General features: G+C 43.7%; 4 protein-coding genes and 1 long non-coding RNA gene across 8 annotated transcripts; 2 read left to right on the top strand and 3 right to left on the bottom strand.

Moving 5' to 3' along the window:
- Positions 1-1,105: 1,105 nt before the first annotated feature.
- On the top strand, positions 1,106-23,695 carry BEST3 (bestrophin 3). Of its 3 annotated transcripts, XM_048960161.1 has the most exons (10): positions 1,106-1,267; positions 4,847-5,016; positions 6,790-6,884; positions 7,407-7,640; positions 12,277-12,431; positions 13,105-13,182; positions 13,580-13,732; positions 17,151-17,231; positions 18,131-18,282; positions 20,237-23,695. In XM_048960161.1, the coding sequence occupies exons 2-10, from the start codon at positions 4,865-4,867 to the stop codon at positions 21,141-21,143; spliced, it is 2,007 nt and encodes a 668-aa protein (XP_048816118.1). In that variant the 5' UTR covers positions 1,106-1,267; positions 4,847-4,864; the 3' UTR covers positions 21,144-23,695. The 3 variants fall into 3 exon arrangements, with proteins under 3 accessions (XP_048816118.1, XP_048816127.1, XP_048816136.1); XM_048960179.1 differs by lacking the exon at positions 4,847-5,016 and having other exon boundaries at positions 1,129-1,267; positions 20,237-23,694; XM_048960170.1 differs by lacking the exons at positions 4,847-5,016; positions 6,790-6,884 and having other exon boundaries at positions 20,237-23,694.
- LOC125700043 (uncharacterized) lies at positions 19,365-20,454 on the bottom strand. 2 transcript variants are annotated; one of them, XR_007379760.1, is made up of 3 exons: positions 20,370-20,454; positions 20,221-20,275; positions 19,365-19,473 (listed from the first exon to the last, which is right to left on the bottom strand). It is a non-coding gene; the product is annotated as an uncharacterized LOC125700043 (long non-coding RNA). The 2 variants fall into 2 exon arrangements; XR_007379761.1 differs by having other exon boundaries at positions 19,372-19,473; positions 20,225-20,275.
- A 1,288-nt stretch (positions 23,696-24,983) lies between the features above and the next one.
- On the bottom strand, positions 24,984-33,225 carry LOC125700036 (cathepsin E-A-like). The gene is made up of 9 exons (XM_048960206.1): positions 33,159-33,225; positions 32,819-32,996; positions 31,163-31,280; positions 30,570-30,688; positions 30,261-30,460; positions 29,473-29,595; positions 28,694-28,838; positions 26,068-26,166; positions 24,984-25,991 (listed from the first exon to the last, which is right to left on the bottom strand). Exons 1-9 carry the CDS (start codon positions 33,212-33,214, stop codon positions 25,815-25,817), a joined length of 1,215 nt encoding a protein of 404 aa, XP_048816163.1. The 5' UTR covers positions 33,215-33,225; the 3' UTR covers positions 24,984-25,814.
- A 3,230-nt stretch (positions 33,226-36,455) lies between these two features.
- LRRC10 (leucine rich repeat containing 10) lies at positions 36,456-38,181 on the top strand. Its single transcript, XM_048960219.1, has one exon. It carries the CDS (start codon positions 36,512-36,514, stop codon positions 37,346-37,348), a length of 837 nt encoding a protein of 278 aa, XP_048816176.1. The 5' UTR covers positions 36,456-36,511; the 3' UTR covers positions 37,349-38,181.
- Positions 38,182-39,340: 1,159 nt separating this feature from the next.
- CCT2 (chaperonin containing TCP1 subunit 2) lies at positions 39,341-50,219 on the bottom strand. The gene is made up of 16 exons (XM_048960192.1): positions 50,074-50,219; positions 49,464-49,538; positions 48,958-49,023; positions 47,985-48,096; positions 47,458-47,534; positions 46,440-46,552; positions 45,373-45,575; positions 45,086-45,186; positions 44,871-44,998; positions 43,362-43,465; positions 42,671-42,790; positions 41,936-42,064; positions 41,738-41,841; positions 40,806-40,905; positions 40,304-40,445; positions 39,341-39,649 (listed from the first exon to the last, which is right to left on the bottom strand). Exons 1-16 carry the CDS (start codon positions 50,074-50,076, stop codon positions 39,619-39,621), a joined length of 1,608 nt encoding a protein of 535 aa, XP_048816149.1. The 5' UTR covers positions 50,077-50,219; the 3' UTR covers positions 39,341-39,618.
- Between the last annotated feature and the right edge of the window lie 1,226 nt (positions 50,220-51,445).

The following is a 51,445-nucleotide window of genomic DNA, read 5'->3' as shown; positions in this document are numbered from 1 at the left end:
AGTCACTGTAATAGGATCGGGCAGCATGTTTCCTTATGCCAAGTCACCAAATGCTAAAATGATTTGTCATCTTTCACTGCAGGCCACTGCCTGAAACACACATGCCCCAGTCTCATGTCTCACCCGCTTTGACATCTAAGTGTCTTCCTCCTGCAACTGCCAATGAGAAGAAACACAAACCATGATAGCGACTCATTTGCTTTCAGAGAGAGTTTTAATTAAATAAGTGCTCTTGGATAGTTCTTGTGCCTTATAATGGGGCTGAGGCAGGGGGAAAGATCTTTCATCATAAAATGTATTGAGTCTATAAATCTTGCTTACTCTGTCCCCCTGTGATTTCTTTATTTATTTCATAGTCACATTATTCCATTCTCCATAGAGATTTACGTCAACATTTTATGACGTCTCCCAGGCTTTCAGTCTGTCACCTTTTACAGCTGCCTCTTAATGCCAGGAGTCATTAAAGAGGGAGTTCATCTCATTTTGCAGAGGGGAAGGGGGGAAGGAGTTCCCTCCAGCCACACAAAGGCTGTTGTGAACAGGTTCATTTAGCCCAATATGACTTCCTATAACAACAACTACATCTGTTTTGAGGAATGGGTGTTTTCTGCAGTGTGCCCTGCAGTTCTAATTTCCCAATTCCAGGCAGCAGGTCAGCAAGAGAACAGCAATGCGCCCCAGGGGGTGATCCAAGAGCAGCTGTGGCACATCCCCCAGTTTGTCCCAGATTTGCCCAGGTTGTCCAGTCTTCCTATTTAGGTGCACTCTGTGCCATTCCCTAACATGTCTCTGCAGAGCTAGGTGCAAGGAGGCAAATCTTTAAAGGTCATGGTGGAAAATGCTTCTTATCTGTCCCACTTTGGGACAGGGAGTAAAATGAAGAAAACGGGAGGTGCCAGCCAAGTCATGGCGAGACTCTGCATCCAAATGAAAGGGGTCCTTCCGACGGCAACCGGCGTTATAATTATAGACTAGAAAAGAGCAAGATCAGCAGCTGCCGCTGCCGCTGCTGCTTGCGTTTGTTCCCTGTGTAACTGACAGGACGGAGGACTTGGCAAAAACAGCCTTCCAGAAGTGGAAAGTCATTTTAACCCCTGTGCTTGTCAGTCCTCTCTTCCCGGGACTGAGTGGAAGCAACTCCCTGCTCCAGGTTACGGGAAGAGCACAGGACGACAGCAGCCCAAGCGGATCTCCGTGTGGGACATCAGAACAGGAGGAAGGGTCTGGGATTTGCCTTCGTGCCTGGACTGCCAGATCCACGCAGCAGGTCAGTGGGCACAGAGAGTGCTCAGCGTGCTTTTGTATTTGGTTAGCGTGAATCTCTCTCTCTTGCTTGTTTTCTCTAATGTAGCATACACTCATATATCAGATAACTCAGTGACAAGGGGTAGGTCTGTGCAGAGGCACTATGTATTTATATGTTCTGTAATGCCCCTTTAATGGTCAGTTAGGGAACACTGATTGCTGTTATTTTTTACTGTGGTTTCTCTCTGAACACTAATGCATCCTGAAATTCTCAGCCAGGCAAAAAACCCATTTACATTTGGTCTCAGTATCAGTAGGGGAAAAAAATCTTTTATTTTTAGGCACTTATGTCTAAGGGCTTCTGATGATCTTAGCAAAAGTGAAATGCTTTATAACTCACATTTCAGTCCAGGCTGGAGAAAGTTTCTTGAGCCAAAGAGAAAGCAATGTCACAGATGCGAGCCAATGCATTTGCTGGCACAAAAGGTGTATAACTCGTGTCATGTCATCGAAACCCTCAAATCCAAATCAACAAAAAGCCTAACCCTTTATCTGCTGATTGAGGCAGGGCAATGCAATTGATAGGTAAGTCCGCAGCAGCAGTTACTGTGGTGTCTGATCCAGAGCTCTGTCCCTCTGTGCCCCAGCCAAGATAGGCAGGAATGTGCTGGAGGCATTGGGATCATTTGCTCTTCCTGTCAGCCTCAGCTTTAGCTTTTTAATTTCCTGTTATCATGAGTAATGTTAGAAGGACTCTCAGGCAAATGCTGCCCATGCCCCATGAGTTGGAAGCACCGGGCAGGAGTCAACCATAGATTCACACGAGAACTTGACACGTAAATGTGGGTGTGCTGTACCTTGGTGAGGGTAGCTGTTCATGGAGGAAAAGCACAAGTGTAGAATTAAATCTGTGTTTGAGATGTTGTGAGATCTAACCAGACAGGTATGTTGCTGTCTGTCATGGCTTCCTATAGTCCAAAGCGATCTTCAATCACCTAACATGACCTAATGTATATTTTAGGACATTACATTTCACCCTGAATACCCTGTATGAACCCAATGAGAAATGTTCAGTAGAGCATTTTCTTAGCAGGAGCTTAAAATATAGAGTGTCTCAGGAAAGGAAAGAAAACAAAGGCACCACAGCCTGAAACTTCTGTAAGAGTCCCACTTCTATTTGCCCCATTCCAGAGGCAGAAATAAAAATTTGCTGGTATCCAGCACCTCCTGAACTCATGTGAAGATTTTCTGCTTGTAGCCAAGGGCTTCAAAGTGCTAATAGAGGTGGCAGGAATCTGATAAAGTGAAATGTAGCCTCTGGAATTAAGAAGACACACTGCAGAAAAATCACCTCTCCCAGTTTAATGTAGGGGAAAATATTTAATCTGGAATCCTGTTACCATTACATCTCTGCAGCTGTAGCCAAAATCTACCCCCTAGGCATTGCTGCAGGTCCTCAGAGGAGGTGAACCCAATTTGTCCAGCTAATTAGTGCCAATTTTTGGCACCATACAGTCTTTGATGTTTCAGAGGAAAGCCAAGGGGAACACGCTACATACACAGATCTCAGTGATGGGGAGGGAAGTGGGGGAAGAAACACAGCCCTGTGCCCAGTTCAAGGGAGTGGCGGTGATGGTGGTTTCTGAACTCTGGGCAGAAACAGCTATGGGTCTGATGTGAATCACTGTCTTCCTGCACAGCTGCAGTCCTTTCTCCTTCATGGTCCATGACAGAGAAAAATAAACAGAAAATTTCCTGGAGACCTCGACACCAGAGGAGACCAGTTCCAATGTTTGATTGCCTCCCCAGTCAAGAATTTATGTTTTACTTCAGATTGCGTTTGTCTGACTTCTCCTTCTGTTCCCTGCACCCTGAAAGGGTACCAGCCTAGCTATTAAGTCATCACATTATCAGATATCTTGTCAATATCTGTGCCTCTATACAGTTCCATTATGAGCTGTATATTAGTGGGGAGAAGGTTGCTTCACTGTACTGTTTGAACACACAGTTTGTCATTCACAGGCAAGGGCAGAATTCTTCTACAGCTATCTCAGGACACTCAGTGTGCACTGACAATGCTTTTCTACCCTATTCCCACCCTGTAGCTTAGCCACAGACTTCTCTCCATGCTTATAAAGCCCTGTTTCTGCTCAAGAATGGAGATCTCTACTTCCATTTTCTTAAATGTTGCATCCTGACCACAGGCTTCCCAGCAGAAGGGCTGCTTGCTGCTTGCCAGGCAGTCAGCTTGGCTCCCAAGATGAACTTTCTGGAGTTCAATGACAACAATGAAATTGAAAGAGATGTGCCAAGTCCTAGAAGCAGCAAAGCTATCATTTGGATGCTAGGGAATAAAAGCTATGCAACTCAAAAAAAAAAAAAAAGCAAAAAAACAAAAAAAAACCACGGAAAAAACAAAAATCTCAGAGCCCAAGCTGGCAAACTCAAGCAGACATTCGGCACATGGGAACAGACAGTCTGTCAGTAATAGGAGGCTTATGGTGTCTTTTCTCTGCTGATTCCCTGATAAGTAAAAGAAAAAGTGGCACTTTTACAGCTGAATTTTAATGGTCTGTTTTTATGCTCTGCATAGGAGATGTAGCCAAACTGCATTAAATACTATCTAGCCATCAATTAACCATCGGTTCATATTTTGTTCTGAGAGTTAATGACCTACCCTGGCACCAAGAAAATACAGCCAAGAATCACATTTAGGCTAGTGTCTCAATGATGACTACCTTGAGGCTTTGCGCTTGTCTTGTTTGCTCCCTTTCTTAAGTGCTGTACAAAACTGCTGTCATCCATATTTAGAGTTTTCTGTAGCACATAAAAGCTGCTGTGGCATCCCTACGCTCAGTAAGCAAGAATGAACACCAGAGCATACTATTTACCTGTACTTTTTTGGCATTGCTTTAATTAGGCTGCATTGCACACTGTGGACCTGAGCAACCTCATGGCTCTTTGCATGGTCATGCAATGCCGAAGCGAAGTGATGAGCATGCCTGGCTGCCAAGGAGCCAAATAACAGGGCTCCCCAGCCACCCTCAGCTGCTGTCGTAACTATTAATGAAAGAAACTGCCTCCAGATCTCATTTGCTTCTCGATGACCATAATTACCAAAGCCAGCTAAAAATACTGGCTGGGGAGGAAGGGTATTTACGAATTTTAGCTTTGCTTCTATTGCTGGAGCACTGGAAATTTTTCAAGCAAATTTGCTTTCTTTTCTTTTCTTGCACCAGACTGGAGCAAACTGGGAGTACACAAAAGCTTTGGAGGTGTGATACATCCCTTCTGGCACTGCTGCTGCCACCCAAGGTTCGGCACTGGCCGTGCCTTTGGCTGGTGGCTGGGGCCATCCCCAAGTGCAATGCTGCATCCATCGACCTGCAGGTCTCAGCGAGGCACAAAACCACAACACCTCCACACTTCTCTCTCTTTTTATATACAGAAAAACAGCATGTGTATCTGTATACATCTAGCATTGTATATCTGTATGTGTGTGTGTATCTGTGTATCTATCTATCTATACATGGCTGCATTCAGGTTAGGATATGCTGTCTAAAATGTTGTTGGTTTCCTGCTTCTCTTCTACTGTTTCTAGGCTCAGCCTGCCAAGACGATGACAGTCACTTATTCCAGCAAAGTAGCAAATGCCACTTTCTTTGGATTTCACAGATTACTCCTAAAGTGGAAAGGCAGCATCTACAAATTGCTGTACAGAGAATTTATTGTTTTTGCTACCCTTTACACAGCGATAAGTGTATTATACAGGTACACCCTTTACAATTCACATCTCATTAAATGTTGTACTGAAGTTTCACACTTCATAGCATTAGGCTGATAAGTGAGTTTGGGGTGGGGGGTACTACAAAGTTGGCTTTTCTTTGGACATTTCTAATGTCCTCTCATTTCCACATTTACTTTAAAGTTCCATAGGAAGCATGTGGAGTGTAAATAAGATACAGTCTATCATATTTGAAACGTTTAGATGTTGTAATGAGGAACATGGTTTAGTGGGGAAATAGCGGTGATAGGTGGATGGTTAGACTGGATGATCATGGAGGTCTTTTCCAACCTTGGTAGTGCGGTGATTCTATGACTATGATTTGATTTGAATGAGCTCAGTCCTTTGCCTGTGTTGAACAATTCTTCTGAAGTTAAGCCAAATAAGATAGCCTGAATTAGTTATGACAAACAAATGCCCACAGCTAGCCCACAGTTTCTACCTGGTTATTATTGTTCTGACAACGTGCCTCTCTTCTCTGAGTGATGAGAATAGGCCTTTCATTCTGCTTGCTGTAGTTTGACAGCTACTCGGAGATAATTTCACTGACGACACAGAAAGGATTAATTTGAGGCAGAGGTTATATTTAGTCTTTTCTCAGGAACTGTGAGGTTTTCCTTCAAGCTAGAAGAGAATGCCAACCTTTATTTTAAGGACCTAATTTTGCAAGACTGCATGGAACATGGCTGTGGTTATTGCCTGTATGCAGAACAGCACCAGAGGAACATCTCCTTATTCTATTGAGGTGTGAGTTAAGCAGCAGCCATGCATCATTTAGTGCAGTGAGCCTTTAATTGATGAAGTGCACTAACATTAGTATCAAAATCATGATTCAGCTCTTACCTTGATGTGTAATTAGATCGCAACGTTTTCTTTTTATGGATAGCAAAGAAAATTAGCATGTTTGTCTATGTTTAATCAACAATTTGGCAACACATTCAGTGGTCTAACCCTGTGCATTCAGAAAGAAAACTACAGTATTAATACATTAAAAGAACACCACTGAAGTCGGAAATTTATTAAATTACCTAGTTTCACTGAAAAGTTAAGCAATTAAAAACCATAGTAAATATGGAATGGAAAGCATTTCATATGCACTTTAGACTTTAGTACAAAACTGTAAGAAAATCCACTAAATATTTGCCACGTGAAATCAAAGAGTGGCTGTAATACTCATATAATCAAATAAAATAATGGCTCATATTTTTGTATTTCGTTAGGTAACTCGCGCCATGGGAAAAGCTGCTGGGCTCCACTCATTTTCTACTATGTGGTGAATCTTTTCTCCACTATAAGAAAGGCACTGTTGCATTTTGCTTTGGTGGATAAGCAAAATTTTGTGGGAGTAAGAGCAAAAACTGATGCAACTATGTGGCATTTTCAAATAACAGCCAGTAGAGATTGGTAACCTTTTGCAATTCAAGCAGCCCTGAGCATTTTTTTCAAGCAGCTCTCCGGAAAACAGGAGAGCAAGCTCTGCTTGCTGACTCACCTCTTACTGTCATCATTGGCCTCGATGGGATAGCTTGCTAGTTCTCAATATGCACTGATTTTAATTAGTAGTGCTAGTTGAATTAGGAAACGACAAAGGCAAGAGAATACTATCATCTTCTCCAGTTTCTTTATTACATGTTACAAGTGTTCAGCACTTTAAGAATCTGCCTGGAGACGTTAGCCAAGCTTGCTCTCTTGTATGTATTTGCACTCTAGCAAGAGCCAGAATACTACAAAAAGACATATACATTTTATTTTTGCTGCAGATTTTTTCTTACAGGAAGCCAAAAGCGGTTCTTTGAAAAATTATCAATTTACTGTGACAAATACGCTGAACAAATCCCAGTAACTTTTGTGCTTGGTAAGTACTAGTTACATGTGAAATTACTCTCCAACACTGTCTCTGTTCAGGCATCTTGTTAATGCCGGTGCATGGAAGCATTGAAGAGATGAGGGAGTTTAAAGAAGGTCTCCTTAAAGTCAAGTTGCTTTTGTCACATCAACATTTATGCTCAGTTCTTAATATCCCAACGGAAAGTATTTTCATACATATATATATGTATAAACATATACAGTGCCCACTAACATTGATACATGGTGCCTGACCTTTCAAAGCACTAAAAACATTCAACATTTACTACAAAAGAGAAAATCTGGAAGTTTGTGTTAACACTGTATGAGATACTCAGCTGTAACAGGTCATAAAGTTGCAGTGTCTACTAAATAATAAGTTTTGATTGCATACTGTTTTTGGCTTGACATACTACATTTATTCTGGTACAAGGAGCAGCTTAGTGATGTGAATGACACTCTACAGTCTAAATCAAAGTAAGCTAAACTGAAGCACTGAGAGGCACTGAACATTTTTCCTTCTCACACACAGGTTTCTATGTCACGCTGGTGGTGAATCGCTGGTGGAACCAGTTTGTGAATTTGCCATGGCCAGACCGACTGATGTTCTTGATCTCGAGCTGTGTCCAGGGAAGAGATGAATATGGCCGCTTGATCAGGAGGACTCTAATGCGTTATGTGAATTTAACTTCTCTGCTGATCTTTCGCTCCGTGAGCACAGCTGTGTACAAGAGGTTTCCCACCATGGACCACGTGGTGGGTGCAGGTACTGCTGCGGCCTTCTCTGAGAATTTCTTACTTCCCCACACGGGTGGGGGCACAGGGTAGGAAAGTGTTTGCTTCATACAGGTATTGAACGAGGCTTTATTTTCTCTCTACAGAGATTTGGTGATCTCATCCAAATAGCACAAGTCATATTTTTACTGAAAATCTTGCATTTCTTAAAATTATTCCTTTGGCACGGATTAGTAAGTGAAGTTGTAGCAAGTTAAATTATGCAGTGCATATATACATATACAAATTCAAATATATGCAAGAAGCTTTGGGTGTTGAAAAAAAGTAATCCAGAAATGCAGAACGCAGAATGCAGAATGCAGAATGCATGCATCTTACCATAAGAAATCATTTGTGTTTTCACCCCATTTTCAAAATTCAGTTGAAGTTCTATTCCTTTTGCTTTCCAACAAAATTGTTTACCTGAGCCTGCAAGAGGTCAAGGAAGCTTCTGTCACTCTCCCCAGCAATCTGCTTCTAGCACACACTGGAAAATTACCACATTTCCAACAAGCTAATCCAGCTCTGCCTCCCTATTGCTAAAGACAATCTGTTCCAAAAGAGACAAAATTGTAGACTGGAAAACAAGAGTTCTTTTTTTCTTTTTTTTCTTTTTTTTTTCCCCCTGTACGTTGGAAAACATTCTAGTATAAACAGCATCACTAAATATTGACAGTGTAGGCATCTTGGTGGATTTCAGTACAGATTGTGTAGGCTCTTATACATACTGTGCTGTATATGATGTGGTTATGTTGATGTGGTATTGAGCACTTGAGAGTAGATATTGCTACTACTAACACTGAGTGATTAAGATAGTACTCTGTAATTATCCCCTCCCTAATTCCCTACAGCATTATATAACAGGCTGCAACATTTAGTATGAATGTGAGTGGCAGAATCTGATACTTACAGAGCAATCATCACTGAAACAACTTGTGCCGATTTTGCATTTTGTTCTCAAACTGAGAACCACCGTGCTATAAGTACTGCTACACGTTTCCCTTCTCAGCAAATGAACTGCTTAAATTTGTAGTTTTAAATCTGGGAGCAGTATTATGATAATCTAGTCTGACTCATCCACAACACATGGCATAAAAGCTTATTCACCATCTCCTTTTCAAATTGCAATTTCTGACTGAACTATAATACCTTCTAGGAATCCAAGCAGCCCTGATTTAAAATTCAGCTGAGTACAATGGAGAATAAACAGATCTGACATTCACAATTGTGAACTCACTGTTGAAAAGTGGACTTTCATTCCAAGTCTGAACTTGTATACAGTCATCTTCTAAGTCGCTGGATTTTTAAATGGGTTTGGTTGTTCTTTTTTTAATTAGATAAAATCAATGTTTCCTATCAATAATTACTTATTAGCAGAGTGTATAGAGGCTTGAGAAAACTTACAAGATTGATCTTCTTTAGTCTCTCCCTGATAAGGTATGGTCTTCATATCTTGATCTTCCTCATAACTCTTTTCTAAACTCTTTTTCATTTTTTAGCATTTGTTATGGAACTGTAGGCAGTAGATTGATGTAGATCCATGACATTTTGATGTTGAGTACTGTGACACATGTGCCACAACCATCAGTGCCTAACAGTCATGAGTTTACAAATCCTGTTAGATGCAAGGTGAGAGAGCAAAGTTGGATGATCAGGAGTATGAATCTTGGAAAATGTGAGTAATGAGACAACAGCTGGCCAGAGAGCAGCCCAAGACAAGCAGTAGGGAGTCACAAAGAGAAACATGAGTTATCAGCCCAGGGACATGAACGCCTACTGCTGGTTGAAATTCACAGACCCAGACCTACCGCTGGAATGAAGCATCTAATTAGTCCTTCTCACATGACAGAGAAACAGAAAGTAGAACTTGTATCTGCTTAACCTTTGCTAGCACACTCTGGGGAGATGTGGGAGATGATCGCCAATCAGATCTTTCTTCCTCTAACCACAAGATGTTATAGTTATTTACATGGGTATTTTGAAACAGTCTTGCCTCAGTCCATGCCATTTGGATGGGAGACCCAAACATTCCATAAAGCACTTCAGGGAGAGCACAAGTGTATTTTTCCAGACACGGTTATGTTCTCATTAATAATTTTTCCATAAGATTACTTTGGTTGGCACTGTTCACATTACTGTCTCTTCATTCTTTGCTGGTTGTACCACCCGTCAAGATTTTAATACTTTCTTTTTCCCAAGCATTTAAGTCCCTGTCATTCCTTAGATCATCCTTCTCAAGATGCATCTTGAGATCTCAATATCCTGGCACAATATTTGCAAATATTTCCAGTTTTCTGGAACTGCCCCCATCTTCCAGTTCTTGTCAAAACCAACAGTTTTGTTCAGAATTTCTCAATTAATTCTTCGAATGCTTTTAAATAAACGTTTAATGAATGTAGTTAGAAACCATTTAATTTTAATAAATGAGCTTTAATACAATCTCCTGTAATTTATGGAATAGAAAATGTTTCCTTATCCAAGCAGTTACAAGTGCTTCTGTACTGCATATTGGTTTTACTGCAGTAACTTTTGCCAGCAATAACAGCAATCAAGAAATGTTTAATATTTCCTAATGTTTAATATTTTCTACTATCTATTATATATGTCCATCAAAGACAATTTTTAATTAGTATAAACGTGAATGCCTTGACTTTAATAATAATGGCAATTTGAATGCTATTGTGAAAACAGTGGTGCTTTGTCTTGGTTTTCTGAACAAAAATGTACCCAATTTAAGTGGAAAGCTGAACTGATCCCTGGAGCTTTGCTATTCTTCATGTTCCCCTCAGGCTACGTCCTCAGTAATGACTTCCCAGAGCCTCTCCAGGGATTTTCATGCTCCAGACTGTCAATTTTTTTGTATTCTGTCTGTCAATTCCAGTATGATAAAAACATTCTTCTCCTATCTTGCAGTAAGTAAGCTGGTCAGATGAAAATCAAAGATAGCCTAAAAGAGTGGCACTCAGGAGTCAGAGCAGTCATAACTAGCACAATAAATTGATTGCCCAATTTTTTCTGTGCAACTCGTTATAAGAACTGGATGCAAACTGTGAGGGGACCTTTAAAAGCTATATCTTATCCTGCTTTTATGTTCCAGGATTCTGCAAAAGTACCATATCTTACTGCTGAACTGCTTGTCTTCTAGCTCAACAGCAGCATGTCCTATCCTTGTACTCCATCTCAGTACTTAAAGTATTTCATACCTCCTGTGTTGTGCGGTTCCAAATACACAACAGCAGCATCAATCTCATCAGGGTTGCCTTGTTTAACAAACCTGTTCTTGCCTTATTCACATATTTGTGCAAGAAAAACAACTGTGTGAGTTTGCATACATTTATTTTTCATAGCTTGGTGCATAATTAGCAACATTATTAAGAGCAGGCCAACTCCTAGTTAATAGCTGGAGTCTAGAAAAATTAGTGTCTATTCTTAATTCAAAATTGAATCTTCAGCACTCAAACTATTGTTCAAACTTATAATTAGTTGGAGAAGTCCCTTATTTTGCAGCTACTTTGTTATTAACTTTGTACTGTTTCAGAGCTAATATCAACACAACAAAAGAAGTCTTGCATCCATCTGAGCAAAAACTTAGGTTTCCCAGACTTAAAGATTGCTCGAATCCCAGAATATCTGAGATCTAGGCAAAAGAAAATGTAAAATTCCCTTTGTGAAATTTCCGTTGTTTTTCTTAGAGGTGTGGGTGAAGGGAGGAGAGCAGAGCAGAGCAAAGCTTTTCAATCCACGAAGCCCAGGGGGTTGAGGCGTTGCTCCAAAAAGCGCCCGCAGTCCCAGGCAGTGGCGATTTTGTCAAACACAGCCCTGGCTGCCCTCAAAGTGCCTTACAACAGAGGGAAGCAGGGCTTCACAAGGCCATGCTGCCTCAGCAGGAAGCACAGTGCCCTCCCAGCGCCCAGCCAGGCAGGCTGCCAGGCAGAACACAGCTTCAATCTGCAGGCCCACAGCCGGGCCTGGCCCAGCGCACCGCTAGCAGTAGCGCTTCTCTGCGTGGCTCCATTTCCTTCCCCTCATGTCCCTGCATAGCCCCAAAGAAAATACAAAATCTGGCAGAGAAGCATTTCCTTGGCAGAAAGCACGCTCTCAGCTGAGCTCTGTTTCATACATGTGCTTGTGTGCTCCATTTCTTGCTCACTATCTTGCAGGCTTACCAAAAAATTATTAGAACCAGGTCACCCGACTGCCCTCAGAACAGATGATGGCATCCTGCTAAAAGCCATTATTGCCGAAAAGTGATACCTTATTGACTGATGCTATCCAGTTTCTTATTTTTCTAAAAGTAGAATATGAAACTAGAGAGTAATCTGGTGAATCTGTGCAAGGCTTAGTGCTATACGTATCTACAGTATTTCAGCAGTCACAAAGGAGAGCTGAAGCATAGCAAATTGTCACATATATTGATGGATAGGGATTGCTTTTCAGGTAGTTCGAGCAAAAACAATTGCTTCAAACAAGATGCAACCTGAGAAAATAAATAAAAAAGGAGGCTACTAGTTAGAATCATAATTGGTGTTTTGCATGGTTCTATGCAAATAAACATAATTATATATAACATAAGCTGCACTGTCAACACAGAATAAATCAGCTCCTTTTTGTTGTTGTTTTATAAACAGGTTTTATGACAAGACATGAAAGAAAAATATTTGATGACCTTAAGTCTCCCCATCTGAAATATTGGGTTCCGTTTGTCTGGTTTGGAAATTTAGCATCGAAGGCACGAAATGAGGGAAGAATTAGAGACAGTGTGGATCTACAGACGCTAATGAATGTAAGTTGAAAAAGTAAACCTCCAGCAAACCAGTGTTAAATTGCTACGCAGTAGCTTTTCACCTACATAACTTGATTTAGAGCACTCAGCTCTCCAGTGTCATCTGAAAGATCTTAGAGAAAATCTATAACACTTTTCTGGTGTGCCAGTGTACACTCAGACACACACAGAAGTTCACTGGGATTGTGTTTATATGGCTAAGAAAGAATTACTTGAAACAACAGTTTGGTGAGTAAAAGCCTCACTGTAAATTCATACTTGGCCCATTACTGTAGAAAAAAAAAATCTGATTGTTCTTTGGTAATTCAAAGATTTTAGTGTCAATTTCAGGGAAAACAGACTCCCTAAATATTTTAAGTGGCCCGACATTATTTATGTAATAAAATGCATTCTCTCATATATCACTAAGCTGTATATAAGATAGAAACAAAAGATCATTTGTGAAGAAATAGATATTATATTAAGCATTCCAACTCCATAAATTAAGTGAATATTCAAACATTACAATGAGCAGCTGAGTATTATTATTCTGTGAATTTATACGACACCATCTTATCTCCCTGTCCTTTTGCATGTATAAAAATAGACTATAACTAAATGTTTGTCATCCAGGATTAACGCTATTTTAGTTTGTTGGGATATGTTTCTTCTTTTTCTCTTTTTTTTTTTTCAGGAAATGAATAAGTTCAGATCTTGGTGTAGCCTTTTGTTTGGCTATGATTGGGTTGGAATTCCTCTGGTCTATACACAGGTACTGAATTGTTTCTTTCACACGTTTTCTTTGAAATACTTTTTCCGTAAAAGGGGACATTTGTGCCAAACATCCATAGTCTGGACTGGCATCTCCAAGAAGTCTGGGGCTTGTTGAGTATCAGCATCTGGCTAAATATTTAATGTTAAAATTAATGTTTAATGTGGAGATGTTTTGAAATCCTTGCATAATTTGGGAGAGCAAGGAAGCTCCAAGATGCTTTTGTTTCCTGGGTCTACTTCCTGGCAGTGATTACTCTTGCATCCTCTTTATTTGTAACATTTTGTTCCAGTTTTGTAAATAATATTACAAAAGGCAGTCGGAGGCCTTTGGATTTGTGATGCCTTATGCATAAGACTGTATTATTACATTTCCAATTTAGTTTTTCTCTTCACAGGTTGTTACTCTTGCAGTGTATACCTTTTTCTTTGCCTGCCTGATAGGCCGCCAGTTTTTGGATACTGACCAAGGGTATCAGGGACATGACTTAGATCTTTATGTTCCGATCTTCACGCTGTTACAGTTCTTCTTCTATGCAGGATGGCTCAAGGTAAGCTGGCATTCTGGGAAGGCAATGGGGGAACCTTCCCTGAAGTGTCAGATTTGTGGCCCACTAAAATCACTGAGGTTTTGGGGAGTTACAACAAAGCTAAATTCAGCCCAAAGTGTCCTGTAGTTATAAAGAAAAATTATCCAGTACATTGTTAATTCCACTCAAAAAGATCTTACCATAAGGAGTTTTCGGGAACCTGAAAGATACAATTTCATTTGGAGCAGCACAGCAACAACTCCCTAAGAAAGCATAACCAGCAAAATCTGGTCCCTGGATGTGGACTATAAGGTAACAGATGAAAAATGTTTTAAATATTTTTCCCACTGGGCTATACGATGGGCAAATACTTTTGCAGACCTGGCATGGGCTGAAAGGAACTAAATCACAATTTCATCTTATGATCACAGCCTGCCTTTAGTGTCTGCTGCTAACTAATATGATTCAAACAATTTAAGGTCTCCTGTTTCATAAGGCTCTCAAACAGTGATAGTTGTTATTGCTTAGTCTCACTGCATAAAAGCATTCATTAAGAAGAAAAATTATGGAAGGCCTTGGATGCTACCCCTCAGCCCATTGATGCCTGGTTAGTTAATATGTTGCTGTTGATCTGATAGATAAGTAATTAAGTCACACACCTCACACTGGCTCTCTTCTTTGCAGTGAGGATCAAGATAGATTAACTGAGAAAAGTTTTAAGTAAAAAGCAAATTTGTACATTAGGGCCCACGTACTTAAAGGTTTTCTCTTGGGATTATTAATCATAGCTGGAAATTTTAAGTTCACTTTTCTTAGGATATAAAATGTACAAAATTGGCCCTCTTTCCTTGAATGCCCCCATTTTTAGAGTTTTTTTCCCACAGCCATCTCAAAATGGTAGGGTAAAAAAACGCAGCATATCAACCTGGTGAACTGCAAGGGTTTTGGGAGGGATTGCAAAGCTGCCCACTCTTCAGAGGCCTGCAGGGTAAGCTCCTTTAGTCCTGTATGGCAGGAAATTTTTTTGGGGGGAAAGGAGGCTGCAGTATAGGGGCCAGCCTGGAGAAGGAAGAAGGGAGAGGATTCTGCTGCAGGAGGAGTGCAGTATCCACGGATGTGGAAAACTTTGTACATGAGAAAGAGTTAGGATTGGTTCTTCCCTTCATGAAATACTTCTTTGATTTCCATCTGGTTTTGCCACCTGCTTAATTATGTTTAATAGCAAGTGAGGTACCTGCAGGCCTTAAATTCCTATCTTTTTTAATTGGGTTTCAGCACCGATTTTCTTTGAAATTATAGAGATGAGGCTTTGTCTCTAGGCACTACCTTTCAGGGTTGTCCCGGTGGGTTACAAAACTGGAAGCTTATCCTCCTGACCACTCTGCCCAATGTGTCAGGAAGCCATAGGGGGATGCTTTCCCCTCCATCAATATCCATCTTTTCCAGTTACAGGCTTCCAGCCAACTCCAGGCAATAGATATGGAATATCATTATAACTAAGGAATCTTCTGCATAAGAAAATGAGGAGGAAAAGCAGCTTCTAAAAACCAGACAAAATCAGCAGTGTTCCCTCAGACTGCCACAGAGTGCATATCTTTCTGTTCTGAAGGTTAAAGCTGTTTCCTGCTGAGCGCGTTGGGTTTTGGCTGCCAGTGTGCATACAGGGCCAGCACTATTGACTTCCAGTAACTTGGCAATTCCTCAGAGATGATAGCAAAACTGAGCTCATTCCTTGGCCTCAAGCCTGATTTGTTATACCTGCAATACAGGGGCAAAGTTTCACAACACGTGAGACTCTGCTAAATCCCTATGTCATTGCTGCAATAGACAGACCATCCAAATACAGGGCTTAGCTGTCTAGCATTGCATTCCTCTCCAGACAATAGAAACTAGTGGCCAGGAAATGTCCTCTGTCCTAACCCTGCTCACTGTTTTTTTTAGCTCATGGGAGAGGTTTTGCAGTGGATTTTTGGGCAGTAATTCCTAGGTTAACACTGAGCTAATCTGGTGCCTTCCCTGGAGACCCACAGTGTCATTTGCATTCTGCCATAATCTGATTCCAGCAGCCACATAGCTGTACCCGAAATGTAATGCCCCAGGGCACACACACAAATGTGAGCAGAGGTGTTCCCCTTCTGCTTCTCACTCCTCCTGCCTCCTTTTTTGTTCTTATAGTTTGTCTTCTCAGCATTTCATTCGTCATCTTCCACCACCAGCAAAGGAGAGTCAGCAAGCAGTTAGGTAACAGTGCAGTTGAGCAGTCCTTAAACATGAGGCACATGCAGATAAATAGCCAGGGAGTGACAGCCTTACTATTAAAAGTTATTTAGATCATAGCAGCCCATAGCAATCATTTTGCCCAACACCATGTTGAACGTGGGGTCTCTCCACTCGCCCTGCATGGCCCTGGCCACCTCCAGGATCAGCAATGGCATCACTAGCTTAAAAAAACAAAAAGAGGGAAAATGTGGAGGAGGGGAGAATATTTAACATTAGTTCACCAAGAAACTGAGAAATAAGTAGTCTGAATGTCCCACAGCTGTTTTTTTCCAGTTCTCCTATTTCAGATTTTTCTTCATCCTGAGCAGCAGTGATTTCATCCCCATAACGTTTTTTGGTGATCATGAGGCCTGGAGCAGCTTCTGATTATTTTTCCACTTATTAAGGCCTTAGCAGGTGGGGAGTAGGTGAGGCAAGGGCAGCCCAAGAGGTTTCCTTCACCTGAGGCACCTCACCATGGACCTGCCTGAGCTCCCTGAGCAGTCGCGTCCTCCAAAAAATAGTCTCTACCCCTGCAGCTTTAATCACTTCATTTACAGAAACAGAAACTCCAGGCTGAATTAAAGAACAAACTCAGACGCTGTCTCTTGGCTTTGGCTACCGTGCCATATGACTTTCACTGGAGCCAAGCCTTTGGGTAGGCTGCTTTTCTCAGACCTTGAGAGGGATACAGTTAGCATGACCTCAGGTCAATCGGCAGCAGCCAGGGGCTGGTGTCCAGGACTCAGGGGATGGGCTGTGTTCCTTCCAGAAGACCTCAGCTATGTTGCCTAGAAACACTGAGTGGGCCAGTGGAGTATCATAGACCATAATGCAAGAGCCTTCCATTGCTAAATCACTAATGTAAGTCAGCTTGAGAAGCAGTGAGGGAAGGTAATGATTATCTCATGTGACAATCACAGCGGCCCGGACATTTCTCAGTTCCTGTAAAGCAGGACCAACAATCATGACTGACAGCACCAATGAGACACCATGGTCTGCATGCATAGGGAAAACAAGATATTCCTCTGCTCGACTGGCACAAACATCACACTGAAGCTCATGTTATGATTGCAAGTGACAGGCAGGGAGAGAGAGAAAAATCAGATCATATTTGCTCTGAGGCAGCAGTCCTGACATTGCATGTTAACCTCTATTCACTGTCTCATCACCCTCTCAGGTCGCGGAACAACTTATTAATCCATTTGGAGAAGATGATGATGATTTTGAAACTAATTGGTGCATCGATCGAAATTTACAGGTTGCTGTTGTTATTTCTACTTCCAGCTTTGCGGTATCATAGATCATCATTATATTTAATCCCTTTTCTTACGTCGAGGTACAAATTAAGGGCAATGAGTGTCATTAAAACAAACTCTTTCCCTGAAGCAATGCCTGTAGCTATGATCCCCAGATTGTATTTTCATAAGCTAATGCATCCTGGTTTGGGTATTTGGCATCGCTTTTTTTCCTGACTAACATGCAAACAGCTGACCTCCAAGTCTAAGCTCACCTTATGCCGGGAAAAGCAAGTAATGTGGGTCAATCCTGCCAAATCCAAAAGCCATCCACTCCCATTTAGATGAAAACAAGCTTTGCTAATCTGAATGTCTAACGATTGCAATGTTGTATATTAATCTTGCTTGTATAATATCTCAGAGAAGATCCCAAAGCAGAGCCTTTGGTCTCTGGCTTAATGCTACCTCAGGCTGCTGCAAGGGTGTTGCAGAGCCCTTTTGATGAGACCTCTCGCAAGGCCCTAAACTGGGACGGTCACATTTGATTCTGAAAGAGTTAAAATGTGGAAGAAATCTTCTCAGGCAGTGGAACATTCAGAGGAACATAACACATTACACAGACTACCCACTGCACACTGGGATCACAAGTCCGTTTAACTGCACCATTGGTGAAGTAAGGGCTTCAGACCCAAAGAAACATCTTCACAGCACAAGACTCAAGTTGCATTAAAATTCAGACTTTCACAGGTGTACGAAGGTATCAAGATTGGATTTTAGTAATACTGAGTTTCTTCACAATGACCAGAGCACACGGTTTAGTTTAAAGTGCCTATAAAAAAACATTGAGCTGAGTAGTACAAAGCAGGTTATTTTGTATGCTGTAATAAATTGAATGTGACATGATTTATTCAAAAAATCTAAGGTCTCACTTCTGGCGGTGGATGAGATGCACATGAACTTACCCAGAATGGAGAGAGACATTTACTGGAACGATTCTTCCGCCCGGCCGCCCTACACAAAAGCAGCTGCTGATTACTGCATTCCTTCATTCCTCGGATCAACAATTGAAATGGGGTGAGTGGCACAACATTCCCTACTGCCACCACCAAGATTGCCACAGCTGCAGCCCCCACCTCTGCAGCTGAGGGATGTGGGCTGTACCAGTGACTGCTGCGGGACCTTCTCTGGTCTCCAGTGGCCAGTCCTGCTCATTAGCACTCATCCAGACAGCTGCCTCGAGAACTGCATTTTGTAACACATAGTTAAGACAGTTTCCATTGGGGGAACGTGGTAAAGAGGCATGGGGCTCACAGATAGGATGATATTGTGAGTGGGAAATGTCAAGATTGGAAAGGGTATTGCAGGGAGGGGGCAGGCAGGCTGGTGTTGATGGGAGGATGTCTTTAGCAATCCCTGTGCTCATAGAGATGGTGCATCCACAGCACATGTTGTCTAATTAATAACTAGAGAATGCCTGGGGGGGAGTGCTCACAGATGTTCTCTGAGTATTGGACAGCACCTGAAGACAGTGACAGACTTCTTAATAATTTTCCACTTACTATGGCTTCTCCATACACCACCAAACAGCTATTCCTTTGTTCATTTGAGTAGCAGATGATGGCTGAAATTAGTCCAGATTTTTGAGAATATAAACAGGAAGTGATCTGAAATGTGGTATGGCCTTTAATTGAGTAATAATCCAGGCAAGGAAGCTGGAACGGTCAGGATTTGTGAAAGGGTAAAGAAGAGGAGTTATGCAAAATAACCCTTGTTGTAAAGAAATACTGAGAGTTACAGGACCACCCAGAGTTGTTGCAATCTATATTAGACTGCAGTGATGGGCCTGTCAGTTTAGCAGGTGTTGAGTTTAAGCACTTGTGACATACCCTAGCATAAAACAAGTCAGTGTGTGTAAATATCATCCTGCCTAAGCAAAGGCCAGAGCAAGTCAACATTTTTATCTGAGAATGTTTATAAAAGCAGCATAGGAGTCTTTTTTGTAACTTCATAATTTATTTCAACAAGTTCTCAATTTTTTCAGAAAAAAAAAAAAAAATTAAAAAAAATCCAGCCTTACCAAAACAAAAAATGTGGGTTTTTTCTTTTTTTCTTTTTTTTTTTTAAATTAATTTGGCCTTGGAAAACCAAACTGATGTTTTCTCATTTTTATTTCTCCTATTTGCTCTGTTTGCCTTCTACTGCAAGGAACAGTGCTTTGTATTGGTTCCTTTTCTCATATGCCACCTTTTCAGAAATTCTTTCATTCTGGAAAAAAAAAAAAACAAAAAACAAAACCCTATACATTATTCAAGAGAGAAGATAAATCCATAGACTATAATTTATTTTACTCTAATTACCAGGGGGGAAAAAAAAAGAATAAATATTATTAAGTCTGAGAACGATTTTTAATAAGAAGCCAACAGCCTCATAAATGCATAGTGAGATTCCCTCTGTCCTTCTGTATCAGTGTTGCCTCCCTGCTCTCCTTGCCTCGGGTTTGGCCCATGTCCTTTTGTAGTCCTTGTCCTTAGGAAAACTGAATGGCCTTGTTTGACTTGTTTTCTGAGATGAACCCAGACTATAGTGTGTAATGCATGGCATGGCAAGCAAAACAATAGCTGTTCTCATTAACCACAAGGCTGGGAAGGGGAAGAGCACCAGCTACAGGTGGGACTTTCAGACACCCTGTCATGCCTTGGAATTAAATGAGGTTTGACCACCTGAGTCTAGCATTATTTATTTAGAAACCATTTCACTCTGCTTCCAGGAGTAGCTTTTTTTTTTTTCCTTTCTTTTTTTTTCTTTTTTGCCTGAAGGTCTCTCTAGATGTACAGCACTGAGCAGGCTTTCCTTCTCCCCCCCTACCCTCACCCTAAGCTCAAGCCAGCTGGGACATGCCCTTCCGAGGGACACATAAGGGCTTTTGATTCCTAACATTTCTGCCTTCCTGACAAGATAGTAGGATATATGTGCATGCAGACTGCACACTTCCTACGTGTAACACCTACTTACCTACTTTATTTGGCAGGCTGGCTGATACAGAATTCCTCTATGGGGAAGAGTGGCCCTGGGAAGAGGAGAAACACCACAGACAACATTCAGTGCTGAGGAGAGTTAAGAGATTTCTCAGCGTCCACGAGCACCCTTCCACCCCCACTCACAGGCGCTACAACAGGCAGACGAGTGAGAATTCGGTGTTCTTCCCCGCAGATGAAAAGGGACACATCAGGCGGCTGCAGGAAATGCACACTAGGGGGAGACATTCTACCTCCAGCTTCAAGAGGAAACACGAAGGAGCTGACCGAAGTAGCAGACTTCACAGTAGCAGGGATCTAGGACCTATAAGCGAAACCTCCAAGAATGAGGCGCTGCTCAATGACAGTGACACCTCATCCGAGACGAACAAGCCGGTTCCTGAGGTCATCATCTCTGAAGCTGAGGGAAAAGAACCTGATGTGCTGGGCAAGCCAACTCTGCAAGCAGAGAGTGCCGAAGTCACACCAGAAGAGAAGCTCCAAAGGAGCCTAACCGAGGCAGATGTGTCTCTTATGGACCTTTCTTTATTCCCCCCAGAAGTGACTGCACACTTCCCAGGTACTGAGATGCATCAGTCACTGCCTAGCATAAGGGAGCCCAAACACGAAACCCACAGTAGTAACATAGCTGGTCTCATAACAGATCATGAGAGAAACCTCCAGCGATGGAGCTTACCAAGCTTCCATAGTCCCAGTACAATGCCCAGTGCTGACTCTGCACATCTTGTAACAGATGCTGCAACATCTTCACAACCAAGGACTGTGGTAAGTGATGGAAAAAGCGTTACTTCTGCTACTGCTCCAGAGACATTTGAAATGCACCATCTATTGGATAACCTGGATACCAAAGAAACAGCCATAGTAGAATTTTCTAATGAAAAAAGTAAAAGAAATCCTTAACAGTGCTTCTGGTTCTGGCTGCGCTTCCTGTCTTTTCTTGAAAGTGGTTCTCACAGATGTCTGTTGGAAGGTTCATAAAGGCAGACATGATGCTCAGACAAGTCCTGAGCAAGATCCAGCAGAGGATTCAGGCATCTAAACACGAGGCACTGCAATACTTCAAGCCACTTGGTCACTGGTGGTAAAGGAAAACACGGAGAGGACTGAGAGCCTCAAAAATGGATTCAAACCAGCCAGCGCACATGGTAGTGAAACGTGTGGGCTTGCCTAGAGGAAACACTAAGGTTAAGAAGAGCAGAGGTGGCTTTTTCCACTTCAAGTGCACCTTGAATATTGCCATGTAATCTGACAGATGCTCCTTCAGATTTAAATCTGTAACATCCTTGTAAGACAACCAACACTTTTGGTTTCTAGTCAAGGAGCTAGAAGGGGAGATTTGGGCTCAATTCCCCCCTCAGCCCACTAAATTCCAATACTTAGAGGTATGCTTAAATAAATCAGGCACCTTACTGTGGCTTGTGGAGGCAAGAGCCTGCTATGGTCCTGCTGAAGCTATGCCACAATGGATTGAAAAATAAAAATGAAATACTTCATATTAAAACTCCATTAAGAAAAACACAAAAGGCAAAATTTCTGATGAACTAGGCATGGGAGGTATGAGTCTTGTTCTGTGCTCCTTAGAGCATGTACACAGCTTATCTAGGGGCCATAGACCTCTCTCAAGAAGGAGTAGCAGAGGTAACTGATTGGAGTCCTCCACTCGTAGGGAGCTGCAGCTGGCAGCACAGGCATAGGAAGGATTTTCAGCAGTTATGGAGAAAATCTGGTATACTGTCTAGCTCTGTTATTACAGACCAGGAACTGTTCTTCCCTCTGAAAGGAGATTTAAGCCAGAAATTGGAAATGACTCTGCCTGTAATATAAAACTCCCACAGATCCACACTTAGTCCGGTCCCATCACACCTCCTCAGTATCTTCCTTCACACAACTTTCACCAGGGAGTGGAAGCAGCCTGGCCAGCAGATCAAGGAAGGTGATCCTGCATCTCTGCTCTGCGCTGGTGAGACCTCATCTGGAGTACTGTGTCCAGATGTGGAGTCCTCAGTACAGGAGAGATGCAGAAAGGTTAGAGCGTGCCCAGAGGAGGGCCACAAAAACGATCCAGGGGATGAAACAAACACTTCTCCTACAAGGACAGGCTGTGAGAGCTGGGGCTGTTCACCCTGGACAAGAGAATGCTCTGGAAGACCTGAGAGCAACCTTATGGTATCTAAAGGGAGGTATAAGAAGGAAGGGGACAGACTCCTTAGCAGAGTCTACTGTGATAGGACAAGGGGAAATGGTTTCAAACTAACAGAGGGGAGATTTCAATTACCCAATTGAAATTTTTTAAGGAATTTTTTTTTACAAGAAGAGCGGTGAGGCACTGGACCAGGTTGCCCAGAATGCTGGTGGATGCCCTGTCCTTGGAGACATTCAAGATAAGGCTGGAAGGGGCTCTGAGCAAACCTGATGTAGCTGTAGGTGTCACTGTTCATTGTGGGGGGTTGGACTACGTGACACTTAAGGGTCCCTTCCAACTCCAGCAGTTTTATGATTCTACCTTCATTCCCCCAGCTCAGATGTCAGCTGATCTGTCTCAGAATAGCTCAGCCTGCAGAAGCCTTCCCAGATTCTCACTGTCCAGCTCTGCTCATCTTCCATCATTTTCTTCTCAGCATGGCCACTGCTAAGAGCGCACACTGATGCTATCCACCAGAGTTTTGTGCATCTCATGAGCAATGACTTTGCTGCCACTTCCACTCACTCTGTCTGCACTCCCTGCCCCAGTGACAGTACTCCTCCAGTGGAGGCCATGGGGGGCCATACAGTAGCCACAGGGTGGTTAAACTTCAGTTAGGTCCCACAGAGGCATCTGTTAGATACTGAGAGGTTGGTGATGACAATTCTGAAGTCCCACAGTCTATTATGCAGTAAACAAACAGTACATCACACGTAGTAGGCCAGCTCCAGGATAATTAAAATATTCCATTCATTAGCTCACAAAGAAACTAGTGCTGGGATGAATTATCAGAAAAATTTCCGTGCATTTAGTCTACTATCTCACTGTTGCAAACATCTTCAGGCTCTGACTTATATTCAATTTTCTTTGGGGATGATGTGCTCCCTTTACACTACTTCTGGTAAACTATTTGCCTTAGCATAGTAAACAGACAATTTCAGCAACCTCAACAATTCACAATTCATGTTCACTGGCATAAAGAATGTAGAATTATTGCATGAATAAAGGCATTTTGAGAAACACAGATGTCTTGACTGCATTGAACTGTCAAGAAACACCTCTGGCAGAGATGTGAACTACCGTGCAAGTCAACTCAATTTCTACCTGGAACAAAGAGGCAACCCTACAGAAGTGGGCAAAGCTCGAAAAGACTGAGGAAGTGATGGGAGCAACGTGGTTTTCTAACATATTTATATACCCTGACCCCATCAGGTGATGTCAGATAGGATGAGATGCATCAGAATAAAGTGAAGGACACTCCCTGAATGCTCATGATGATTTTCCACATATTTCTAAGATGCGTTTATGCTCCATGCCAGGATTCACAGAGCCAAGCTGTCAGCATGCTGTAGAGACAAATCCCACTGCCTTTAAAATCCTCAGTCATGAACAGCAGATCTCTAACTTTTCCTGTAATTTCTCATTCAATGAAAAATATGTATTTTGGAAACAATGGAAATGTACCAGAATTGTAAGTCAACTGCACAGCAGGGAAAACAATACTGGCTGCTGCTAAACAACTGAAACCCCTTCGTGGATGCTCTTTTTGCCCTGGTTTATGACAAAAAAAAAAAAAAAAGTTTTCCAATTCAAGAAGTTTTCTTATGGCCGTTCTTCTCTAAGCACGATAGGCACAATGAGGAGATAATGCAAGGGAGGCATGACATAAGTGCTAACGTCATACAGTTTAAACTTTCCCACAAAAAGAAACAAATGGCAAATGAATTGCTATTGCTATAGGCTGATAGCTGTGGTATCAAAAGTCCAACATAATGTAGTTGCAAATACAGAGTTGTAAAAACACACACCAGAGAGAGAAAATATTTCATATCTGAAGGCAAAATCAACACCTCTGAGACACCTACACACAAACCACCCCACTCTGTTAATACTTATCAAGTCTTACAGCTGAAGCCTTAAATCTCAGACCTGTGATGGTAACCCTGCCAAGATGCCAACAGACACTGTGCTGTGCTGCCTGTGTGCAGAGCTCATCCAAACAGCTCCTCGTGGCTGTTGGTCTCTATTCCAGGAACACCAAAGCTGCATGGGTTCCTAGTCGCCCTACAGCTGTGCCCAGGCCATGGGCTCCACTCAGCTGGCCCCAGTCCATGTTACCAAGTCTGTACCCAATGCCTGGTGCTGAGGCTGCTCCAACACCACCAAAGGTGAATACTATCCATATATACCACCACTGTAACCTCCCTCCTGGCCCCACCTCACATCAGGCCCAGCTGTGAGGGGAGGTGGGAGATAACACACCATTTGGGCCTGATGGAGAGAATTTGATCCTTCACATACAGGCCTCCAAGTCATGGCCTTTCTCACCCGCCTCACTGGAGACTTTCCACACACAGGTATTTCAGGTTTGGGGAGAGAAGAGCAGCACAAGCATGTCCTATCTCTCCCCCCTGGACTGCCAAGCAAGCTGTATATTTAATTGCTGCTGACCCTCTCAACCCCCTCAGAGCAGGTGGCCCTGGCGTGGCAGGAGCCACTGCAAGGAAACAAAAACCAAGGCAGCACTGAGTCCATGCAGAATTCATTTGGTTAAGTTTTATTCACATGTACAGAGGCAGCAGTGGTTTTAACAATCGAAACAAATATTCCAGTAGGTTTCATTTAGGTAAATCTTCTTTGGCTCGATCAACCATAGAAAGTTCAGCAACTCCCCTTGTGTGGACTGCAGTGTGGTTTTTGCAATGCAAATAGATACCCTGAACCCAGAAGATCAGAATCAAGTGACAATGAACACCAAGACCCAGAGGAGGAGAAGTAAAAAGTCAATAGAACAAACCTAGGAGAAGAGCAGGTTTGAGAAAGCTGTAAGCTGTCTGCAAGGAAGTGTGTCAGAAAGTGTGGTGGTCACTCAGGGATCACTCCTTTTCATAAGAATTGGTTGGAGCAAACCCAACAGAATGTGGGTTTGGAAGGTTCCACGGCAGGAAGGAGACAAAGTTGCCAAAACAAGAACATAATGGGAAAAATGAAGTCAGTGGGAAAATGAGATGGAAATGGCACACAGGAATAAAAAAGGGTACAAACAAACCAGCCTGGGATTAGCTTCACTCATTTCTAACTGCTATACTCTCAGTCTTATGCTGTTCAGCATTTTCATCCTTCCTGCCCTCTTGCAGAGCTGCACAGCATGCTGAGATGAGCTCTCTTCATCAAGAGAGTTATTCAGGAAGCGCATGTATCTCACTTGTAAGCATACAGATATTGAACCAAACTGAATAATTTGGGACAAGGATTGCCCCGAGCACTTAAAACTTGAGGAGCAGGTCTGCATTCTGGTTCAGTTTCACCTTTAGTCCTTTTTCACAAGTCTGCTCAAAATCATTATATCAGCATCCATGCCGATGCAGAATGAATGCTATTACAACTCACTAATAATCATCCCTGTGAGCAGATTTTGCAAATCCCACTCTATCATTCCCACGGTCAAAAATGCAGTAAAAGGCAGACATAAAGACATCTCCTAAAATCCAGAGCGAGCCACTGCGAGTTGGGATGTCAAGAGACTGGAAGCCGCTCATGCAGAAGGTTTGGTCATCGATGGACTCCTGGAAGAGAAAGAACATCTCCTTGCAGTGGCTCTTCTGGCCCTGACCAGGAGCAGAGAGCCAGGAGGACACGCACCTTCACAACGTATTGCTCTGCTGTCAGCTTGTATTCGTGGTGCCCAATGGTGAAGCTGATGTGGGGCAAGCTGGACAGTCTTCTGCAGTCTACAAGAAACTGTATGCAACATGCTGGTTGGCATGTGATTGATTTGCCTTTTTTTAAGTACTGTCCTTTGCATTCAAGCTTTTTGCCACTACTAATGGTGAATTTACTGCAGAGGAGCATTAGGCCAACTCATGGCCCAGCGCTGCTACAGGTCCCACACTGGGTCATAGCAGCTGCACCAAAGCCCCCAGTGCCTCTGAAAAGCATTGCATGCCCTAACGGGACAAGGTGCAGGGCCATTCTGATGCCCCACATGTACAAAACCAAGTTTGTGCCCCACAAATAAGAAGAGAGAAGCAAGGTGTGCTGAGAGGAATCCCTCCAGGTGCCAGACTGTGGTGCGGTCCTGGAGCTGCCTCCAGCCCACACAGTGCCTTATCGAAGGTAACATCACTGCTTCAGGAGAAAAAAAAAGGGAACCATTCAGAAAGCTCATGAGGAACACAGCACTTCACATGTTTATACGTTCATATATTCATACATTACCCTGCACTGGAGTGGGATTTAAAGAACAGAAAAAGGACTGAATGTTGGCATGTCCATTAATTTCTATAAATAATGCATTTGCTTACAGTAACCCAGCAGATCATTTCCTGGCCTCCCAGCTATTTCACCAACCAACCAGCGTGTGAAATGGCACTGCACGATGCTCCGAGCCCAGAGGGATCTTTGAGGCAAACTGTAGCATTTAAAGTCATTGTTAGGGCCTTCCTACAAGGAAGGCACTATTTTTGCTGTTGTTAAATCAACTTAATCAAAATACAGCCATAAATCTTTTGTATACCAAGCAGGTGTCATGCCATTACAGCAAGATAAACAACAGGATAGAGAAGATAAGGGAAAGAGAGCCAGCATAGTGATTTGCAGGATATAAGAAGCATGACATAATTCATTTACATCGTCAGTACATCCAGAGCAAATTAATCCTTTCTGGAAAGAGATAAAAGTTCTGGTAAAATCACTGATGAATGCACCTACTTACACCAGGACAGATTTAAGCCAACACACTCAGCCTGCCTGTGTTTAAAAAAAACCAATGACATAAAGAATGTCTTTTAGGTTTGTTTTTACAGAATTGGAATAAGTGGCTTCATGCTGAAACGACGCATTCCTTGTTTATATAGTATCAATGTGATTACTTTGAAATTACCTATTTTATCTACATCCATGAATATGTCCCGTTATAAAAACAACCTGTTATCAAAACAAACTTTCTAACACGCGTCTGAAAACTTTAATTGAAATGTAAGGTTTAACTGAAAAAGAAATCCAAAGCCCCATCAGTTACACAGAAGCATCTCCAGGTCTCCCCCTCCCAAAGGGAGGCGGATTAAAGCTCGCTTTCTCTCTGAACTTTGCCTCACACACAGGGCAAAAGTAACACTTAATTCTCTCCAAAGTGCAGTGTTGTCATGATAACTGTGGAGTCACCCAGAACTGTAGGCGGTGGTTTTACTTGCAGTACTGGAGTGTGGCAGGATAGAAACTGACTGTGGGAGTCAGCCAAAGGTTGGCAATAATGCATGGAAAAATAAGCAGCCTCCTTCCTGGAGCTGGGTAGGATTAGCCATCAAAGGCTCACTGTCTCAGTGATTTACATATTGCCAGGGCTTGGAAAAGTAACAAGGAGAAGGTATAAAGGGTGGTAGAGGAACATCCTTGCTGAGAGGGCAGCGACCAGCCCAACCTCCAGCAGCCTCAGCTTGTGTAACCCCCAGAGAGAAGTGTGGGGAGCTGGGAGTACAGCTGTGCAGCTGGAGAAGCCATGAAGCAACAAATCCCAGCCACCTCAGCTGACTAGAAGAGGTGGAGGTGGTCCTTGGAAGAACAGAAGTGAGGAGGGGGAGTGCTGGCTGGTGTCAGGAAGGGGGATGCAAGAGGAAAGAGATATTCAAACAATGAGGAAATGCAAGAAAAGCACTGAGCAGGGAGAGCAAGAGGAAGCGAGGTCTGTCCTGTACTCCTGGGGTCCTCCAGAGCCAATGCTGTGAGAAACCTGGATATGTCCCTCCCAGGAGCCCTGGCATGAACCCTCCTGATCTGCAGACAGAGCGGGCAGTGGGAGGTCCATCAGCAGAGCCACTTGGGGCCATAATTAACACACCGTTCCATTGCCATTTCTTTTTAATGTTGATTGGGATGGCCATCAACTCCCTATAGCTCTGGGGAGCCCACAGCTATAGCTGGGGACTCGGCAAGGTAGTACTATTCTGATTTTCCAAAAGAAAATTACCTTTCAGAAAAAATGTGGAGCACGGAACAATTCCTTAAACAGATTCCCCCCAGTTTCCTTACACATCATCACTGAAGAGAACTGGAGAGGAGGTAGACACTGGGAGGAGGGCTGGGGCAACAAGGCAGATGCATCAAAACCAGCACAGCACTGAGTTCAGCACTGTCCTAGAGACAAGGCTTTCTCTGAGACCTTTCTCAGCCATTATTTTGGGTATTTTTTTCTTTTTCCCTCCCTATAAGCTCTTTGCACCAAACACCAGTTTCCCTTTCTCTGGCTGCTTTGTGGTTGCACAGTTATTACCTCTCCAGAACGCGACGGACTTGCCCCAATATACTCCTGTAATCGTCTGATTTGTGATGAGGGACCGGTGATGAGAGAAGTGCCAGAATCAACGATGGCTTCACAGCCATGGGAGCAAAATGCCACCCGGCCCTGGATCTTTATACTGCAAGTGGAGAAGAAGGCATCTTTAAACAAATGGTAAATACACTGCCCCTGAAGCAACACACCACTGCTACCTGACTTCAGAGTCAGGGAACAATCTGGAGAACTGGCTGCCAAGCTTTCTAAGTCTGAAAATACAAGAATGTCTTTTAAAAATGAGAAATAAAAAGAAGCAGCTCTAGAAAGACCCACGTGTGGAACCACTTTTCTCCCAGGACTCCTGCAGCCCCAGTCATTTGCTGATGAACGTCCTCATGGGTCTTCATAGCTTTTATGCAGTACAAACAAAGGGATGTGAACAACTTTGACCAAGGTTCAAAAGAAAGATTAGAGCAAGACCTGGGGCTGGACTCAGTTCATTGGTGCCTTAGCCACTTCCATGAACAGTCCACCAATACGCAGTCTGACTGTTACTGAATCATATTAAAGCATTTTAAAATGCCCTCAAAGAAACCAGCCATCCCTTCCACAGCAGATTCAGAGAGCTGATAGTCCTCAGACTCATCCTGGCAAACCTCCTCTTTGAGACCCACTAAGGAGAAACACTACAGCCTCCTTCATCTGCATTGCTGAGCCTTTCTGCCTCTGTGGACTTTACCTGGGGAGGTGAATTCCACCACGTAGTGCATACATACTTGTTCAGATGTATCTGCCAGTAGCTCTTCTCAGTGACTGGGACCCAGTGAATTGAGCCTTTATAGAGGGAGTGGTCTATGCCCCCCAGGATCAGCTCACCACCATTCTCAGTGTCGTCTCCCCTGGAAGAAGAGCACACATCAGCACAGGCATGGGAGTATGCTGGAGTACAAAAGCTAATCGGTCTTAAAAGGAAAAGACAAACCACAGAGCTTTCTAAATTCAAGCATGGATGGCTGAACCTGATTATTTCTGAATTGTAACTTAATATATCTCAATTCAGAACCTCCAAGCACTCTCTGAGAAAATGTGCTGTGAATTGCCAAGGGCTGACAGCAAGCACTAGGAATACATTGACCCAGTTGCTCTCTCCCCTCAGAATTAAACCTAGACAGATTAGTAGAGCTACAGACAGGTTCATATTAGAGAGCAACATTTTTCTTCTTAAATGCAACCACTTGGGTGTAGCATTGCAATTCTGTTCATCTCCATTGGTAAGAGGGAAACCTCCAGCAGCCCAGCACACTTCAAGTCTGAGTTATGAGCTTTTCTTTTGTCCGTGATCAGTTACAACAACAAACGTCTGTCCAAAAACTGGTGGGCCGCCCCCCACTCCAACATATTTTCCTTTTCACTCCATTTTTCCCATTGGAAAATTGAAGGAAAGAAAAAAATAATGAGAGCAATTACTTTCTGGCACAGAAGATTTACGAAGATGCTCCATTGCCTCTACCAAGAACTACAATGCATTTATGTCTTGCTTGGCCCTGCCACTGCTACGACTGACCGCTTCAGGTAGAAGGAAAAGACTGGCTCCTCCACCAGCTTCTGGTTCATGATGCTGTCAAACACAGGCAGAGCATTGCCCACTGCTAGGGAGGGGTAGCCCAGGCCCAGGACACCGTCAAAGTGGGCAAGGGCAAAGGTCATTCCTGGCTCAAACACGGACTCGCCGAAGTCCTGTCCCTTGATGGAGATGTTACTGATCTGCTCAGTAGGAGAAAAAGAAGAGGTGAAAGAGAAGACGCCATCAGTGCCAATGAATTAGGCACATGTCAGACTCCATACCCAAGGCCGCTCCCAGCTGGAGGCTCACCTGCAGCGTGTCCTTGGCCGCAATGCCCAGAAGCTGCCCGGTGCCATACTGCAGGGAGAAGGGTTCCCCACCGTGCTCGTATGAATCTGACAGAAAGGACTTGAACCTCTGGTGCACCCCTGCACAAAACAGACCACACCTGCACCCCGAGGGAAGGGCCAGGCCGCTCACCTTCTCCCCATATAGAACTGGCTGTGATGCTGGTGAGGAAGCTTTGAGTTTCGGTGTGAAGAAGGCATCGACAGAGGCACAGCTGCCCTGCAGACACCCCATTTTTCTGCTCTCAAATACCTTGGGGGTTATTTTTGGTTTGTAACTCCCCGGGTACATTTTCATGCTTTCTGCTTGACACTGCCCACCCTGTCTGCCACCAGCACAGAGAGAAGCGGGCCAGCAAGGCTTCAGGGCTACTCCAGGCTTTTGCCCTCCCACAAACCCCTGACAATTCAGAGAGCAACACCTTGGCCCTTCCCAAATTTTGTCCACACATGCACATGGCATTATTAGAAAATCAAACGCCAGTTAGATCTTTGCTTGAGTGTGGCCAATTTACCCAGGATGTTGGGAGCATAGGGAACAGGAAGATTTCTTACTGCATGCTTCACTGATGCAATAAACAGAAGGGACCCAAAAGTTGGAGGAGCCAGTGTCAAACACCACGGTGAAGCTCTGAGGCGGTGTGCCAACGCTGATGACTCCGTAGTACTGTGCCTGGGAAGGATAACCCAGTCAGCTCCACCACTGAGGTGGTGAACCCATGATTTCCTCTGGGCCTATTGCAATGAGCAGCTATGAGCAAGTCAGAAACAAATTCTGTTCCACAGACTGTATCTGATGTACTGAGTAAAGTTCATCCCGCGGTTAAAGGAACCACTGACCGTCCTTGGGCATCAGCTGAAGATAGAGATATCTGTGGACACGTGATTGCTGAAGTGAAGAGCTTATCAACATGCAGCATGCAATTGTCTGAGTGCCCGTATCTGGCCATGAAAGAGCACTTTAGCATTAAGAGACTTATTTATAGGATGAAGCATTTCTGGAATTCAAAGGCACAAGTCTTTTGTAACAGTAAGAAGTATTTGAGTATGTATCTTCAAGTGTATGCTTGTTAATTAATACACTGAATACAGCTTGTGACCCTGGAGTTTACAGTCTGAACAAGATAACCATAATGCAAGCACGCGTGCAATGTAACAGAATATTAGAATATCCAGCTGTACAGCAGGGAGCCCTTTCTTTCTGTATCAAACAACCTATAAACTGAGGCAGCCCCCTGTTACTTTAGTAAAAAAATAAAAAAAATAAATCCCAGAAACTTGCAAAAACCCCTCACAAAACTGTTACAGATGCAAGCTGGATATGCTGGGGAAGTAGCTTTGGTTTAGTTATTTCGATAAGTCTAAGAGCAGGTTGAAAACTTTCTGCCTTTGTTCTTCTTCACTCACATCTCCAGCTTATCTGGAGACTTCTTCATAAGCCTCAAATGTCAGAAAGCTCTTTCTGAATAATTCACCTTCCCCCCACTGCCCACAGCAGCCTCTACAACATTTCTGCAGCTTCTCTTTGCTTTAGACAAACATAACAGATGAACCGAAGCAGGAAACAGACCAACAAAATGGACAAAATGCTAAAACCAGAAGAGACACTTACAGAATGGTTGACCTGCTCACTTGCCTGTCTCAGATCCAAGGAAACTCAGATTTTTCCTTTCTCAGCATAGAGACCCAGGTCAGTCACAAATATGCAACGTACATTAGACTCAGCAGACAAAGCAAAAGAATAAAAACTCTACTTGGGTCCTCATTATCACTGATTTATGACTCCAAGTGATGAAATAAATGAGATCTGGGGATCTGTTATAACACGTAAACATACAAGATTCTGATAAATCTGAACTAATCTGACTCTGCCCAGCCTTCACCCCAGACTGATAGACACAAGCATTCCACCTTTCTTTGAAGACCCGATGAAGGCCAAAACAGATCTGTACAGAAATCAAACTCATCACAGAACTACTCCTGATAAATTATATCAGCTTTCTGTCAAGGTCCCATATTAGCCTCTATCTATACACATTGTGTTTTGCAGACCGTTAAACTAATTGTGATGATCTAGTATTTACAATGAGTCTCCTATCTCAAGTCCTACAATGGAGAGACTCTATTTCAAGTGTTGTCCATTTCAAGTGGAAAAAACCTGCCTTCAGTGGAAGGGAGCCCATACAGTTGCATTACCATAACCGTACTTACGTTCATGTAGTCATACAGCCTTTCTGAAGCAGTTCCTACTGACAAAGTGAGATCTGGAGGGAAGCAATAGAGGTGTCTCCGAGCAAAAATGTCAGGGTGATGATTCCTCCAGAATTCCTCCAATTCTCCCTTTTCTTTAAGTTGTGTCTTGATAGATTTGAATCGAACGAGTGGGACCCTACGCAAATAAAAAAACTACATGAAAGCTAACTGAATCTCCTTCCTAGAGTCCTTGTATGCTTTTCTTTGTATCTTTTTGGAGACCCCAGGAGCAATAATCGCTGTCATGCCAGGAGCCAGCTGGAACAGGAGGATCCAGGGAGGTCTGGCACACTCTTACCGTTGCAAGGCCACGGTGAAGGGGATGTAAACCACAGTCAGCAATATGGCCCTCATGGCTTCAGCTGCCCCTGAGTCCAACAACACTCATTTCCTCTGAAGTCCCTTTTTTATACCCCACTGTGAGGAGGGAGCTGCTCGCCAGGTCAATCAATCAGAGGAGGTCAGAGCTCTGGCAGCAAGCGGAGGGATTTGTTCTCAGAGCAAGCACTGGATTGAGCAAATATTGGTGCCCAGAGAAGCTGAGCACAGATAGCCAGGGCACAGTCTAGACCAAAAATATGTTTACTGACAATCATTAGTATCTTTCATGTAATTACAATAAATGGGGGAATCTTGGCTCCTGTTAGCACGGGACAGAGAAGACAGCCCAAGGAGCTGCCTGCTTCCCTCTGCATAAACTATTTTTCAAGCTCGCTTTAATGACAAGAAGGCCAGGAGTGTCAAAGGCAGAGAGAGAAGACAGAACACACAACTGACTCACTTCTACATGGAGCAGTACTGAGCATATGGGCGCTTGGTTGGTTGGTGAGAAGCCATCCTCTAACAACTGAAAATCAATCCCCTATTTACACAAGAGCTCTGGCCCAGAAATAATTATGATTGCCACCCAAGAGAATATGTATAAATGGGCCTTAAAAGTAAAACAGACAGCAAAGCAATAAACAGCCAGTAGTTTTCTCAGCTAAGGCTACTTCGATCCAGAGCTCTGTTGTGCAGGTTCGGAGCAGCTCACTTGGACTGATTCTGTTCCTGGCTGCTCCCACTCCACCTGGCACCAGAGCTTACCTCAGGCTGGCAGGAAAGCAACAGTATTAAAAAGAGAGTGATGTGATGGGCAGCAAAGAGTGGCCCACCAGCCCCCTGGGAGGGGGCTTAGCACCCAGCCTGCTTCCTTATGGGACTTTCTGAGCCTTTGGAATCTGAAAGTGCATGACAAAGAATGAATGACAAAACCTGGCCAAGATAAGGAGTCATCACCTGCTCTACGGGTGATGTTCCAATGAAGAAAAAAGAACAAACATACAACATTGGTGAGCGAAGAAGGGATCTAAATGCCAGCCACAGATTTAAAATAAATCTATATCAGATGATTTGCAGCAATTAGCGAGGACTGTTCTCAAAACTGTTTCTTCGAGCTTCTTGCTTTAATACACCAGCCTGACCAAAGAGAGAGTTTTACAATGTAGAGCTCTCAGAAAGCAGCAGCACTGTTCACAAACCCCTCCCATACCCTCCATGCACAGTAGAGCCCTCTGCTGCAGCACTGTCACTTTGACAGGAGCAAGGCAACGTCTGTGCTGAGCACCTTTATCACTTGAACTTTTCCTGAAATGCCACGAATGCTTCTGCACAATCACTAATGCCATGTTGCAGGGCGTGAGGAGCAGCTCCACAAATGCAGTGACTTCCAGAGCACTGCAGTTGGTCTGCAGGGGGGACCATCTCTGCCTCATGTTCTCCATTGAGTCAGTGATTCTCAGACGGTCCAGGATCGTTCATTTTATTGCAAATGCAGACCTTTTTATCCCACAACATGAAGGTTATTTTTCCCAAGCACTGATCTCACACTGTGTTCCAAACAGACCTTCGGTGAAGCCAGCAGAGGTACAAAATGCAGCAATAAAAGGTCATTGTGACTTTTTTTGATAAGGCAGAATAATGATTAAACTACAATGCAGAAAATCCCAAATAAATAGTTTTCTGAAGCTTAAAAGATTCATTAAGTAGAAATGATTCAAGTAGAAAAATACATCTACATAGCTATGTCTATAGACGACATATATTGCATACTTCTCTCCATATGGCTTATTAAGAAAACTATATCTAAACCACATTATTGACAGCTGCTCATCTATAGGCTGCTATGCCATGCGACCAGCAGGTCTTAGAGGGGATTTGCCTCTGGGGCTTAACTTGTCTTTGTTGTGGGTGTAAATTCTACCCCTCAGCCCGCAGTGTTTGTACCAAACACCATTGTATGTGGTTATACAAGGAGTCTCTGTTCCCCAGCTCCACATTCCACCCAGCTCCTCAGCACCAGTGCTATGGCATCAGGCTGTAGTACTGTTCTCCATCCCCAGCTGCCCTTTCTGCTGCACTCCTGCCAACCTCCATACACTTCATGCCATTGCTTCTACGCAGAGCAGACCAAGGAAGCACCCTATACCCAACATACATGAAAGAGCTGATGTACACTTAAAAGCAGATGATCAGAGATCCCTATCACCAGATCTAACTGCAGATTGTGAGGTAACATAACCTGTCTGACATTGCTTTTTTCTCAACCTCCTGTCCTGCTTTCTGTTTCTCCAAGGATACGTGGCCTCCCGGCACTCACATCTGTGGGTGTGTAGCACCTGACCCCCAGAAAGTGACTGCAAGAAAATAGCCTCCCTGAAGTAGGTGTGGAAGATGGCAGCATTGGGCTGCAGAGGGCAGAGGGCCAGCTGCCGGGCAGGCTGCTTCCCTGCCTGACACAGCTCTGGGAGGTACAGCAGAGCCACGGCCTGGTGTATGCACACCCACAGCAGTTTCCCACCGGGCCTCAGCCCAGGGACAGCCATCACACAGCTGGAAGGCTGCAGAGAACAGCCTGGGCTGGCTGCGATCGCGTGTGTGAAGTGGGGATTCAGGAAAGATGCAAAGCAGAAGCCAGTGAGAAGGCCCTGCATGGCTCAGGATGTCAGGGACTATAGTAAACATGGCTACAGAACATAAACACTGCAGCAGCTAAAGATAGCCGTTTGCCAAGGATCTGTATGAAAGGTTCCAGATAAGTACTGGGTGGCAAGTTACACTGTTCAATTGTGTATTTGGCACCTTGCAAGGCAAGTGCATAGAAGTGCTACTCGTCTGCAAAGTCGGTCAAGTCCTGACAGGTATTTCAAACAGCAATTTGATCACAGCCAACATTTCTGCTGAAAATTTAATTAATGTTGGAGTTGAAAAATTCAGTCTTCTGTCGTGTTTCCTTTCTGCAGCCAATCCCCAGCACCGTGCCAGCTGCACGGACCGCACCGACACAGAGCCGTGAGGGGGCATGGAAGCGGCTGTTTGGATGCAGCCGCAGGGCAGTGTGCAGGCCGGGGGGAGGATGGCTCACTGGGGAGCTGAGGGGCGCCGAGCACTGTGGGGCAGAAGGAGGCCTGCGCTACAGGTCACCATGTCTGCAACCATCACCAAACACTCGTTCCATTATCAGGAACATTTCAGAGCTCTTGAGATTAGTGGCTGGTGCCATGTAAACAGAGCCTTATATTGGGCAGACGGAGTTACCACCAGGCCAGCGCGCAGCGGGAGGAAGCCAAGGCCGGCCCCAGCCCTCAGTCTCCGAACAAAGAAGGACCCGAGATGGGCAACAGCCTGAAAGCCATTGTCGCTTTTGTGCCCTCCGATGAGTGCCAGAAGTACCTCCTGGAGGACCTGGAGGAGATGCCCGTGGACAAAATGGTGGATCTGAGCGGCAGACAGCTGCGGAGGCTGCCCCTGCACATCTGCTCCTTTAGGGAACTGGTCAAGCTGTACCTGAGCAACAACAACCTGGCACAACTCCCTCCTGAGCTGGAGCAGCTGCAGAACCTGCAGATTCTGGCACTAGACTTCAACAACTTTCGAGCACTGCCGCTGGCTGTGTGCACGCTGAAGCAGCTCTGCATCCTCTACCTGGGCAACAACAAGCTCTGCAGCCTGCCTCTCGAGCTGCGGCTCCTGCAGAACCTCAGGACCCTCTGGATCGAGTCCAACTGCCTGCAGCAGCTGCCCGAGGTGGTGTGTGAGCTCAGCCTGCTCAAGACGCTGCACGCTGGCTCCAATGCGCTGCGCACGCTGCCCACCCGCCTGCGGCGCCTGCATGAGCTGCGCTCCATCTGGCTCTCGGGCAACTTGCTGGCCGAGTTTCCCTCCGTGCTCCTGCACATGCCTTCTCTGGAGGTGATCGATGTGGACCGCAACGCCATCCGTTTCTTCCCCAGCCTGGCCCACCTGCCCGGCCTCAAGCTGGTGATCTATGACCACAACCCCTGCCGCAACGCCCCCAAGGTGGCCAAGGGGGTGCGCAGGGTGGGGAGGTGGTCGGAGGAGAGCCCCGAACCCCGCAAGCGCTCCGGGGCTGTGATTGAAATCTCGCTCAGTGAGAGACCGTCACCACCTCCTGCCAACAAAGCTGAGCCAGAAGCGGAGGCCTGCTGATCTCTGCCGGCCCACAGCACGACAGAGGAAGCAACGTGCAGCAGAGCTCTGTTCTTACAGCTGCTGTCTTCTTCCCAGAAGATCTGTGACCACTCTGGTTTTGTTGTTGCCAAGTAGCAGTTAGAATGATTGCGAAGGCAGCTGCATGCGGTTCCGCTGGTTCTTGTGCCTGTAGGGTCTGCCTTAGGGGCAGCTGCGCGTGCCGAGGTTTGATGCAGTAACAAAGAAAACCAAAGCCCTGGCTAAAATGGGAGAACCATAGCTGCAGCAGAGGGAAGCCTGCATGTGGAACCAGAGGGCTGGGAGCCCACCTCTCCAGGCTCACGCGGGAGCTGTAGCTGAGGCAAGTTACTGACTGTCCAGCCGGGAACGGCTCCAGCTTGCCAAACTCAGACCTCATCAGATTCCCTTGGAAACGCACAGAACTTCTGTTTTCTAAAGTGTATTTTGCTTTGATTGTGTAGCACAGAACAGAGACGCAGTTCAACGTGTCTTGATATCTAGCTTTTGATTCCACAGCTGTTTACTGGAAGACAGCCCTCTACCACAGGGTGGGCAGCCCTCGGTGCTGCAGGGCAGCCACATCCCTCTCCCCATCTCCACTGTGGTCAGAGCCACCTCCCCAGCACAACAGGCAGCAGTGACGGCTGGCTGCCCCTGAAACCTTGGAGCCAGTGCTGGTTTGTTTCTGCTTAACGTCATTCTCAAAAAATTCTCTGAAAATATATACTCTATTCACACTTGCTGGCTTGTTAAATGAAGTCTGCATTTGGATCTGGCTGGCACCTGAGTGTACTTGCAATATTCATTAAATAAAGCGTTCCAGAGTCTCATCAGACTGTCTCGCTTTGTAACTACCTGCACCCTCCCTTTCCCCAGTCCTTACCTAAACTTTTTTCCCACAATCTATTTCTTTTTGCAAACAGGACAAGAATTTGGGGCTTTAACTCAACATCCTACAGAACTACCTTAGCACTCTGTTTAGTGGGTGGTGGGGGAATATGTGCTTTCACCTGTTCCTTGAAGGCTTGCATTGAGGCAGTACTGTCACTGCAGTAATTTGAAGTCTATTTTGATTTGGAGGAGTATTTTGAGTCCATTCTCTTCATTTCAGGAAGAAAAACCATTTGCACAGATAGATACTTTCCTGATTTCAAATTAATCTTCCTGCTTTGGCAGACAGCCCGTGTCATTTGCCAAGGTGCTGTGCTGTCTGCAAAGGGCCAGATGGGTCACCGAGCTCAGCCAGCTCCTTTCTGCAGGCTGCCATGCAGACGGGGCGCCGCCACTCGGCCCTACTGTGAATCGCCTCCAGAACTTACGTGAAGGCTGCCGTTGGAATCGGGCTTCAGTGCTGCTTCAGCTAAAGGCACCACTAGCCTAACAAGGAAAAGCATTACCTTTGCACCAACTACCGGAATAGGAAGGAATGTACAGTTCACAACAGAAACGGGGCTAAAGGGGAAGAAAAAAGGGAAAGCAATGCAGTTTGGCACAATTCCCCACCAACTGCCCTAAGTTTAATAATAGGTATTTGCAAAGACAGGCAGCCTGTGTCGATAACCTAACACACACACAGACTCTTCAATCCAGCATGTTCATACTTCTTCCCAACTATTTCCCTCTGAAGCATCCTACACTAAATTTGCAGTGCAAAAGGCTGCAGTGTGATTTAAGTTACTGTTACGGGCACTGCCTAAATTTCCTCTTCAGCTTTTCACGTTCTTAGCATCAGAAAACAAACAGTACTCCACAATCACTAGAAAAGGCTAACAACTCTAGAGCCTATTTCTTGGATTTCAATTCCAAGGGTATACGGCCAGGACTGGAATAAACTGCTTATAAAAACTGAACAAAGTCAACCTAAAGAAGAAGGTGATAATGGCACATACAGCAGGTGAGAGAGCAACCCTAGTATTAACTTTAGCATTCACTTCAAAGCATCTTAAGTCTGAGTGAAGATAAGAAACACAAAGACCAACACAACACTGATGAACTTTATTTTTTATTTCTGTGTATCTTAAGTGGAACATGGAAAGGAACAGAAGCTGTACGGTGTATAAAGCCCATGTTTTATGTGGAAGTGAATCTTACCCACAACACACATAAACCGAAATAAGTTAAAAGAAGCTGAAAACACTTTCTTCTTGCCATTGTTGATGGAGCTGCTCATCTTAAGCTTCTGTTCCATAACCTCACAAAAACTAAATCATTAAAAAAAAATTACTAAGTGAGATCTGGTCCACGCAGTCTCAGGTGCCAGGAGAAGTTTAACATGGGCGATGGTCTGGAACGCGTTTTCTGGGGAGAAAAAAGAAAACTCAGAAAGTTTTCCCCTGTGCTGAGGTTGACCAGCCTCCCCCCACCTCCCTTTATTTTTCAATTGACATTTTGCACTCAGTGCTAGTTTCATCTCACAGCTTTGAGATGGTACTGTCTTTTGTGATAAGACACAAGCTTTGGCCATAGTAAGAAAGAACTGTGAGTCATAAAACAATAAAACATAAAACTACTTTGTAGGGGCACCATAACCTGCCTAGAAGTAAGATTTCTTCCTATGCTTTGCAACAAACACAATTTTGTTTTAGGTGCAGACTCTATTTCAGAAGCAGCTGCACTTTCAACTATGCATTCTTCTAAAGAAAAGTCCCCTACATTTTGGTCAGCCCCTTCTGCAGATGTTTTAGTACTCTAAGTGGCACATGAGGAGATGGTGCCTTCACATTAAGTAGGCATTTCTCAGGAACACTATTCTGAGTGCACTGATGGCTCTAAAGGCCTGTTCATATTGCTCATACAAAAATAAATCGCATATAACAAGTGCTGGCATGTCAGATGTCAATCTTCATTGATATAAAATAGTTTTAGAACGAGACTTTTTCTGCAGTCACTCTTGCATGGAAGGAGGTCACTGCATACTGCTGGAACTGACCAATGCAGACATCCTAGTCATACCTCGGTGCTGCTTTAATGATGTCATCTACACGAAGAATCATTTCTGCTGCTTCAGCTGCACTCAGCAGAACTTGTCTCTTGACTTGGAAACTTTCTGTTACTCCCAATGCCGCCATGTCTCCAATGATCCCCTCTTTCATATCTGAAAGAAAGCACAGGTTAAGAAGTAGTTTGTTTTGTATGGATTTTTTTCCTTCTCTTGCTTACTTGGAAGGAAATTACCAGAAGCTGACAACCCAACAGCTTACCTGCTCAAATGAACCATACTGATAGTAGGGGAGGTATTAAATAAAGTAATTCACATAAAGGTCCCTGCCTTAAGTTCAAAATTCCTCTCCAATTTTTTTTATTATTATTTTTTAGAGGAGCACACTTACTGTGCCATCAATATACTCAGTTCTTCCAGCTGAATTTATCAGTGACAAACAAGTTCAGCAAGTCTAACTCCCCTCCCCCCACTCAAACACCAACCCAAGAACAGAAATAACATCAAGCTCTTTACCAAGTCCATAAGTTGTCTTCCCTTCACTGTGAGCAGCTCTGAGCTGAGAAACCAAATCTGCACTGTCATAGCCAGCATTATCAGCTATTATTGTTGGGATCTAAGCAGATAAACACAAACACAAGTTGGTTTTAATTAACACATGGACTGATTCCTACAGTCAAAAACATCACACACTTCCACACTGCTACTTATTCAGTTTCAAGAAGAGCAGCTGATCAAAACCAGTAGATTATCTGTTGCACTGATCAGAACTGAGGAAACACGATCCAACCCAACCACCTGTTTGTTTAAAACTGGAAGACAACCGCTGAGAGGACAGAAGTGCATCAGCAGATTTGTCACCATGTTTTATATGAACAGAAAGAAATACGACTCTTTGTTAATCGCTTCAAATTACAACTGGAGGATTTGAGAATCCAGCTTCCTGGTCAGCACCAACCACCACATCGCTCTGTTTGCAAAACCTGCACGAGCTGACAGAAGAGGTAATGCCAAGTCTTACTTCACTCTTTAATTACTTTTTTTTTTAGAGAGATGCTTCCTCACAGTCTAATTCCCTAAGGAGGGGTTTCCCTAATTTAAAATAGAGAAATCGGAAGGCAACTGGTCCTCACACTGAGTGTCCGTTAGCAGCATAATAGCCTATAAACTTATTTTCTTGTAGTACTCTAATTCCTACTAAGATGCAATCTCCAGCAGGAGTCTAGAAACTTCTGGATAGCACTACAGCACAAATAAAATCAGACAGAACACAAGGGCTTTTGTAGAAATCCTAATTTTTCATCCAAGATACGTTGCTGTACTTCAGTTCTGAGTTTTGAGAAAACCAGAAGTTGGATAGAGAAGCAACTGCCTGCTATCAGGAGTCAATAAACCAACGAGCTCTTGTAGCTTTACATTAATCCAGCACTCTGATTAAACAAACTTACCATTCGTAAAGCCTTAGCAAAGGACTCCATTGCAACAGATTCTTTGCCAGGTGTTCTGATGGCAAGTTCTGCAACAGCATTAGCCATCAGCATCTCTGAACAACCTGTATGTTGAAGACACACAAGTATTTTATACATGAGTTGAATAGTAATACAAAACGTGTATCATGTCCATAGCACAGAGATTTTAATACTCACCTCCACCATAAACAGTTCTAGTGTCCTTCACAGTCTGGGCAAGAACACAGAGAGCATCGTGCAAAGACCTCTCAGCTTCATCTAGAATTTGTTGTGTTGCTCCACGCAGAACTATGGTACAGGCTTCACCTACAAAGTTCAAATGCAGGAAGATTTAGAACAAACAAACCAAAACAATAAGATGAGTGTTAACATGACACAAGACAACGATATCACAAAGCACCTGAAATGGTTTTAGCTATGGCCGCAATTAAATTCCACATAAAGTAATCGATCTGCAGAGAGGAAGAGGGCAATGACATTTCACAGGCAGATTGAAATGATGTGCACTATACTGCTTTCATCGGTGAGCTGCTCCAAATCTTTCCTCATTTAATAGAAAGTGAATCCTTTACCTCAAAACAAGCACCTGGAAATTTACGGTACTGGTATTTTATTAGAACAAGCGAGCCAGTTCTTCAAGAATGACAGACTGCTACTCCTCTCGTTAATTTAATCACCTCAAATAGAAATCCTGGATACCACACTTGCACTTATGTAGATGTTCAATGTTATGTAAATGAACAGTTTTCAAGCATGAAGATGTATTTGTGCAGGAATCATGCTTTATTGAAGAGCAAGGCATTCAGAAAAAGTTAGATAAGTCATTACATGGCACTGCCATCCTGGTAACTGAACAGTGCTAGCACAGAGTTAACAGATATTGCAGCATGCCATCCCTGTTAAAACACTCACCCATTGCCACACCAGAGAAATGAATGAGTTTATCTTCTCCAATCATGACTTCTTCAATAAGCTTGCAACTTCCTAGCTTTACCAGCTCAGGGTGATCAAAGGTTGATGCAATTTCACCACCTACAAATGTAAGATTATACCAAGTCAAAAAGCACCCTCACTTCTAGCCAACACCAAAAAAGGAAACAAAATTTATCATCCTGCACTTCCCGTGGCTAAAGTATCTTTTCCCTTTTCTACAAAAACTTTTCAACTTTTCACACTTTTCTAACATTTATCAAGCAGGGACTTAATCTGAAGTATTTTTACAACACCAAAGATAATTTAGCCAGTTTGTATTTCTATTTTTCATTTAGTGTCATCACCCTTTGTTCACAGTTGGTAGAAAAAACGTGTTTACATCATTGTGAAGGAAGGATTCAGAATCAATCATTTTACAAGTGAAATGTTATATGTTGAAAACAGAAACTGAGTCATCTGCTATTGAAAGAATGCCAATTTGATAACAACTTAGTGTTAAAGTTACTGATGGTTAATTTCATAGCCCTCCATACATGTCTGTGTGCAAGTTGTGTAAAATAAAGCTTATTCTAAGTGCTTTCCACGTTCACAGATCAATCTTTGGCATTTACTGAAGACAGAAAAAATAACATGGCCCTCCAAGTGGCAGGCAGTACAGCAGTCTACATACCTGTAACAAGAGCCAGACGCTCCACACCAGCAAAGTCTGCATGTTCTATGGCCATGACACCAGCAGCCCCAAAAAGCTGTTCAGGATAGTTGTAGATGAGCTGTCTACAATTAAAGCAAAGGCACAGCTTCCCATTAGAGAAAGAACAGATGTTTTGAAAGATTCTACAACCTTTGTTACCAGAGTAACAAAGGACAGCCAATTCTTAGCAGCATGGACGTAGATTTCTGAAAGCTACAAGCACAGCTGTATGTGAGACACCAGCCACCCAAAGTTACACTCACACACAAGCAAACAGCAACAACAGAAAAAAAAAAAAACTACTAAAAAAAAAAATTCCAACTACTATAGTTCTGAATACATTGCCTGTGATGACACACTATCAATGCTTTAAATTCCAAGCCCTTTGATTCTAGGTGCCTGACAGAAGCTTAGCTGCCAATTCTATACAGGGTGAGCTAGAACAACACGGCAAAGGCTTTCTTCAGTTCCTTACCAACACAAACTCCCAGCAGCACACAACTCTGTGTGTACCTGGCCAGTCTTCTCACACACACACAGCTAAAAGACTACAGAGAAGAGTATGTGCTTCTTTATTTATACGGATTCTCCTCTCTTCAAAGCGCGGTCAACAACCAAATTATTTTTCCCTTCCAAATTAGAGGAGGACTGTAGGAATTCAGAAGCTGGGAGATGACACCTCAAGAAAATAGATACTTATCATCTATCTTCAAAAGAGACAGGTGGCATTTCTGATTACATACAGAGAATATTCTTCCTACTGTAAATCAATATTGCCTTGACCCATCACACATCTCCTCAGTCGTATTTAAGTGGTAAGCATGTGAGATGTGGAAGAGACCTACAGCATGGCTATAAGCAGAAATCAACTCTACCAGTGAATAAATCAGACAATACATTCTAACTAGAATATCATTAGCCTGGCTACAACGACTGATGGCTACCTGAACTTCTTAGGGCAGCCACCACCTGTTTTACAGGGAACACTGCATAGCAATGGGAAGTTAAGAATTCTTTCTGCACTGCTTTGAAGCTTTCTTCCATCAATCCACTCACTGGAGCCCTGCCTCTAGGACTCTACACATCTGTACCACGTCTACTGGACAGACCGCTCTTTTGCTTACACTAGAACAGAACGCAGTGAGATGTGACACAGCTGAAAAGACTCTCAGATTCATAGATCTATCACTAGTTATGCTAAAACTACAGCAACACTACTTAGACTACTTGGGCTTCACCATGGATCCCTAATTACAGAACAGCCAAACAGCCAAGCAGCAGGACAATAGTGTACAGGACATTGGGGGGGCAGGGGGGGAGAGGGGAGGGGAATGGTGCAAAGGAAAGGTGCAAAGGAAACACTCACCTCAGCATCATCTAATTTTACAGATCTAGGTATAAATAATATTCTTCATACACATACAGTATTACAACCTCACTACTTTGTGTTTGCATTATAAACCCTACCTCTTTTCCAAGAAAACATACCTGTTAATAAAGCAGTTTATTCCATGCTTAAGAATACGATCTACTTTCTCCTTCATTTTTTCCTTTTCTGCCTGTTCTATTTCTGCAACCTTTGCTGTAGAGTCCACTCTAACACGAGAGCCAAAAATCTAAATTAAAGAGAACAAGGAGTTCAGCCTGCACAGTTAATTCTACTTATGACAACGCTGTTTCAAAACAGTAGTTCCATCACATACCTTAATCTTGTCTGTATCCATACCAGTATTTGCAATAAGAATCTTTGCGTTCTCAATCCTTTTGGGCTGGTTTACACCAATCTTCTTGTCGAGCAAAAAGCCTGTAGTAATAAAAGATATTGGGATTTTTTTTTTTGAGACTTCAAATTAAGAAAGGACAGCAGTCCATTTATATTATTGCAAAAACAAAACTCTTGTGCTTTACAATTCAGTATTTCCATAGTGATGTCTAACTTGTAACAGCTTCCCTTCTTAAGCACAATTACAGCCAACACACAAACGCTTACCTTCATCTAAGTAAGAATCGGCCAAACTTCCACCAAGTTTCTTAATGATGTGGATAGCCTCCAAGTTTCCAGAACCCTTCAATCTAAGAACAGCTTCTACAGCTAGCTTGACAAAGTGATCTTTATGATGAGTAAGTAATTTTGATGAAAGAGTCGTTCCTGCAATGTTCATCAAGTCTTCACGGAACTTCACTTCATCGTCACTGCAACAAAGGCAGCAGCACAGCTCCATTAGTAGGCCTCAATTTCACAGCCTTAAGTACCACCAGACTATCACTATCATGGCATTTCTGCTTAGTGCTGTGAGATAAGATCCATTACTCATTTTGAAATTGGAGAAGCCACACGTGAAAGGATTTTTTGAAGCTGGTTTTAGTTTAATTTAGCCTAGCTTTTGCTGAAACAGTACTTTGTTAACTGTTGTCTTTACTTTTACAAAATCAATTCAGCCTTACAGTGACTTACCTGCAGTTTGCTGTTTTGATCAGGGACCATAATAGCACATATTCTATCAGCAACCTGCATGTCATGACGACATCCAAGATTTTCAGCTATGTAACATGGCAAAACATTTAAACTTACACTGGTAACTAGATATTGGTGCTTCTTCCTATATCAAGGCTTTAAAAAAATCTTATTTCGCTGTCCTTGTACTAATTGTACCACAATACTGAGCTGGCATTCTATAATGTGTAATTTCACTACAAAAATGGTTCAGACTGATTAAGAACAAAAACGTTGCACTTGGAAAAGCCTGTGCCGTCACGTAAAGGATTCAAACATTCTTAAAATCAGAGCAAGAGATCTGAAATAACGACTCAGACTTTTGGCCTATGGGGAAAATTACTGTTCATTTTCTGTTTCTGAATACCACAAATAATTTTCAATAGTTTTACAAAGCTTCTACAGCTCACCAAACTCAACAGCAGTCTTTTCCTCCAAATGTTCAATTCAATCACTCTGTTTCTTCCAAACAGCAAAAAAATTCCCAGCACTCTTTAAGTCTCACTGGTAAGTTTTCATCTCAAATAGTTTATAAAGAGCTACTGCAACTATACATTACTAACCCATGATCCACAGCTGCTTTCAAGAGTGCCTCTCTGGAAGCTTTTGTGGCTGCCCTCCAACCTGCAATGATGGTCTGAGGATGAATCTTCTTTGAAATCAGCAATTCTGCCTCCTATTTGAACAAAATTAATCATTAGCTTTTTTACATAGGACATTTACATTAACTAGGAAAGACATTTCAGAGTAGTCTGAAAATTCTAAATGCTAGCAAAAGCATCAGAACTATAAAGTGAAGACCTAAGAGAAGAAGAACATTCTAGGCACCTTTCCACTCCCCCCTCCAACCTAGGCAATTATGATCTTGGAATTAAGAAACAAAACTAATTTTAATACAAACAGAAACCAGACACATGCAACAAAACAGCCAACTCTCACTTGATTACACATCCGTTACACATCCGCTCCTTGTTCACTTAAATCTGTAACATAAGGTGGAGTGGGAGCCCAGAGGAGAGCAAGGAACCCCCTCAAAGTTCCTTTTGCAAGGAAGTCGGCAAGCTGACACACCATTTCTCAGATGCTCCTGATCTCAGATCCACAAACCATGACCATTGACTCCCCTGGTACAGTTTGAGTTCTTCAGTTCTAAGATCTATTTCACAGTGACTTCAAATACAGCGTTTGGTAATCTTCAATGTGCTGTGTTTACAAGGAACGTTATGAATTCAGGTCTTGTGCACACAACAGAATTTGACAAGGTTGGTCTTTCCCCTCCTTAACATAGTGGAAAAAGATTTCAAAGGAGCAAAATGAAATATTGAGAATTTTTTTTTTTAACTGCACCAAATCTAAATATTTGTGAATTTATAACTTACATGGACCACAAATATAAAAATATATTTCAAAAAATACATGAAGACAGTACCTAAGGGTTTTTTCCCATCAGTTTAATGGCAATTTGGCAAAGTATTCCTATCCTTTGGGAGCCCACTTCATAAGCATCAGCAACACATCTCCTATTGATATCCCAGGACTATGCAGCCTATATAAAAACATCTAAAAACATTAATACATCACCCTCAGTAACTCAGCTGCCAATACTGTGACAGACGTAGTTCCATCACCAACTTCATCATCTTGAACCTTTGACATATCTAAAAGAAAGCCATTGCATTAATGCTTGGATTCACAACAAACTGAACACCTGTGGCAGCTGTAATCAAGAGTATTTTTCTCTCTTGTTACTTTAAGGAAAAAAAAAGAATTTTACTGCCAAAGAGGCTGTCAAACTGTAACTCACAGAAAAACCTGAGATGCAAATCAAACACAGCACCCTTCAAATTCCCTGTTTGTTTGCAACACAGACCTATTCTAACCTGTCAGTGGTCAAAAGCCATCCCTCTCTCAACCCGTGCCTAAAGATCATCATCAAAATGAAGTAAGGCCAGACAGATGCTCTCAAGTACAGATATGCAATATCTATCACAGAATATGTCAATTTCTCACACCATGTAGAATATTTTTCTATGAAGAAGTTAAAACTACGTAAGAAAGTTGCAAGTGAAGAAATTCCAAGTACGACAATTAGACTGTTAGAAACTCACCAACCAAGACCTTGGCAGCTGGGTTGTCAACTCCAATAGCTTTCAGGATGGTTGCACCATCATTGGTCACTGTCACTGTGCTATCCCTGCCAGTACTCAGGAGAATCTTGTCCTACATGATGCAAGAATTAGAACAGTTTGAAAAATAACTGTTATAACTAAATTATCATACAATGGTTTGAGTTGCAAGGGACCTTTAAAACCATCTAGTTCCAACCTCCTGCCACAGGCAAGATTGCCACCCACCAGCTCAGGCTGCCCAGGGCCCCATCTAACCTGGCCTTGAACACCTCCAGGGATGGGGCATCCACAGCTTCTCTGAGCAGCTGTGCCTGAGAGAGAATTTCTTCCTTATATCTAATCAAACCTGCCCTCTTTCAGTGTAAAAATATCACACCTTGTCCTGTCACTGCACTCTCTTCCCAGCTTTCCTGTAGGCCTCTATTTAGGTACTGGAAAGCTGCACTGAGGTCTCCTGGAGCCTTTGTTTCTCCAGGCTCAACAAGCCTAGCTCCTTCAGCCTGTCACCATAAGAGCGGTGCTCCAGCCCTCTCATCATCCTTGTGGCTTCTACCAGACCAACTCCAATTGCTCCATGCTTTTCTTGTGTTGGGCACCCCAGGCCTGGACAGAGTACTGCAGGCATGCCCTCTTAAGAGAGAACAGGGGGACAAATGCCCTCCCTGTCTCTGCTGATTACACTTCTTTTGATACAGCTGAGGAAACAGTTGGCTTTCTGGACAGCAAACACATGTTGCCGGCTCATATTCAGCTTTTCATTCAATAATCTACCCAGGTCTTCCTCCATAGGGCTGCTCCCTATCCACTCATTGACCAGACCATGTTCATGTTTGGGATTGCCTTGACCCAAGTGCAGAATCTTGCACTTAGCCTGGTAAAAATTCATGAGGTTTACATGGGTCATGGCCACAGATCAACAGGTAGAACCACTGAGAACTTGCAGCTATCTTACCATGCCTTTAGGTCCCAGAGTGCTCTTGACCAGGTCACCAATAGCAATTGCACCAACAAAGGATGACTGTAATGAAAGCAAATATGCCTTAGAAAATTATTTCTACTTTAAAGCAATAAGTAAGTGCTAAGCTATAATTTCCAAGGGGACATCTTAACCAAACTCTTCTACAGGAAAACTCCCAGCAGAATCCAGTTCCAATTTCCTTAAATGCTACATTTCAACAATGAGACAAAATGTATTCCATTTTTGCAGTAAGCACTAAACTACATATCAGAGCCAAAAGACTTCTGAGGAAGTCTTAGGAGGTTCTTGTGAACCTCCAAAGCTGAGATACAGAAGAACTCTGTTGATATATACAAAACACTTCTATCTTCTGCAACAGCAAAAGACAACAAGAGGCAGATGAAGCTCTACATCACCACAAACTGGAAGTAAACTTAAATTTAAAAGAACGACTATCATTACCCAGAGCATCACCAGTTTATCTTAGAGAAGAAACTTACCAACCGAGCGGTTTCTGCCTTCTCTTCATCTGCACCTGCCTTGAAAATGTTCACGGGCGCAAGGGAAAGGGACGCCTACAACAGCGAGAGCAGAGAATACTTCTGCAGCTTTCACAAAACACCGCATTTTAAACACAAAACCCCGACACCAGCAATCTTAAGGAACAGGTTTAATGCTGAAGTAATTCCCGTGGCCCATTTGGCTTTGATAACTAGAACATTAATACTGAATACACCGACTCCTTGTTTGAAATCCGTATCGCGATCTGTTCGCCGACAGATTACGTGAATTACGCGGTGAAGAGACGGTGAGACAGACCGCGGCTGCTGAAAGAGACGCGACCAGAAGCGTGCCGCCATCCCCTCGCTTCCCAGGGCCGGCCCGGGCAGCGCCTCAGGCCGAGCGCCCACCCCGCATCGGCCCCCACCCGGCGCCGGGACCCGCCCGCGGCCTAACGGGCGCGCCTCGTGCGCGCTCTGGAACCTTCCAGGCCCGATCTCCTCCCCCACGCCACACGCGGGCTCCCCCGTCGCTCCGCGCCGCCTTCTTTTTCCTCTCCCCCTGGGATGGAAGCGCCGGGGGCACAGCGCGGGGCCGCCCACCACTCACCATGCTGCCGCGGGACACCCAGCCGCCTCCGGTACGGGATGAGCGCGCACACCGCCGCCACAGCACCAGCGCCCGGCGGAAGTGCCGTCAGAGGAAGCGGCGGAGGCGCCGCGCGGCGCTGTGGGAGCTGTAGTCCCCCGCCGGCGGAGGCGGGAACGGCCGCTGCCGCGCCAACTCCGCGCGGGTTGCCGTGCCCGCTTTTCAATTCCGTCGCGCGCCTGCGGCTGGCCTCCCGGGAGCTTGGCAGCCGGCCTCAGGCTTGTGTCATTGTATCGCCCGTATGGCCCATTGAAAGCAAGCAGAGTTAGATCAGGGAGGCAGTCCTCTCGGTCCCTCTCCTCTCAGTGCTTTCCCATAGGGCACCCGGAGCACTGCTGCCAGTTCTCTGGGAAGTACAGCTGTGCCGGTGCCGACCTAAGCCTGGTGCTGTTATTTTTTTCTGCTAACAAAAAGCCTGCCACCTACAATCGTGGCATCATTAATAGAATCATGAAGGCTAGAAAAGACCATGAAGATTTCTATTCCAATCATCAGCCCACCACTCCATGCTCACGGCCCTCAGTGCCACATGGTTCTGGAACACCCCCAGGAGCAGTGACTCCACCAGCTCCCTGGGCAGCCTGTGCCAATGCCTCATCTCTCTTTCTGAGAAGAAATTCTTCCTAATACCCAGTCTGAACCACCCCTGGTGTAAATTAAGACCGTTACCACTCATCCTATCGCTGTTTCCTGAGAGATGAGGCAGACCCCCAGCTCAATACAACTTCCTTGCAGGCAGTTGTAGGGGATGATAAGGTTTCCCTTGAGCTTCCTCTGGACTGAACAATCCCAGGCCCCTAGCTAATCCTCATAAAGCTTGTGCTCCTGATACTCATCAGCTGGTCAATTATCAGAAGGCTTTGGGGACACCCAATAGAGGCCTTTCAGTGTCTAAAGCTGGGCTACAAGAAAGAAAGGGACAGATTAGCAGGGTCTGTTGTGATGGGACAAGGGAAATGGCTTCAAACTAACAGGGGGGAGATTCTGGTTGGACATAAGGAAGAAGTTTTTTGCAGTAAGGGTGGTAAGACACTGGAGCAGGTTGCCCAGAGTGGTCATGGATGCCCTGTCCTTGGAGATACTCAAGGTCAGGCTGGGGGGCTATGAGCATCCTGATGTAGCTGTAGATGCCCCTGTTCATTGCAGATGGGGTGGACTAAATGACCGATAAGGGTCCCTTCCAATTCACACAGTTCTACAATATACATATAAATTGGTTTGTATGATTTATTCCTCAAGAACATATTCTAACTGGTATTCTCTTGCTCTCAGATTACTTATGCCAGAGATTGGGATTGTACTCTCTCCAATGTTGTGGGTGGGTTGTTTTGTT

The sequence above is a fragment of the Lagopus muta genome, chromosome 1 (genome assembly GCF_023343835.1).
Source record: "Lagopus muta isolate bLagMut1 chromosome 1, bLagMut1 primary, whole genome shotgun sequence".
Taxonomy (NCBI): domain Eukaryota; kingdom Metazoa; phylum Chordata; class Aves; order Galliformes; family Phasianidae; genus Lagopus; species Lagopus muta.
The sequence above is the reverse complement of the archived record's forward strand: the minus strand, read 5'-3'. Positions and strand labels throughout refer to the sequence as shown.

Bases quoted from the DNA above. Each gene is read 5' to 3' on its own strand.
- LRRC10 (XM_048960219.1), top strand. From the start codon at position 36,512: ATGGGCAACAGCCTGAAAGCCATTGTCGCTTTTGTGCCCTCCGATGAG.
- BEST3 (XM_048960161.1), top strand. From the start codon at position 4,865: ATGACAGTCACTTATTCCAGCAAAGTAGCAAATGCCACTTTCTTTGGA. The intron at 5,017-6,789 runs GTACACCCTTTA...TTTTTGCTGCAG, and splicing joins GCGATAAGTGTATTATACAG to ATTTTTTCTTACAGGAAGCC. The intron at 17,232-18,130 runs GTTGCTGTTGTT...AAAAAATCTAAG, and splicing joins GCATCGATCGAAATTTACAG to GTCTCACTTCTGGCGGTGGA.
- LOC125700036 (XM_048960206.1), bottom strand. From the start codon at position 33,214: ATGAGGGCCATATTGCTGACTGTGGTTTACATCCCCTTCACCGTGGCC. The intron at 32,997-33,158 runs GTAAGAGTGTGC...TTATTTGCGTAG, and splicing joins TTCACCGTGGCCTTGCAACG to GGTCCCACTCGTTCGATTCA. The intron at 30,689-31,162 runs GTAAGAAATCTT...TGTTTTGTGCAG, and splicing joins TTGCATCAGTGAAGCATGCA to GGGTGCACCAGAGGTTCAAG.
- CCT2 (XM_048960192.1), bottom strand. The intron at 43,466-44,870 runs GTATGTTTTCTT...CTTTAATTGTAG, and splicing joins ATAAACTGCTTTATTAACAG to ACAGCTCATCTACAACTATC. The intron at 42,065-42,670 runs GTGAGTGTTTTA...TGAACTTTGTAG, and splicing joins TTTCTCTGGTGTGGCAATGG to GTGAAGCCTGTACCATAGTT.